Consider the following 72,089-nt stretch of genomic DNA (forward strand, 5'->3'; position numbering starts at 1 on the left):
TCCTAGAACTAGAGAGGATTATAAAACAGGAGGAGATAGCTCTCAGTCTCATTCTCATTCTGAAGTTCCTGGAGGCAGGATCACTATTTTCGAATTAAGGTTGAAGAGAGAGTCTGTGGTTGGCTGCTTTGCTTTTCTGGTCTTCAGGTTGAACCCCAATATCTGTCTCTGAGTTTTTATTAATTGTACTTCAGCCAAGTCTGTAGTATGTGTGTCATGCCAACTAACAGCAGGGAAGAAAGCAGACAAACACACATATGCTCATGTGTGCCCCAACATACTTCATTAGAAAGGGATTCATATCTGGAATATATTTTTAAAACTGCCCAAATTAAACTGTGAGACCCTCACTCCTATGCTCAAAGGGATGAGAATTTCCAGCAGAATGTTTTAAAATTAGAAACACAGACTAGCTTTACATCCCCACTTCCAGCTGAGAAATTTCAAAGCACAAGGACACTCAGACAGCCACCTGGTGATAAAGAAAAACAAGGAACAAGCTGAGATAGCAGGATGGGAAGGAGCAAAAGATCTTGCACCAGTGCCAAAGCGGCTCTGAAAGGCCTTCTTGTAGTATCGCCTTTTAAAACCTAACCCCGCAAAGGAACTTTTAAACTTCTCTCTCTGCCTTGCTGTTTCAGGAGTATTGGAGGAGAAGTTCCTGGTTAGCCTGCACCTGCAATAAAGGAGTTAACCTTGCATTTTGCAGTCTGGTCTGCTCAGGTTTTTGGTGGTCTTCCTCTGGGGTCGTGATCTAGGCACAACAATACATCATAAAATCAAATGACCTAATACATTTATAGACTCCTAGGTTGAGTGAACAGTCCCCAAAGGAGAAATACAGGTGCAATAGGCAGCAGTCCCAGGACAGGAAGATGGTCTCTCCTTGGCACTGTATCCTCACACAGCCCAGGCAGATAAAGCAACCATGAGGGAAATGTATTGAAGAGGGGAGGAAATAAAGGCTTCATTCACTTAATGTGGGATTTCTGTCTCTAAAATCATCAGGACATACAACCCTGATTCCGATTATATAAAAAAAAGGAATAATTCAAAGTTTTATTAGTTCTTCAACTCTTTTCCTGGCTAGATTTATAAAGAACAACTGTGAAATAACTCAATTTACATTAACTGAACATTATCTGAAATTCTCTGCGTTTGTTAAATATATTAGTGATAAGCTCAGAGTCACCAATTGTATCTTATTACACCAAGGAAATAACTAAAGACCTCCTTTTGGAGTCGTCTGACTAAGAGTGAGCTTGGATTTGGATTCTAAACTTCTTTCCTTGTGTCTTTTGTTGGAATGTAGATTATGGTTTCTGACCAGTCTGGAACCTGTCTGTTGTATATGCCTGAATCTGTGTTTGTATGAAAGTTGTTTCGTGAATCTGTCTGTCCCTTAACAAGGCCTTTGTACACTTTTCTATTATACAACACAGAAAACATCGCATGAGGAAGGAAGGAGAGACACTTTATAGAAAAGTTTCACAAGGGGTCAAGTTATTTACTCCAAATGACTCCAAAGCACTAGCAAAGTGATCATTCAGTTATCAAATAATATCTAAATGTTGCTTCCAGCATGTATGGTGGGTCTTCGTTATATAAGTTTGATTTCAGCCTGTTTGCTGTTTTCAGAAAATGATTTTCATAATGCACATACAAACAAATAAATATTATCCTCTGGGTTTAATTTAAGATTATTGCTATGCATTAGCTTATACTAAAATTTTTGACTATGTGGGAAATCCAAGGTAAATAAGGTTAGGTACATTGTTCTCTTAAAGGCAGGTTAAACAAACAAACTGAGCATACAGCAGGATAGCAGTCTTAAAATATGTTATTTGCTCCACTGTGAGATCCAGCGAAAGTTTTAGTCTCCTTGAACGCAAGAAATTTTTTTATAATAATGTATCACCACAGTGCCGGGTTAATGACACTTCTCAGGCGTGTTTGTCATAGGATACAGTTGTGCTAAAAACAGAAATATGTCTGAACAAAAAGATTTCATTGCACTGCCTCCCTGAATGCAAGAATTCCAGTGCACCCTGCAGGAGGCATGAGAATTGAAGGACTTGGAGCAGACTTCCAGCCTACAGCACAGAAGAGGAAACAGATTGTGCCAGAGATGCTCACACCCAAGTACCTATGCACCTCTGAGATGTCCTCAGAGTTGTGGAAGTGTGTGCTTCTGGGGCACAGAGTATGTGCCAGGTCTGACCCCTGCACAGATTGCTTCTTCAATTGCTTCTTCAGGTGGAAGGAGCTCTGGTCAAGAGTGAGAATAGGGAAGAAACCTCTGCTGGCTGACTCCACAACCAAGGAGTTCCTGTTGTCACTGCAGAAGTCAGAAAAGGAAAATAAGATGCTGCATTGGTACATGCAGTTCTGGTCCAGCGCTGCCCCACAGGGAGGGCAAGTGGACTTCTGTCTGGGCCACAGAGACTCTAGGGTTCCTCCTAGAAAAATTCACAGCTTTTTGCACTTGTAATCTAAGAGGGTATCCTCAAGCCTGAGGGACTGTCACAGTAAAAAAAAAAAAAAAAAAAAAAAAAGGAACAGAACATCTTGGACACTTTGATTCAACATTACTCTCTGAATTTCAATAGGCCACCTGCCCTGAGTAGGAGGTAGGGGGTGAGGTTTTGTGGGCTTTGCTTTCTTGTTCTTGTTTGCTTACACCGACACCAAGAGCACTTGATACTTTATGTGGTTTTCAAAAAGAAAATCTGGCTATTGTATTAAGCAAGACAAACACTTTTCAGGAAATTACCACTGGCTATTGGGGTTAGGGTGTGACTGGGGAGGGTATTTAGAAGCATGGAGTGAAGTTTTATTTATCAATAGCATAAAGGGTGCCTCTCTCTAGTGGTTCCTCTCTACTGCAGCATGCTAGTCTCCTGAATGTGCTAATCTACCCTGGATCTTAAGTTGTACACAACAGAGAAAGGAAACAGGTGTCGGTGATCTGAGGGGGGCACAGGAAGGATGCACCCAACAGTAGGCATTCCCCTTTGTCAGCTCTTTGAAGTGCAGGGAAATAGGGCTCCTTAAGTCTCGCAGTACCTGAATGTGATGTCTATCCTACCTCTATTTAAGATAATTTTATCAACTTTGTGATCTAAGAAAACGCTCAAATCTCTTTTCTAGAGACATGTCCCCTGGAACCAGAGACTATGTCCTGTGCTTTGATGCCACCTCATCGCTCCCATCTTGCCTTGGTTATTCTATTCATTCTTTAAGAACTAATGTTTTAACCGGAGAGATGGCTCAGAGGGTAGAGTGCCCGACGGCTCCGCCCGAGGACCCATGTTTGATTCCAGGCCCAGGGCAAGTAGTTCCGTTACCATCTGTCAGTGCCCCCCCACCCCCGGCCTGCAGAATGACACATAATCTTCCACTATCCAGTGTAGGTCCGCGTAGAGTAGTAGGCCAAAAAAAAGAAAAAAAAAAAAGAACTGATATTTTCCATTTCCTGACCTCCTGGAGAGAGTGACCAGTCATCATTGTATACACACCCATTCCTGTCCTTCAAACTCAGAACAGTGCTCTGTGCTTCCTGTTTCTCAGTCAGTACTTGGCACTCTTGATACCAGGAGCTTAATATTATTAAATGTCGCTAGTTTAATGTCCAAAATGTACAGGCCCTCATAAAGTTTACCAGAATACCTGAAAATGAGTAAATATATAGTTATCTATAAATATTAGTGGGTAAAACGGGCAGTCAAAACCATCGTTTGTGAGGTGGAGTTTGTGAGAATGTGACCAGTTTCTGCCATGAACATGAGAAACAGTTGCATCAGCACCTCTCAAAAACAAGAGAGGTAAAGATTCTCTTGTAAGAGACCACTGCTCTAGGTTCCTAAAAATACACAAAACAGGTAAAATTAGCTATAAAGTGTTAATGTCATATATTTTGTATACTTATCAAATCAAATAAAGACACAAAAACTCTATAAAATTCAATTTACAAGGTTATTGAAAAACGTGATGAAATTAAAGAGTCTGCACTGACAGCAAGAATTCTACAGACAGATAACTGCAATTGACTAAGCTATTTTTGATTTCTATTTTTTTGTGAATCATCTCTGGAAGGTATATACTGTGTGTTTATTGGTACTCATATCTATTTGATTGTATGCATTATATACAAGCCAGGGACATGGACACTAAATACCTTTCAACAGGAAGACAATGGTGACATTGTTATTGAAGATTTCTTAGCATTATCCCTTTTGTAGGCCATAACTTAGTCATATGCATACTGTTCTAAGAACTTTACCAAGAGAAACATCAACGATGCATAGATTTGTAGAATGTTATTATCTTACTTGTCCTTAGTTTGATGAAAAATATATAATAGGGGTCCTAAATCAAGGAGGATATTCTGTTATAAGTTAGTCATTCAGGAAATTGAAATACAATTTTATGCAAAAAATGAAAGATGAGTTATATCAGATTAAAAAGGTTGTGCATAGAAATAAAACAATCTGAGTGAAGAGACAATTGAAGAGTGGGAGAAATTAAATTCCAACTATTCATTTGTCTAGGGTTAATATTAATATAATAAAAAAAGAAGTTGATAATAGACTAAAGATCTGAACAGAACAGAGAAGAAACACAAATAGTCAAGAAGCAGATGAGGAATGGTCAATGTCATTAGCCATTGGTGGAATGTAAAACAAAACACAGATTAGATACCAGACCACTCACTATGTCAAAGAAGTAAGTGTTGATAAACATGTATGGTATAGGGACTCAGGAATGCTGATGGGCTGTAAATAAATAGAACCAGTACGGAGAGCATGTACATGCTTCAGAAAATCAAAGGCAGTACCACTGTGTGTCCTACTTCTGGACGTATACTTCAAGACGATGAAATTGGCATACCAAAGTGACACACACACCATGTTTATGGGGTAGCAAAACATATCCTGAATATCAGATGTTTGCATTATGATTGCTAATAGTAGCGAAATTTCAGTTATGAAGTATCAAAAAAAATAATTTTGTGGTTGGTGGTCACCACAACATAATGAATTATATTTAGGGGCCAAGGCATTAGGAATATTGAGAACCATTGAGGTCATAAAGGCTCAGAACTACCCCAGGACATACTTCACTAAATGTGCACCTAAAGTCATTTTCTTCTCACTACTAGATTATTCTGCAGTATTCCACAGAGACATGTGAATGCCAAGGGAAGAACTAACTAATCTCAGGTTAAGCTTTCCCTTAATGAAAGCATTCAAAGGCTGTTTCTGTAGCAATACAACAGAACTGACAGGAAGGGCTTTGTCTCACTGTAAGAGGGTTGTGCTCTGCCACCTGTGGAGGACCAGCTGCTGTGTCATTCAGAGCACAGTAGGTCAGGGCCAGGTCTTCCTCCCGAGCCAAGTGTTTCAACAGGTATAATGATACCCATTCCTGCTGAGGGCAGCTGTGAAACTAGGGCTGTCTCATGGGATGTGTTTCAAAAGGAAATGGAGGCAGTGTCTGCGTATTAGACATACCAGAGAAGCACAACACTCCCAGAACAAGAGAAGTTGCACTGCCCAACAGGGAAGTGCCTTAAAAGAATGAAATGTGACTCTTGGGTGAGACTCTGCCTGAGCTCTTGTTTCTCCTGAAAAACCAATTACAGACCATAAAAATCCTACAGATTAAGAGAACTTCATTAAACCTACCTGTCAAGCCCACAGAAACACAATGAAAATTGTCCTATGCACAGAATGTAAGGATGGCCAAGAGTATTACACTGCGTGACAATGGGAACATCATGTCCAGGGCAGAAACCCAGGAGACTGTTCTCTAGAGACATTCAGTTGATGAGCTCTGACAGTGCAGTGAGTATGATCAACACGTAGAGAAAAGGTGCTTTGAGGGCTGGCTGCTTCCTGACTTCCTGGCAGTTAAAGAGAAATCAACACCCCTAGTGTCCTAAATGATGCTGCAGAGCAATACAGGCTAAGAAAGCCTTCAGATTGTCCAGCAAAAAGGAGAGAGATGTCTCTCGGATGTAACTACTCTCTTCACAGTTTACAATAAGTGAAGAAAGTCCAAGCTGGGATCCTCCTTAAAGATAGATCCTGGGGACATTCCATTGCACCAGGTTTATCCCTGACCCCGAAATGCCCTCTCCCTGTTTCCAGTAATCTCTCTCTTTCTCTCTCTCTTTCTCTCTCTCTCTCTCTCTCTCTCTCTCTCTCTCTCTCTCTCTCTCTCTCTCATACAATAGATTGCAAATAGATTCTCCTCTCACACAACACATCCTGGCCACAGTTTCCCCTGCTCCCACTCCTCCCAGTTCTCCCCCACTTCCACCCCCTTCAGATTCACTCCCCTCCATTTCCCTTCAGAAAAGAGCAGTCCTCCAGAAGACGACAACCAAACACAACAAAACAAGAGAAAAGCCCTCACATTGAGGCCTCACAAGGCAACCCTATAGGAGGAAAAAGTTCCTAGATCAGGCACAATAGTCAGAGACATACCTGCTCCCACTGTTGGGGGTCAAAAACATCAAGCTGACAGTCATAACAAATATGCAGAGGATCTGGCACAGACCTTGCAGACCACAGGCTTCCTACTTCAGTCTCTGTGAGCCCACATCATCCCTGATTAGTTGATGCAGTCAGCTATAGTCTCCCTCCTGTCTGACTCCTACAGTCTTTCTTTCTGTCTTTTGTAAGGTTTTGACAGTTCTGAGATGAGGGACCAGATAGAGACCTCCAATATAGACTACACAGTGTTCTACTGAGGGTCTCTGAACCTGCTCTTATCTGCCACCAGTGGAAGCATCTTTGATGATGACTGGAAAATACACTGGTCTATGACTATAGCAGAATATCATTTGGAAACATTCCGTTGTTTTTTTTTTTTTTTGACCTATTGTGTTTGGTTCTACCATAGGTATCTGAGCTATCCAGTCTCTGGTTTCTGGACATCCAGGCAGTGTAGAGAATGAGCTCCATTTCCAGGCATGGGTCTCAAGTTAAATGCAATAAATAATTTTTTTGAATGTCTACCTCTTAAAAGATATTCCAAGCAAATGAATCTAAGATGCAAGACAGTGTAGATACTTCAATATCTGACAATATTCACTTCAAACCAAAGCTAATCAGAAGAGGTACAGAAGGACACTATATACTTATAAAAGGAAAAATCCACCAAGAGTATATTGTAATTCTGAACATTTATGCACAAAATACTAAGGCACCCAAGTTCATTAAAGAAACTCTACTGCAGTTAAAATCACATATCAACCATCACACAGTGATAGTGGGTGATTTTAATACCTCATTCTCAACAATAGACTGAATATTTAGACAAAAACTAGACATAGAAAAGCTGAACAACGTAAATCAAGTGGATTCACAGATATTTGCAGAGCATTTCACCCAAACATGAAAGAATATAACTTCTTCTCAGCATCTCATGGAATTGTCTCCAAAATTGACCATATACTTGGACACAAAGCAAGTCTCCACGAATATTAAAAAAAAATTGAAACAACACCCTGAATCCTCTCTGACCACTATGGATTAAAGTGGATATCAACAATAGAACATTAACAAATTCACAGAAGTGGGATCACTCACTACTGAACAAAAAGTGGGTCAAGACAGAAACTAAGTAGGAAATAAATGAATTTTAGAATTGAATGAAAATTAAAGCCCAACATACCCAAACATATGGGGCCCAATAAAGGTGATTCTAAGAGGTTATTTCCTACTATTAAGTGTCCTCATTAAAAACATAACAGAACAGACAAACAAACCAAAAATAATTGGAGAGATCTCATATTAACAACTTATTGGCACACCTGAAACCTGTAGGGCAAATAAGAGAAATAACACTCAAAAAGAGTAGATGTCAAGAAATAATAAAATTCAGGGCTGAAGTGAATAAAAGAGAAACAAACAAACAAGCAAAAATAATAAAAAGAGTGAGTAAAGAGTTAGTTCTTTGGGAAAATCAATATAATTGACAAACTCTTACCGAATTAACTAAAGACAGACAGAGAATATCCAAATTAATAGCATTTGAGACCAAAGACAACCATCATGACAGACACCAAGGACTCATAAGATCCAAAGAATCATAAGGAAATACTTTAAATATTATACTCCACCAAACTGGAAAGCCTAAATAAAAGAATAAATTTCTCGATTTAAGAGCTTAGTACAAAAGTTAAATCAAGATCAGATAAGTTATTTAAACAGACCCAATTCCCTAGTTAAATAGAAACAGTAATTTTCTATTACTAAAAAGTCTAAAAAGTCTCCCAACCAAAAAAAAAGATTAAGTCAGATGACTTCACCTCAGAATTTTACATCTGCCATTTTCCTGCAGTGGTGTCTCATTCACTTCTGCCGTGCATGGGAACTGACACAGAGAGCCACAGCTGCACAATGTACAGAGGGCAGATTTTGGAATGCTTAGTCATAAATGAGAAGTCTTCATCAAATCCCTCCCATCAGAGCACAGGGTACCCGGGAAAGGAGAGGTGGAAAGAGTGTAAAAGCCTTAAGTGGTGGGAGACAACAGAACTTGTTTATGTATGAACTCATGGAGACTATGGCAGCGTGTGCAGGTCTGCACAGGATCTAGCCAGATGTGCTTCCAGTGCTGAGAAGAGGATGTGAACAGAGGCTCCCATCCCTAACCAAGAAGGCATCTCCAATGGACATGTGCTTGCAAAGGAAAAGTTGGTTTTCTTCAATGGAGTCTCACTGGATACACAAACCACAGTCAAAGATATGTCCCATTCTCTGCAATAGATGGCCAACAAAAGTAACTCAATGATATTTTTGTAGAAATTTTGTCTCATATTGCTTTGTTTGTACCTTTTTTTACGTATTACTGGTCTTTTGATTGCATATTATAATTTGTTTTAATTTGTCCTGGAAAACCTGGCACTCCCCAAGCCCACCTTCAGTAACTGTGGTCACATAGTCACCCTATGCACATGCACTATACCCTTAAAAAGAGCCAAGACCTTCATAGCCTGCCCTCTTTTCCCTTCCACCCTTGGTCTGAGGCAGCCCCTGTTAACCCTCTCCCAGCCACAGTAAATCTCTCTTGTGTGAGACCTGTTGCATGGTGTGACTTTGTGGCATTCCCTGCCTCTAATATGTCAAGGTATTGTTCCTTTTTCTTCTGAACCCTAAAAATATGTCTCTGTATGTGTGCCTTTTATTTCTTTCGTTTAATTGTCTTTTGTTTGTTTTATTATTCCCATTTGTGTGCTAAAGAGAGAGATAAAAGAAAAAGTAGGTGAGGTCTTAGTTGTCTGAGGAGATGGGGAAAATCTGGAAGAAAATGGGGGGAGGGGACTGAAACCTTAATTAAAATATAGTGTATAACTTTTTTCATTTAAAATAAAGTGGAAAATATTTTAGCCACACCAATATGTGTTACATTCATTCTCAGAATAATGAAGTATTTTCCCTATAAATCATACTCTCCATCCTGTGGCTCTTAGTTCCCTTTGTGTATGGAATACAGGAGAACAATCATAATTTCTCCACCTTGTTCTCTGTACTCTAGCTCAGAATCTGCTGGGGCCCTGTAGGTTTGGGTGCAGGCTGCAGCTGCCTGGAGAGCACTGTGTGCTCACTGCACAGAGGTAGACAGCCGAGTCACTGGGTTGGGAGTCTCTGATGTGCAGGGAAACATGCAGGCTCTCTTGATTGAGGTTAGCTGTGAATCTGCCTTCTTTCTTTTCACCACTGGAGAATATGGACATCAGAAACATGGGGCCTTTCCCAGGATACTGTTTGTACCAGCAGAAGTAATTATAATTACGATCGGTGGAAGTGCAGTTGAGAGAGGCTGTGGCTCCCTCTGAGACACTGAAGGATTCTGGGGTTTGCTGTACCTTCTCCTGGCTATTCACCCCTGTGCAAAAAAACAAAGGTCAGACAAACAGGACTGGATGCTAACACCCCAGAGTACCTTTTCCATGGGCCTCCCACCTGTTTTTTTTTCCAGCATGAATACATTAGGATTTCTACCCTCCCATCTAAAATATATGAGGGCAATGCCCTCCCATATTGTATTTTTATGTTCCCATAGCAATGGTCAAACTCACCCCTCAGTTGGAGCCAGAGTACCATCAGTGAAACACTTAAGGGATGCATCATTATTTTCACTAAAGATTCACTCTTCAACCATAACAAAAGGACTGACACTTAGGGAGTTCAAATTCTTCTGCTGTAAGATGCATTAAAAAAAAGAAAAACCCCAAACTGTTCATCCAATTAGAGAGAAGGTTTTGGTTTGCACTGCTACCTCAGAAGCCCTCCTGCTCCCTCTAGCCACCCCCACAACACATAGACACAAAGGACCATGTGAGAAATTGCCTCCAGGTCTCTGAGAAGATGCTGCCCTCCTGTGGATTCACCTTAGTGTCAAAAAATATTTTAATTGCAGACTTTTCTTATGTGAATTATTTTTTTGGATTTCTATTTATTTATTAAAATTTCCACCTCCTCCCATCCTCCTATTTTCCTCCCCCTCCCCTTTCCCCTTCCCCCTCCCTCTCCAGTTCTAAGAGAAGTCAGGGTGCCCTGCCCTGTGGGAAGTCCAAGGTCCTCCCCCGCTCCATCCAGGTCTAGGAAGGAATGCATCCAAACAGACTAGGCTCCCAAAAAGCCAGTACATGCAGTAGAATCAAAACCCGGTGTCATTATCATTGGCTTCTCAGTCAGCCCTCATTGTCAACCACATTCAGAGAGTCTGGTTTGATCACATGCTCGGTCAGTCCCATTCCAGCTCTCCTTTGGTGAGCTCTCATTAGATCAGTCCCACCAGTCCAGTCCTGACTTCCTTGCTCATGTTCTTCCTTCTGCTCTTCATCTGGGCCTTGGGAGTTCTCCAATGTGGGTCTCTGTCTCTATCTTTACCCATTGCCAGATGAAGACTCTATGATAATATGCAAGATATTCAACAGTGTGTTTATGGGAGAAGGACAGTTTCAGGCACCCTTTCCTCTGCTGCCCAAGGAACAAGCTGGGGGAAAACCCCTTGGACACCTGGGAACCCATCTAGAGCCAAGTCTCATGCCAACCCTAAAATGGCTCTCTTAGTTAAGGTATCTTCTTCTCTGCTCCCATATCCACCTTTCCTCCATCTCAACCATCCCGTTCTCCCAAGCTCTCCTCAATCCTCTCCTTCTCTCTTATCTCTCCCCATCTTCCCTTCTCCCCAATCCACCCCCACTTCTCTGTTCCCAACTTTTGCCCGATGACCTTGTCAACTTCCAATATCCTGGAGGATAAATATAAATTTTTCTTTGGGTTAACCTTCTTATTTAACTTCTCTAGGATCACAAACTATAGGCTCAATGTCCTTTGTTTATGGCTAGAATCCACTTATGAGTGAGTACATACCATATTCCTCCTTTTGGGTCTGGGTTATCTCACTCAGTAAAGTGTTTTCTATTTCCATCGATTTGCATACAAAGTTCAAGATATCATTTTTTTTAACCACTGAGTAGAACTCTAAAGTATATATGTACCACACATTCTTTATCCACTCTTCTATTGAGGGGGACCTAGGTTGTTTCCAGGTTCTAGATATTACAAATAGTGCTGCTATGAACATAGTTGAACAAAATATTTTGTAGTATGATTGGGCATTTCTTGGTTATATTCCCAAGAGAGGAATTGTGGGGTCCTGAGGTAGGTTGACTCCCAGTTTCCTGAGAAACTGCCACACTGATTTCCAAAATGGTTGTACAAATTTGTATTCCCACCAGCAATGGATGAGTGTTTCCTTTACTCCACATCCTCTCCAGCATAGGCTATCATTGGTCTTTTTGATTTTAGCCATTCTGACAAGTGTAAGATGGTATCTCAAAGTTGTTTTGATTTGCATTTCCCTGACCACTAAGGAGGTTGAGAATGACCTTAAGTGTCTTTTGGCCATTTGAACTTCTTCTGTTGAGAATTTTCTGTTCAGTTCAGTACACCATTTTAAATTGGGTTAATTAGAGTTTTAATGTCTAGTTTCCTGAGTTCTTTATATATTTTGGAGATCAGACCTTTGTCTGTTGTGGGGTTGGTGAAGATCTTCTCCCATTGAACAGGATGCCTTTTTATCTTAATGGCAGTGTCCTTTGCTTTACAGAAGCTTCCCAGTTTCAGGAGGTCTCATGTATTCACTGTTGCTCTTCTTGTCTGTGCTACTGGAGTTCTACCTATGAAGTGGTCTCTTGTGCCCTTGTGTTGCAGACTACTTCTCACTTTCTCTTCTTTCAGGTTCAGTGTGGTCAGATTTATATTGAGGTCTTTAATCCATTTGGACTTCAGTTTTGTGCATGGTGATAAATGTCGATCTATTTTCATTGTTCTACAGGTTGACATCCAGTTATGCCAGCACCATTTGTTAAAGATGCTTTCTTTCTTCCATTCTATAATTTTAGCTCCTTTGTCGAAAATCAGGTGGTCATAGGTTTGTGGATTAATATCCAGGACTTCTATTTGATTCCGTTGGTCAATGTCTCTGGTTTTGTGCCAATACCAAGCTGTTTCAGTTATTGTAGCTCTGTAATAGAGTTTGAAGTAAGGAATGATAATTCCTCCAGAAGTACTTTTATTGTATAGAATTGTTTTTGCTATCTTGGATTTTTTCTTTTTCCATATAAAGTTGATTATTGTTCTCTCAAGGTCTGTGAAGAATTTTGTTGGGATTATGATGGAGATTACATTGAATCTATAGTTTGCTTTTGGTAGAATTTCCATTTTTACTATGTTGATCATACCCATCCAAGAGCATTGGAGATCTTTTCATTTTCTGGTATCCTCCTCAATTTCTTTTTTCAAAGACTTAAAGTTCTTGTCAAATAGATCTTTCACTTCCTTGATTAGAATTACCCCCAAGATATTTTATGCTATTTGTGGCTATCATGAAAGTGGGTGTTTCTCTAATTTCCCTCTCTACTTCTTTGTTCTTTGTGTAGAGGAGGGCAACTGATTTTTTGGAGTTGATTTTGTATTCTGCCACATTACTAAAGGTGTTTATCAGTTGTAGGAGTTCTTTGGCAGAGTTTTGAGGTCACTTATAATACTATCATATCATCTTTATAGATTGCTGCCCAACATAGTAACTAACTCCACAAAAATCTCAAAGAGTGCTTAAAAAGGAATTCTAGACACAAATGTAGATTTTAACACGGCTTTTTGTTGTTAGCTTGGGCATACTGTAGAAAGATTTCCTGATTCAGCAACAGTAGCAGAAAAAAAAAGCTGTGCCATTTTAAAACACAGCTTCCTGGACCCTGCCTCTGGTGCAGTCTCCGGCTATGGAGCATTTCTGGGCCCAGATGTTTGCATGCCTGCTCAGGATGGGGAAGAAAGTAACTGAGACCATGACCATGGCTCGGCTCTTCCTGACTGAGTAGGCAGCAGGATCATGTCTACTAGAAATTGCCTTTTTCATGGAAATGTCTGCTGGAGACTATGGGCCTGTAGGCTCATAATGAATGCCCCAATGGTACAAAAGAACTTTGGGTGACTGTACAGGCAGGGAGATGTCTCTGTCATTTCTAGAGTTTGGAAGTTGCTTATTTCTTGTTTGCTTAGGTAATATTATATCCTTCTGGAGTCTTTGATGGAGTTGAAGAATGGTTAGTTATAGTTATAGTTTTCCTTAGTTATGATAAAATTTAAAATAGATATAAATATTGTAACTGTAATTCTTGCTTTATAACTTTTTTTCTATATGTGATTTTACTATGTTAAAGTGAAAGCCTTTCTTTTTTGTTTAAACAGAAAAAGGGAAAATGGTGTAGGAGGGTCATCTGTCTATGTGTTACTTTCATTGGTTAATAAAGAGACTGCCTTGGCCTTTTAATAGGGCAGAAAATTAGGTGGGCGCAGTAGACAGAATAGAATGCTGGGAAGAAGGCATTGAGGCAAATGCCATGAGTTCCTTTCCTGATATGGATGCTGGCCAAGGTCATGCCAGTAAGCCACAACTTCGTGGTGGCATACAGATTATTAGATATGGGTTAGTCAAGATGAAAGAGTTAGTCAATAAGAGGCTAGAACTAATGGGCCAGGCAGTGTTTAAATGAATACAGTTTCTGTGTAATTATTTCGGGTGTAAACTCGCAAGGTAGCCGGGATCCGGCGGGTATAGCGCCCGCTGCTCCTTCATATTACAATCTGCAAATAACGAAAGCTTGACTTCTTCCTTTACAATTCGAATCCCCTTGATCTCCTTATGTTGTCTTATTGCTATTGCTAGAAATTCAAGCACTATATTGAAGAGGTATGGAGAGAGTGGACAGCCTTGTCTTGTTCCCGATTTTAGTGGAATGGCTTTGAGTTTCTCTCCATTTAACTTGATGTTAGCTGTCGGCTTGCTGTATATTGCTTTTATTGTATATAGGTATGAACCTTGTATCCCTAATCTCTCCATGACCTTTATCATAAATGGGTGTTGAATTTTGTCAAATGCTTTATCAGCATCTAATAAAATGTTCATATGGTTTTCTTCTTTCAATTTATTTATATGATGGATTGCATTGATAGATTTTCATATGTTGAACCAGCCCTGCATCTCTAAGATGAAACCTACTTGATCATAATGAATAATTTTTGGATGTGTTCTTGGATTTGGTTTGCCAGAATTTTATTGAGAATTTTTCCATCGATGTTCATGAGTGAGATTAATCTGTAATTCTCTTTCTTGGTTGAGTCTTTGTGTGGTTTTAGTATCAGGGTAACTGTAATTTAATAAAAGGAGTTTGGCAATGACTCTTTTGTTTCTATTTTGTGAAACACATTAAGGAGTATAGGTACTTGCTCTTCTTGGAAGTTCTGGTAGAATTCTGCATTGAAACCAACTGGTCCTGGGCTTTTTTGGGGAGGGAGGTTTTTGATTACAACTTCTAATTCTTCTCAACTGACAGAGTTACTTAAATTGTTCACCTGGTTTTGATTTAATATTGCTATATGGTACTTATCTAAAAAAAAGTCCATTTCTTTCACATTTTCCAATTCTGTGGCATACAGGCTTTTATAGTAATATCTGATAATTCTTCGAATTTCCTCTGTGTCTGTGATTATGTTCCCCTTTTCATTTTTGATCTTGTTAATTTGCATGTTCTCTCTCTGCCATTTGATTAGTTTGGATAGGGGTTTGTCAATCTTGTTGATTTTTTCCAAGAACCAGCTTTTTGTTTCATTGATTCTTCTAATTGTTTTCTGTGTTTCAATTTTGTTGATTTCAGCCCTCAGTTCAATTATTTCCAGTCTTCTACTCCTCCTGGGTGAGTCTGCTTCTTTTTTTTTCTAGAGCTTTCAGGTGTTCTGTTAAGTCTCTAATGTGTGCTTTCTCCATTTTCTTTATGTGAGCACTTAGTGCGATAAACTTTCCTCTTAGCACTGCTTTCATAGTGTCCCATAGTTTGGACATGTTGTGTCTTTATTTTCATTGTATTCAAGGAAGACTTTAATTTTTTTCTTTATTTTTTCCTTGACCCAGGGGTAGTTCGGTAGTTGACTGTTCAATTTCCATGAGTTTGTAGGCTTTCTAGGAGTAGAATTGTTGAATTCTAAATTTATTCTATGGTGATCTGATAGTACACAGGTGATTACTACAATTTCTTTGTATCTATGGATGCTTGCTTTGTTACCAATCATATGATCAATTTTTGAGAAGGTTCCATGAGATTCTGAGAAGAAGACATATTCATTTCTGTTTGAGAGGAGTGTTCTATAGATGTCTGTTAAGTCCATTTGGTTCATTACATCTGCTAGTTCTCTTATTTCTCTATTAAGTTTCTGTCTGTTTGACCTGCCCTTGGTGAGAGAGGAGTGTTGAAGTCTCCTACTATTAGAGTGTGGGGTTTGATGTATGCTTTGAGTTCTAGTAATGCTTCTTTTACATATGTAGGTGTTTTTATATTAGGGGCATAGATATTCAGGATTGAGACTTCCTCCTGATAAGTTTTTCCTGTTATGAATATAGAATGTCCTTCTCCATGTCTTCTGATTGATTTTAGTTTGAAATCAATTTTAGATATTAGTATAGCCACACCCACTTGTTTCTTTGGACCATTTGATTGGAAAACCTTTTCCCAACCCTTTCTTCTGAGGTAGTGTCTGTCTTTGAGTTTGAGGTATGTTTCTTGCAAACAGAAGAGTGTTGGATCCTATTTTCGTATCCATTCTCTTAACTTGTACCTTTTTATAGGTGAATTGAGTCCATTGATATTAAGTGATATTAATGACCAGTGGATGTTAACTCCAGTTATTTTTTCTGGTGGTAGTGTTTGTGTGTTTTCCTTCTTTGAGTTGTGCTGGTGGAGGGTTGTCAGATTCTTGTTTTATTATGGGTATTGTTGACTTTCTTGGCGTGTGGTTTTCCTTCTAATATTTTCTGTAAGACTGGGTTTGTAGCTATGTATTGTTTAAATTTGTTTTTGTCCTGGAATATCTTTTTTCTCCATCAGTGGTGAATGCAAGCTTTGCTGGGTATAGTACTATGGGCTTGCATCCATGGTCTCTTAGTGTCTACAACACATCTGTTCAAGACCTTCTGGTTTTCATGGTTTCTAGTGAGAAGTTAGGTGTAATTCTGATAGGTTTGCCTTTATATGTCACTTGACCATTTTTTCTTGTAGCTCTTAGTATTCATTCCTTATTCTGTGTGTTTTGTGTTTTGAATATTATATGGCGAGGGGATTGTTTTTTTTTCTATCCAATCTATTTGGTGTTCTGTATGCTTTCTATACCTTCATAGGAATATTTTTCTTTAGCTTGGGAAAGTTTTCTTCTATAATTTTGTTGAATATATTTTCTGGGCCTTTGAGCTGTAATTCTCCCTCCTCTACCCCTATTATTCTTAGGTTTGGTCTTTTCATGGTGTCCCAGATTTACTGGATGTTTTGTGTTAAGAATTTGTTGGATTTATTATTTTCCTTAATCAATGAATTTATTTCCTCTATGGTATATTCAGCATCTGAGATTCTTTCTTCTATCTCTTGTAATCTGTTGGTTATACTTGCCTCTGTAGTTTCTGTTCATTTACCCAGATTTTCCATATCCAGCCTTCCCTTGGATTGTGTTTTCTTCATTACCTCCACTTCATTTTTCAAGTCTTGAACTGTTTTCATTTCCTGTTTGATTGCTTTTTCTTGGTTTTCTTCGATATCTTTGAGAGATTTTTTTTCATTTCTTCTACCTTTTTGTTTGTCTTCTCAGTTTTTTAAAGCAGTTTTTCACATCCTGTTTAAGGTCCTGTATTATTTTCATAATGTTATGTTTAAAGTTGATTTCTTCTACTTCTTCTGGAATAGGGTATTCAAGTCTTCTTGTTGCATGATCCCTGGATTCTGGTGTTGTCTTGTTGCCCTTTAGGTTGTTGGAGGAATTCTTGCATTGGCACCTGCCCATCTCTTCCTTCAAATGCAGCCAGGAGAGTCTTGGCAACTTGGTCCAATCTATGCTGTGACTGACTCTCTGGATGGATCTCCTCAGTGCAGCAGCAGGAATTGTTCCTGGGCCCAGGACCTTTCAGACAATAGGGCAGGCTTGGGTGAGGCAGGGTCATGTGGAACAAAGAAGTCCCTGCAGCAGAAGCTGAGGAGGCACTGTGCTCCCTTCCTGGACCCTCCGCCCAAGGATGGTTCACACTCACCGGTCTGGATGGATCTCTTCATCACAGAAACAGGGACTCCTGGTAGTTCAAGGAACCTGCAGACGATATGGTGAACTTGGGGGGAAGGGCAGGGTCGTGTGGAACAAAGAAGCCCCTGCAGCAAGAGCAGGAGGTGCCCTGCACTCCCTTCTCGGGACCTCACCCCTCTGAGTGGGAAGCCTCAGTGCAAGAGCAGGAACTGTTTCTGGGCCAGTGACCTAGCAGATAATAGTGCAGGCTCGAGGGAGGCAGGGTCATGTGGAACAAAGAAGCCCCTGCAGCAGGAGCTGGAGGGTCCTGTGCTCCCATCCCAGACCGTTTTCCTGGGGATGGCACACACTCATCAGTCTGGATGGAACTCCTCAGCACAGGAACAGGGACTCCTGGAAATCAAAGGACCCCGCAGATAAAAGGGCCTCTTATGTGAACTATTAAAACAAGCAATAGTTTAGTAAAATGAGAAGTTTGAGACATTTGTCCAAGTTTATGTATGTGTGTGCTTATGTGAACATTTTCACCAAATGGTAACTTGTTTTCAGCAAATGAGAGTTATTTCACTAGTTACTTTCTTGTAACATTTCTGAAGAACCTCTCAACCAATAATAATTTATAATATTTTTCTCATCTCTGTGTCACCATTACACCCTTATATTGTTCCTTTATCATAAATTTTAAAGAAATTTTCTATAATTAAAAAGAACTCTTTAAAATAAAATAGTTTTAAATATGACTTTACATATATGGCTCCAGCTCACAATCAAACTATATTTTATTTAATTATTTGTCTATTTACTCATTCATTTATTTTTGTACATGTTATGTGTATTTGTGTGTGTGTGTGTGTGTGTGTGTGTGTGTATGTATGTATGTGAACACATCGGTGTGGGTGTGTGTACATCTTTACAGGTCAGAGATCAACATTAGTTGTTGTCTTTGATTACTTTTTATGTGTGTCTTATTACTTAAGATGAATTTTAAAACCTTGTTCAACCAATTAGAATAAATTGTCCTAGATTTCACTATCATGATATTATGATATGTTGATATGATATTTCATAAAGCCCTTCTTTTTTTTCCTGTCCACCCTTTCTCACACAGAGACACAAAGGCACACATGAGAAATTGCCTGTGAATTTCTCACTGAATGATGCTCATCATTCCAATCTGCTTTGTCAGTGAATTCTATAGACTGGATTGGCAATGTGCTAGGGCTGCAGATGTGGTTGCAATGCTGGATAATACATGTATTCTGGGGATCTGGACACAGTTCTCCATGCTGGTGAGATGGGCACTTCATGGATTGAGCCTTCTCTCCAGTTCCTATTTATTTTTATTAGTAGTACTAATTAAATAAAATATTGTTTATTATAACATATGAATAGACACATATCAGATATGTACTCATATTCACTCCCCATTTTTCTCTTTTGCACTCACTGATGGACAGTTGAGCTAATCGTATTATTTGGTTAAAGCGAATAGTACAAAAACAGCATGCTGTGCACATATCCTTATTGTATACTGAGTGTGATTCCTTCGGGAACATGGGGGTACTAAAGCTGGGTTATGTGTAATTTATATTTTGGTGGGATTTTTAGCAAGGAAATGCTACACTAAATTTCTTAATGGTTTCCATAATTTATATTAAATTTATTTTATTTATAAATTTATTATATTTATATAAATATAATTTATATTCTGATCAACTATATATAAGTGTTTATTTTGCATCCTGTCCCAACATCATTGCCTTTTGTTTTCTTGATGATAGCCATTATTTGGGGGGTAAGATGGAATCTTGGCATAGATTTTATTTTATATATTTTGTTAAAGAAAGGTCAGCTCTTTAGTAAGGTGGTACTAGAAGTGCTTGGAAGTGCAGTAACAAACATCCATAACAGGGATGCTGATCATCTAGGGCAGTACTGTGCTCCATCCTTGAGATAGACAAAGACTAGAACATCCTAGAAAGACAGACGATGGAGCTGTGGAGAAAGCAAAAGTATGACCTTTATCCACTGGAACAGGAGGGTCCTTAAAGTTAATCAGTTAATTGGACTTTGGCTAGGGGTTTTCTTGGACCTATGTGTCTTCTTCATTCCACTCTTTGCCTTGTTTAGTTACCTCACCCTATGACTTCCCACCAGTTCAACTCAAATTGTCTTCTGGGAACAAGAACTTGGCATCTCAAGGAGCTTACTTTGCTTTCCCATCTGTCTGGATTCCTCTAACTCTTTCTTGGCCCCACCCCTTCAGAGATCAACATTAACTGTTCTCAAGGATGGGCCATGATTGTTCTCTCTGCTTAATTAAGAAATGAGCTGAAGCTTAGGAAAAATCACCCTGAGATGTGCTCCTGGTGTTTGTTGAAGTGCCTATGGTCCCACATCTTGAAGAGCATCCAAAATTCTTTCACTGGATCTACTCAGAGCTCAGTCTGTACCTTTCTTCCCCAGGCATCATCTCCACTTTTGTGAACCAATATTGGCACAATTAGACCATTTTTCTAGAGACATTATGTCCCCCATTATTACATAGCTACATATAATAAACCACTCTATTGCTCCCAGAGCATGTGCTTAAATGTGCTTTCTTTTGACAACACTTGACAAACGTTTTGATTTACTTGGGAAACTGTAGTAGCTACTTAAGGTTTATCCATCAATAAACCAGCCCGTCTAACTCTTAATCCATGCCAGGACCTGCTCACAGCTGTGGAATCTTTCTACACTACACTCTTAATTTCTGTGACTGGGGCTATATTTTATCTTCTGCTTTTTATTAGGCAAAAACATATGTTTTTCTATACTTTTCAACTTAATGGAGTACCAGTTTTTAAAATATTTCCTAATAATATTCTGAATTTCTTTGGTATCTGTTGCATGTTTTTCTCTTCACTTTTGATGTTGATAAACTGGGTTACCTCTTTTTTTGTTGTTGTTTAACTGGACTAAAAGATCTGTCAATCTGTTAATCTTCTGAAAGAGCCAGCTTTTAAATTTATTGATTCTTTGTATTGTTTCCTTTGTTTCTATTTTGTTGATTTCTGCTCTGGTTTTTATTATTTCTTGCTGACAACTGATTCTGGATTTCACTTATTCTTTTTGAGTTGCATCGTTTAGCCATTTGTTTTGTTGTTTTTGAATTTTTAATATAGGTACTTAGAGCTGTAAATTTCTCTCACCAGGCTGTTTTCAGTGTGTCTCATTAAGTTTTGTAGTATTGTGTTTTCATTTTCATTTAGCTAAAGGAAATTTTTATTTGTTTCTTAATTTCTTATGTGATGTCTTCATCATTTAATAATTAATTGTTTAATATCCATGAGTTTGTGTGTTTACTTGAGGTTTTTATTTTGGTGGGGTTGGATTGGATTGAAACTGAGCAGTTAGATTGAAACTAACTAATAAACTTATTTAGTTGTTTATTTTCTATTTTTATTTAATTATATTTTACTCATATAAAAACGAAGGTTATAAAATACATGAATATATTTTTCTTTTCACATTGAATATATATATATATATATATCCTCAAATATTTATCATCACTTTATAGAAAATTTCCAAATGCATTCTTCTGTACTTTTGAAATTCATAGTCCATACCTGACATCTTTAGTCACCATACAGTACAGTGGCACATGAGAAATCCTTACTTTTAGTGTTCACATCTGTATATCCGTCTTCCTCATCTCCTCATCTATCTGCTCTCCAAGGACACTAGTAGCTGCCATTCTATTTTCAGCTTAAGTAAGAGCAACATTCTATTCTACAAATGAAACAGATCATGTAGTATTGTCTTTCTGTGATTGGCTTATTTCATTTAACATAATGACTGTGATCTGTGCTGCTCCTGGAAACAATGTGCAAGTCCACAATCTGTGCTCCTGCTGGTTGTTATGGGCAAGGAAGCTTCTTTTGCTGTGGTGGTGTCCATGGCTGCTGATTCATAACTGAGAATGAGAGACATTGAAGGCTTCTGTGACAACCTCTCCCTACCCTCTACCCCAAAAGAAAGACAGAGTCCAGACATGAAGCTTTTGAAGAGAATCCTTTAAAAAATGTAATAAAGATGCTGAAGTGTAACTCTTTACAGTTGATGGCTTCTGGAGGGGTGAGGCAGAACTCATTTACCTTTAAGGGGCTGGTCAGAGGGAGTTTGACCATGCTCCAATAAGTGTATGAGCAAGGCAAATTGAAATTGGTGTATTTTTTTTCTCTATGGGAGGAGGGTGCAAGGGTGGGAGGGTAGACTTCTAAGGACTGGGAATCAGGTATGATTGGGTGCATTGTATGGGGAAAAAAGGAAGTAAAAGAAGTATGCACAGTAGAACACCACTCGAGTATAGAAAAGAATGAAATGCTGTCATTTACTTGTGTGTGTGTGTGTGTGTGTGTGTGTGTGTGTTTGTGTGTGTGTGTGTGTGTGTGTTATTGCATTGTGGTCAGATAAACTACAAGGACTGTTTTTAAAATTTTTTGAACTTGTAGATTTATTTTATGTCCCAATATGTTTTTCATTCTAGAAAATGTCCCACATGCTGCTGAGTAGAATATGTATTCTTTGGCATTTGGATAGAGTATTTTCTAGTATCTGTTCAGTCTACTTGTTGTAGTATTTCAATTTATTCTGATAGTTTCTCTTTTAATATTTTTTCCAGGTGAACTGTTTACCTGAGAAATGGAATATTGAAATTTTTAACTATTAATAGATGATATTAATTTTTGTCTTTAAATGTGACCTATTTTTTTCTTGGTTAGTTTTCATTATATTTTCTTTTCTATATATACTTGGTATTTTAGCTATTATATGCTGTGTGACAATTCTTATTTGGTCTTGTCTATTTCATATACTGAGTGCTTCCATATGGACATAGGTGTTTTATTTCATATTTTTGTGAAGGATGTTGTGGAGTTTTGATTTGGAATGCACTGGACCTTTTTTTAAATTTTTTATTGATTTTTTTTTATGCTCTACATTTTTCTCTGCTGTCCTCCCCTTCCCCCTTCAACCCTCTCCCAAGGTCCCCAAGCTCCCAATTTACTCAGGAGATCTTGTCTTTTTGTACTACCCATATAGATTAGATTCAAGTATATCTCTCTTAGGGTCCTCAGTGTTGTCTGGGTTCTCTGGGATTGTGATTTGTGGGCTGGTTTTCTTTGTTTTATGTTTAAAAAACACTTATAAGTGAGAACATGTGATAACTGTTTTTCTGTGTCTTGGTTACCCCTCTCAAAATGATGTTTTCTAGCTCCATCCACTCTCCTGCAAAATTCAAGATGTCATTATTTTTTTCTGCTGTGTAGTACTCCATTGTGTAAATCTACCACATTTTTCTTATCCATTCTTTGGTCGAAGGACATTTAGGTTGTTTTCAGGCTATGACAAACAATGCTGCTATGAACATAGTTGAGCACATGTCCTTGTGGCACAAATGAGAATCATTTGGATATATACCCAAAAGTGGTATTACTGGGTCTTTAGGTAGGTTGTTTCCTCATTTTATGAGAAATCACCACACTGATATCCAAAGGGGCTGTACCAGCTTGCATTTCCACCAGCAGTGCAGGAGTGTTTCCTTTACCCCACAACCTCTCCAGCATAAATGCACTGAATTTTTAAATCACTTATAGTATCGTGGTCATTTTCACAACATTAATTCTACTAATTCATGAGCATGAGAAGACTTTACATTTTCTAGTGTCTTTCTCAACCTGTTTCTTCAGAGATTTAAAATATTTTCTTAAAGAAGTTTTTCATTTCCTTGGGTATGTCTATTCCTAGATATTTTAGTATTTGAAGCTGTACTAAATGAGTATGTGTGGAAGATCTCTTTTGCATCATGTTTGTTGGTAATGCATAGAAAGACTCTTGATGTTTTTAAGTGTCTTTGGTATTCTACTATGTAGCTGAAATCATTGATAATTTTAGGAAATTTCTGGTAGAGGTTTTGGAATCTCTTATATTAAATATCATATCACTTGGTAATAATTTGATTTATTTTTTCCTGTTTGTATCACTTTGATATCTATCTCCTAACTTGATGATGATCCATGCTCTAGACAATGAACTTCAGACAATTAAAGAATAGAGGAAGAAGTATTTATCCCTGAGGATAATATTGGATATCCAATACCAAGTGATCAGCCCTAAAATTATATACACACAAACAACAGTAATCAGACATAGTCAATTACATTATCCACATATGTAATAATAGTTTAAAAATTAGTTAATTTAAAAATAATAACTAAATAATAAAAGTTAGTAATATCTTAGCAAAGGACTGAATTTGAGAGGGAATAAGAAAAGGGATTTAGAAGGGGCTGGAGGGAAGAAAGGAAAATAATAAAATTGTATTTTAATTTTTAAATAAATTTTTTGAAAAGGAGAAAACCATTCTAAATTGTTTTGAGCGACTCGAAGCTAATTACTTATTTTGTGTTTTCAATGTCTGTACTATAGCTGTCATTTGCAAACTAACACCTGGCAAGTGCTGCACAAACAAGACACAGGATGTGGATGGGGCCCCAAGCCCTGTGGCAGGTTTTAGGACAGGTTGCAGGTGCCTGGGGAGCAGTGTGCACTTGCAGCACAGAAGTACATGGCAGAATCTCCAGGCTGGGTGTCTGTGATGTGCAGGGAGAGGTGTTTGATTTTCTTATCATGTGAAATGATCAGTCTTTGGTCCTGCTTTCTTTCCATATTTGATCGAATGTCAATAATGAGCTTAGGATGCTTTCCAGGTTCTTGCTTATACCAAGGGAAGTAGGGCGAGGCGCTGTCTTCATATGTGCAGTTAATGACAGCTCTGGCTCCCTCCTGGACTCTCAGGGTGGAAGGACGCTGATCCACCTGCTCACCTTGGCTCACCCCTATTTAGGAAAATGGAAAGAAAGAACGGTTGTGAATTATCTTTTTCTACAGTCAGTAGAGAAAAGTTGAATAAGATAAAGTTCTTCCTGGATGTTTCCAAAATGTCCACTGATAAACCAGCCTACCACCCACAATCCCAGAGAACCTAGACAACAAAGAGGACCCTAAAAGAAACGTAAATGGATATAAACAGGAAGGATCTGAAAAGACAAGATCTCCTGAGTAAATTGGGAGTGTAGTGGTCACAGGAGAAGTCGATGGGGAGAGGGGAGGAAGGAAGTGGAGCAGAGAAAAATGTATAGCACAGTAAAAACATTAAAAAGTAATTGATAAAAAAAGAACCATCAGAAAAAAAAGAAATGCCCACTGAGTATTCTGTGGTTTTAAAATCTTAACTCACCATTCAGCTGCAGCCACGAGAGCATGAATAAAGTAGGAACATATGTCTTCATTGTTCTTCCAATTAATTAAGGTTCAGTGTATAATTATGATGACTAGGAGGTCAGCTACAAATGTTGGGGTATTATTCTTTCTCAGGAACAATTCTACCTCTTCAACTATCCACCCAGGCACTGAGAAAAAGGCTGTGCTTCTGCCCTAAGCCTGCACAATATGTATACAAGGAAGTGAGTCCTCTGCCTGCCCCAGCAGCTGATATCTACTACCACCTTGTGGTTACACCCTTAACCAGAGAGGCTGCTCCTTACGGGTTCTCTGGCCTATGAGGAACTCAAACACGTAAAACAGCAATATGTCATAACAAGTGGATCTAGTGCTGAGAGAACAAGAATGGTATTTGTACACACTAGTGAGTCTGCTTCTTTATTTTAGTCTAGCATAGAATATGCATCATATTTTATATATAAATATATATTATGTTTTGTATGTAAATATATATGATGTGTTCATATGTGTTGTATATACATTTCTTTCTGTGTGAACTGTTTCCTAACCCACTGCCATATCTCAGAAATCTTGGATCACTCACCAAACAGCTCTTCCTTTTCTCAGATACAGAGATAGCATTTATCCTTGAACTTATGGCACTTGGGGAAATGATTTTTTGAGGTCTCTCATAAGCTTTGAGTTGCAAGAGAAAAATCTTTTTTTTTCTATTAGAGTGAGTTCTTTTTGAAAATACAGATATGATGATTTTATGTAAGTATCTGAATTTCCAGAGAAGTTAGCCTGGAATCAAAAATATGCAATGCTACTCTTAGAAAAGTTCTCAGGAGTCATTTGATCTTGAGGAGGGCATCATCCATTTCACTCATTCCCCAGCATCTAGACAGAATTACTGATAGAAGAGCAGTGGTGATTCCCTGGAGAATCTGCCAAACCTTGCAACAAACCCATCTTTCCTCCTTCCTGTGGACCCTCCCAGTACTCTCTGATTCTCATTTCTTTGTCTCAACTGTGAAGAGCTACAAACACTATCTATCTGGGAATGCAGTGTACACACAGGCTTGGGAAACAGCTAGACCATTTTCATTGTCATTCACCTCCTCATTTCTGTCTCCAGGGTACCATCCTTAGACCTGGAGAAGACCGCTAGTAGGTTCCTATTCTTCCTCTCTGCCTCCACCCCAGGGACTCCACTAAATCTTTCAGAGGACTCAGTTTCCCTCATGCCTATGGACCAGCTCAGCATCCACTCTAGTCCATCCCCTTCCCTTAGTCTTACCATGCACTACATAAAAACATTATCTACCCCAGTGACCACACTGGCAGGGACTCAAGTAGGTTATTCACACAGTCTTTTCTACTCTCCGTTACAATCTTTCCATTCTCACACGCAGCCTGGTAACAACCTGCTTAAGGTCCCATCCTCAACTTCAGTCACTGAAGGCTGTAACTTTTGGTTCAAACCCAGGGTCTTTAGCCCTCCCATCCCCATATAGCCACATAATTCTTTGCCTTAATATAACCTACTTCAGGATCCCCTCTTCCCACCACACCCAACTCCCTAGGTATCCCACCTGTAGGGATATATATAAATCATCTGTTAGGAGTTGGTTATAAGTTGTAATAGAGTTGGGAGGGGAACAACAGATCAACAGATTTTAGACTTAGGAAATTTTTTGGAAATACAGGGCTATAGGTATCTATTCCCTCATTTTCTCCCAAAAGATTTCCTAAGTCTAAAATCTGTTGTTCCCCTCCCAACCCTATTACAACTTATAACCAACTCCTAACAGATGATGATTATCCATAAAACTGACAGAACAAAATCTTTAGGACATCATTTTCTTAGAATTTCTTTCTGCTGCCTAGTGGATGTCTCCATAGGATTCTGTATAAAGTTAAAACAATAGTTGAGTCTCAAGAGGACTAATTTGTAGCCAGTCTCTGAGTAATGGATAAGGCCTATTGGTGTTGTCCTTAGGATCCAGGTAGAGTCCTAGTCCCATCCTCCTTCTGAAGACTTCAGAGATTTCTGTAAAGAAATATTTTGGTTCACTGTGGATAACTTAAACATTATTAAAATCAAAATTGAAAATTTAAATCTTAAGATAGCTATTTATGTAAAAAAAGAACCAAACAGTCAAAAATATGTATGAGGAGAAATTGAATTTGGGATAAAAAACGGAGTTTTGACAATAGTCCCTAGATGCCTGGAACCATCCCTGGTGGTGGAGAGCAGAGGATGTAAGAAGTTTTTGAGGAAGGGAGGGAAGCAGGACACGATGGTTAGAAGAATCTTGCAACTTGATTGACTGGAAGCCAGAGTCCTTCTTTATTTTTGCAGAATTTAGTATGATTTAGTATGAGGGATACATTCTTGTTGCTTTAAAACATAGATGATATCATTTTTGGCTTTGGACAAATGTTTAACTTTCTTTTGTTCGTCTTTTAGTCATAATTAATAAATTATGACAGAACAGAGTTATCATTTCCAATCATTGATAAGCAGTTATTTTTCATAACTATTTTTTTCAACAGCCCCATAACCCAATTTTTAAGAATCTAGAGGTATATGACAAGCTGTTCTCAGGCTTGTTGCTTTTGTGGTTACAAGGACATTAGACCCAAACAAACTTCAAGCACTCCTGGGCTTACTGTCATGTCCCAAGCAGTGTATTATTAACTCTCAATGGTTAGAGGGCCCAAGAAATATCCTCAGGTCAAAATTGCTGCAGTTATTTTTCAAATTCTGGCATAATACAATGTTTATTTTTTATATCATTATAGAATACTTTTATCATTTTTCTATATCATTCTTTGCCCATCAGTATAAGTCTCTTTGTAGGACAGTGGTAACTATAGCTAATCTATCTTTGTTGCTGTATATGACCCATAATTGCCTGAGTGTATAGTGGGAAGAGGCTTGTAATCTGAACTGTGGCCAACTCCTCCAGGCCAATGAATCTTGTTGACCTTTTAAAGCTTATTTTGTTTTGATTATCTTGTTCCTGAGTAAATGAAAGGACAGATATTTAAAAAATGTGCCATAGCCTCATAAAGAGACTTCTGGCTTTTTTATGTGTGCCACAACCTCCAAGGCATAAGGAAAACCTTCAAGTAGATTATTGTAGGGAGATATTTAGGGAGTATACCTCCCTAAAATAGGGGGAATAGTATGTTCAGGGTTGTCCTGAGGAAGCTTTGAAATAGAATTCCTGGAAGAAGGCATAAATTATTTATATAAAAATTTCCATCAATTCAATATCCCCAAATTATGCAAATATTAAAAGTCTCTCAAGTATGCAACAGGTGGAGATGAAAACCAAAGGTGACATGGTGACCATCATGTGGCTCAGCTTTGTTGGATCTTTGTCTAACAGTTGTGCTGGCTTTATGACTTCTGCCATTCCCATCAGATATGGCTGTGCCATCTCCCCCTTTTTTGTTTGTGAACTTAAGCTGTACTTAGACAAAAGAAGTGAGAGATTGTAAAAATTGTTTTGTAACCTTGGGAACAAAATTTAAATCGAACTGAATAATGACTGTAATTTGTTGATGGAAAGACTTTATGTTGGTAGCTAGCTTAGAATTGTTTCATAGCCATGGAGGTGGGGAAACAAGTTGTTGATTCATAGTATTAACCTGGGGTCCATTACCTGTGAGAGCTGAAATTAAGCCAATTCCCTGAAGTCTACAAAAACCCTTTTTAAGTTTATAAAAAGGAGGTAAAAGAACATCAAAATTCCTAAAACTGTTTACTTTGCCTTCAGGAGGGTACCAAAGCCTGCAATTAACTTTGTAATCAAGAATTCTTTTCTTGTTTATACTTGGTAATCAAGATTTTTTTCCCTTGCTAGTACTAGTTCCATGTTTCTGAGGCAAAACACAAAAAATGTAATGATTCAATTATAGCTTGTCAGCCTCTAAAGTTTTCCTAAGTTTTTCTGCTTAAATGATTTGTTTTAGATCCTATAGCTCACATTCTTTGGTATTACTTAATTAATAATTTCTATAGAAGACTCAATTTATGTACAGCTAACTCTTCCAGGGAATCACCATAAGTTTATTCTTAACATCAGCTTTTACAAGAATTGGTTCATTGTTCCAGTTCTAGTCTTCAGTGACGTGCCCTTAACAGCAAGGAGTTAATAAACATTGAAGATGTCAAAGACATACAAGAGTTGTACAGCAACTTCTAGCAAAGGCAGGGAACAGTCAGTCCAAGTCATCTGAGCACTGTGATCTTTGTCAAGCAGCAGCACTAGGATTCTTGGCATTGCCTTCTTGGTTGTCTTCTATCCCACACCAGGCAGCTCTTCTGATATGAGACAGAGACTCTTAATTTTTCTTTTAACAGTATGCTTGGAATTACAGAGTGAGAGAGCTATGTTCCAACTCCAATGCTAACACTGATGTTTAATTGAGTTGGGACTATAGCTTTTCTGAGAAATAAAGAGATATAGATGTTTAGGTAGTGATATTTTGTCCTGCTGAGAAAATTGGTACCATAGGTCAGATTTTTCTTTGCTTAATATTTTTTTCTAGATAGCTTTCCCTCCTTCTTTAGATGTCTAGATGTCCAAGGTCTTTTAATTTCTTGAAGGTGAATATCTCTATTTTCCTATAAAGACAAAAAAAAAGAAGCAGAACTCTGCCCCAAACATAATTTGTTGAGTTTTTCTTTAGATATGTCACATTAGTTACTGAAGCATTATTTCTCCTTATTAGGTCTCTATTGTTCAAATAGAATCTTTATTAATTTTGATGGTATTCATAACTCTTCATCTCCAGTAAGAAAAAACAAACCACTTCCCCTGTGTTATATATGGCTTGGTTTTCATTCTGATAACAACCCATCTTTGAAGTACTCAGGCTGATTTAACTCAGTAGTTTTTTTCTATTGTTTAATGCCTATCTGCAGCTATTATCCCTTTCTTATTCGCATTAAGAAAATTAAATGTTAATAAAGCATGATCTATCTCTGGGGGGGGTCTTAGTTCCCACTACCTGTTTATTAAGCATCTATTTTAAAGTGAAATTAGATCTTTCTACACCCGCTTGTCCTGTAGGATTCTTTGGCATACCAGTAATATGTTTTATATTATAAAATGCAAAAATGTTTCATTTTACTAGAGACATATTTTGAAGTATTGTCAATCCTATTTTGTGCAGGTCACAACAGTCATAACTTCTAATAGGTGTATAATTACAGAATCAGCCTATTCAGAACTCAAAGCAGTTGCTCATTGAAATCCTGAAAATGTATCTATTGTATGGTATACAAGTTTTAATTTACCAAATTCTGCAAAATAAAATAAAACCATTTGGCATATTTCATTTCTTTGCATACATTTAAAATTTCTTCCAGCAGGTAATGGAGTTTGGTTAAAGAAGGGATAAGTAGGACGTTTTAAAAATGATTTCCTTGACTTGTTGCCAAGTGATGGAAAAATTTTTTTAAACCTTTGCTATTAACATGGTTTTTTTTAAAAAAATGAACTTCTGAGGCCTCCAGCATACTTTTTTACTGATTAATTTCATTATTACCTTGTGCTAGAGGATCTGGCTGACCCTTATGGGATCTGATATATAATCATATATATTTATATATATGATTACTACTCCTGATTATTTCCTATAATTGTATAAATCGTTAAGTTAATTCTATTTTTATAAGAAATGAATTCAGTAGTTGCAATATGTTAAATAACTCTTTCTGCATGCTAAGAGTCAGTAACCATATTGAGAAGTTCTGTAAAATTCTTTAGTATCATAAAAATGGCATACACTTCTAGCTTTTGCACAAAATTATAAGGGCTTTGAACTATTTTGCTTAAGTTTCCTGATTTATACACTGCTTTTCCTGATTTATTTGCATCAGTATAGAATTTAGATTCTCCAGATATTGGTATTCTCTGTACAATGTGCAGAAGGACCCAACTGGTTCTTTTTATGAATTTAGTCCTCTCACTTTTGGAATAACTGTTGTTAATCTTTCCCTCTAAGATACTACAAGCCCTTTACCAATATTCATTATCTTTCCATAAAGAAGAGAATTCCTCAATAGGTAAAGGTTCAATAATCTCTGCTGGTTCATTCCTGTCAGTTAGTGAAGTCTTAATTTTCCATTTTAAAATCAAATCAGAAATCTTTTCCACATACATCTTTAATTTTTAACTCTGTTTATGTGGCAGGAATATTCATTCCAACATAATATCAAAATCCCTATAGAGGATTGTCTAGATGATAATACAACCAGAATCTAATTAAACTTTGGATTTACATGATCCACATGTGATTTCTATAAATTCGTTCCCACCAAAACCAATTCGCTTTCAGCTTCTTCTGTTAATTTCCTTGTACTATTTAAGTCTTTATCCCTCTCTAGGTTACTGAACAAATTACTCTCCTAGTAATCTTTGAAAGTCATTAAGGGTCTACAATTGAGCTCTTCTTATTTGTACCTTTTGGGGTCTAATTTTTTGTAGACCGACTGGATATTCTAAGTAATTAAAAGACTCTCCTCTCTGTATTTTTAAAGGAACAATTTGTAATCCCCAACAAGGCAAGATTTTTGTTATTTCTCAAAACTTTTTATCTAAAGTATCTGCCATTGAATCAGCTAATAATGTCATCTAAAGACATTCTTTACTTTTCTGAACATTTTTCCTAAACTATCTACCTTTGAATCAGTTAATAAGATAATGTCCATATAATGGTAAATTATAGATTGTAGAAACTGTCTATGAATTATTTCCAAGGATTTTTGCACAAAATATTGTCAAGGGTGGGACTATTTAACATTACTTGTGGGAGGTTCTTCTATTGATATCTCTTAACTGGCTGAGAGTTTTTATAAGTAGACATCATGAAGGCAAATTTTCCTTAATTTTTTCTTGTAAAGGCATAGTTAATAAGCAGTCTTTTAAGTCAATAACTAAAATAGGCCATTTCTTAGGATATAGAGAAGGCAAAGGCTTTCCATGTTGTAGAGAGCCCATCAGTTGAATTGTGTTATTTATTGTTCTCTGGTCTATCAGCATTCTCCATTTTCCAGACTTCCTTTTAATATAACAAATACAGGATAATTCTAAGGGATGGTAGATTCTTCAATATATTCAGCACTGTTTCTTGCCAGTGATACAGTCTTCACCACCAAAGCCAGAATGACCCTGTCCATCTTCCTTTTAAGAGATCATATCTGCAGGTAAGAAAACCAAGGTCATGTACAGACGAAACACCCACTTCACAGGGCTCAGGGAATTTTGTTGAAGAGGAAGCAGAAAGATTGTAAGTGTCAGGAGGTGGAAGACACTAAGGAAATGATGCCCTCTGGACACAATATCACATAGGAACTCTTGGAGAGGGTGGCAACATACACAGGGCTAAACAGTCTTATACAGATGGAGTCCCAGTGCTAAGAGGGTGAAGTAAACATCATGTCCCCTAACCAAGAAGCTATCTTCAATGAAACTGCCCACAAGGGAAAATTGAGGTTTCACCAATGCTACGGACCGGCTCAGGGGAGCCACTCAGACCATAAGGGAATCAGGGCGAAGGCACAGGAGAAATCAGGATACGGCGAGGAAAGTGACAAATAGACCACTCTCAATGTATTTGAGACATGCTGTTGTGTTTTTACTTACTTCAGTGTAGGATTATATATTTTTTTACAATCAAAGAACTTGGCAAAGGCATACATTATCAAATCATAAAACAGAAAAGAACAGCATAAAACAGTTTACAAAAAGAATCTTTGAAGATGCTTTGACTTGGGCACAAGGACTTCTGCTCTCTCACACTTTGCAAAACAAACTCTCTCCTCTTACCTTCATAGAGATCACTGTCCTTGAGCTAGACCATCTTTATCAGCTTGCAGGTGGCTGGTTGGTTTGAGCTAAGTGACCTTGTGTGCCTGGGTGAGAAAGAAAAAGGCTACTATCTCCCTGGGAAAGCTTTCTGCTAGGAAATTTCTAATACATAGTCTTGAATCTCTCTGAAGTTTACTTTATATCACTAACTTCAACTCTCCTCCCTTCTCAATTCTCAGGCTCAGATATTGTCAGCTTAGGTTAGGTCTTTTTCTTCCCATAAGAAAGGTTTCATAGGCCTTCTATTTACAACTGTACATATTTCTCAGGCAAATGCCTAAAGCTTCTAAGGTTTTTCCTAGTAAAATTAACTCCTTTTGTTCCACATCATCAAGGAATTGTCCTAATGATGATTCTGGCAATTTCCAGAACTGGCTACTTTTTTAAGGCTTTAATTAATAGTGAAGCAGAATTCAAAAATGTCCTCAGCAGTCTTGTTTGTATCCGTAACTGCCTGGAATAGTCTGATCTGTTAGCAATATGCAAGAATCACAAAGAACACACAGACAAGGGAAAAGACAGACTTATGGCTCCAAGGACAGGCAGGTCGAGTCAGTACAAATGGCGACTCAGGTGGCATTACACCACAACTGATTGCCAAGGGGCAGCCCAGGACTCATCTCTGTGGAGTGCGGATCCCAATCCTCTGGCAACACTTGCCTGCCTAGTCAGCATTTCTGCTATACTGGCGAGACAGCCGTGGATGTAGCACACCAACATTTTTCTGTATATACAACCACACTTAAAGGCAGGCCTCATGATCAGCTGTAAATGGCCAACTTAAATGAACTCAATTGTGTTTTTAGAGACTTTTTTCACAATGTTTTATCTGGGCATTATTTAACATATTCATTGCTTGTTTATACATTATGGATTTAAAATTTGTGTTTTTATGGATTTTATGTGTGCATGTATCTTTGCATATATGTTTATGTGCTTCTCATGCTTTTTGGTTTTTTTCTGTTTGTTCTATTCTGGTTTTCTTATTAACTTGCTTGTTGCCTTAAAATAAAAAGAAAGGTGTGTAATTATATGGCTGGGGAGGTAGAGAGAATTTGGAAGATGTAGGGCAGGAAACAGTGATTAGAATATATTATGTGAAATGAATCTATTTTTAAGAAAACAAACAACAACAGGACAAAAAATGGCAATGGATCAGACTGAGTCAAGTTAAATATATGAAAAGGTAAATTTAAATAATGACTAGAAGATTCAATGCCTTCAATATTCCCAATGCTCCCTTAAATTCAATAAACTGGCACTAAAACTCCAAGCATCATTTTTTAAGCTACTGAATTGAATGGAGACTAGGTCACTGTGGGCAGCACCGTTCCATGGGAAAAGTGGCCTGGATCATATTAGGAAGCTAGTTAAGCGTGAGCCTGTGACTGAACTAGTAACAGTCTCCTCAGGGTTCCTCTTTGAATCTTCTGGTTGAGTTCCTGTTTTGATTGCCACCAATGATGGACTATGACTATGAAGTGAAAGCTAAACAAAGTCTTCTACCTTCTAAGCTGCTTTTTCTCAGAGAGTTTTAGCACAGCAACCGAAAGGAAGCTAGAGCACCCAGCTCTCTGCACATTCTGTATCTCCCATGGCTTGATGCTCTTGCTGTTGCTGCAGATTGTTTTCTCTTCACTAACCCTGACCCTGTCCACAGCAGGGTTATCTGGAAGCCTGCCTTTGCCATTCTTTCCCTTTTCTCTTCATCCTTTGTGAGTTTTACACATTGCAGCTTAAATAATCACATTAATTATGTCCTCTCATCAGCTTCTATTTTATTTCTAAGATGAACATTTATGCTCTAGGAGGGAGTGATATTGAGAATTGGAGATTAACCAAATTCCTGAACCTTTGGGGCCAAAATTTACCTGAGGTTGAAACTCTACCAAAACAGGAAAGGGACATTAAAAGAGCAGGTCTGTTGCAACTTTCTGATGTCTTTCTAGTAGCTGAGTGGGCCACACCCAACCAGCCAGCCAGCTGAAGTTTTATGTGCTGGCTGCAGGTGTGTAGGGAGTACTGTGGATCCACGGCACAGAAATAAGTGCCTGAGTCCGTGGTCTGAGAGGAGGAAATGTACAAAGAGCTGCGGCGTTCTTGAGTGACTGTTGTGGACTTCAGTCTTCCATTCTGCTTTGTTCCAGAAGGATTGAAGAACAGGCTGATGAGGTGTCCCCCAGGACTTTGGTAAAACCACTGTATTTGCTTTGCACTGGTGGAAAAGTTGCACTGCAGCTCTGTGCTCTCTCCCTCCTGAAGCACCAAGGACACAGGACTCTGCTTCACTTGCTGACCTTTCACCCCTGATTAGAAACAGAAAAAAGACACAGATGGAGGTCACTGAACATCCACAGAATCCAATCCTGAACTCATCCCTTATCCTTTCAGAAGGTGAGAGCTCTGTAGGACCCCTGAACTGTTTCTAACCACTCCTTGTGCTGAGCAAAATCCTCTCTGTCCCCTGAATATGGACAGCCAGACTCACAGAAAACCTGGGTGCACAGCAGTCCAAGCAGGGAACAGAGCAGCCTCTTCATGGTGCTTATCAGGCAGCTGCAGACAGAAGTAAGTAAACAACCTCTGGGCTGTGGTGTCAGGTTGGTTGCTGGAGTGTCCTCCTCCTGCAACCAGTCAGCCCCACCCAGGAAGCCTGTCTGGCCAAACACTGCAGAGTTTTCTCACAGTCTTCTGAGCCTGAAGCTCCTCCCAAACCAGACCTGACTGAGTCTGGGTAGAGCACAACATGGGAGGCATTTTGAGATGACTGTTGTGTTATATGCAGTTAGGGATCCTGGAAGCAGGAGAGGACCAACCCCTCCCAATGAGAACAAACCTCAGTTGCACACAGAGCCTAGCACACTAGGTAAAGCAACAGTTAAAAGTTTTACTCAGGAAACAGATGCATGTTCTGGCTAAGGACCTGACAGATGGTTCAGCAGATATAAGTCCTTGTCCTTCAAGGAGGCCATAGTTTCCTCCCCAGCTCAAAGCTGCCTGTAACTCCAGCTCCAATGGACCTGAGGCTCTTTTGTTCTCTGCAGAAACTGTAGGCAAGTACCAGATATTTTCATGGACCAACTCGCATACACACTTTTAAAAGACAGTGAAAAAGAATCTTCACCTGTGAAATAATTGAAGTGAAATCTTCTCAGGAGAAGAAGAAACAGGAATATAATTGGTGTGGGACAATGGTCTGTATTCTGTCACTTATATTTTAACTAAACACTGATTGACCAGTAGCCAGGCAGGAAGTATAGGCAGGACAACTAGACAGGAAGTAGAGGTGGGTCAATGAAAACAGGAAAATTCTGGGAAGAGGAAAGCTTGGTCCACAGTCCTGACCAAGATGCAGAAGAAAAAAAGATATGGCTGCCTCACTGAATAAGGTACTGAGCCACATGACTAGCATAGACAAGAATAATGGGCTAATGTATGTTATAAGAGTTAATAAGAAGCCTGAGCTAATTGACCAATCAACTTATATCTAATATAGACCTCTGTGTGATTTCTATGGGGGGTTAACAACAGCAGGAACCAGGCAGGACAGAAAACCTCAGACAACAGAATGGTACCCATGTCGATAACTGCATCCACATAAGCCTGAGAGAGCTTGGGAAGTAACTCTATTCTTTTTATTTCTTTTTAGAATTAAGCACAGCTTATTGATAGCAGCATTTTCTCAGGTGGGCTCTGTTTGCTAGAGGCAAATGCATCTCATTTAAAGAGGCTTCCTGACTCAGCATTAACTTTGCAGCTCTTTTAAGAGATCCTGCCACAAAACACTTAAATAGTGTTGAAGAAGAAATGACTGCATACATTTTTATTTTCAGCCATACCAGGAAAAAAGCTGGATTGTTTTAAAATGCCAGCTTTCTGGGTAGTCCTGCCAGCACAAACTCTGACTCTTTCAGGCAGGAGGTCCAGCTACAGAGCATTTGAGTGTGGTTTGTGAGCAGACTGCTGTAGTTTGCTTGCTGGCAGGGACCTTGAAGTGCCATAGAGTTGTGTCAATAAACATGGCTATAGCTGGTACCTCGACCATGAGGCTGGAATCTCAGAAAGCTAAGAAATGGGCTAAATTCAGCTGCCAAAGCCATGACTTTAACCTAAGCCATATCACTTAGCAAACTAACTACTCATGTGGTCAGAAAAAGAGAGATATACAGTAAAGAGAGAGTCAAAGATGAAGAAAACATCTAGGTTTACAGTGTGTTAAATATAAATGCAGGCTAAAGGCTAAAGTACTTAAAATAAAAAAGAAAAAGAGTAGTTGTGTGTGGTAGTACACATCTTTAATCTTAACTCATGGAAGGCAGAGACAGACAGATCTCTGTGAATACGAGGCATAGTCAAACACACCTTTATCCCAGCACTTGGGAAGCAGAGGCAGGGAGATCTCTGTGGATTCAAGGACTCTGTGGGTCTGCAGAGTGAATTCCAGGATAGCCAAATATACACAGAGAAACCCTGTCTCAAAAAGCCAAAAAATAAAAATAAAACAAATAGAGGTTAAATAAAGCCATGTAAAGATGAAAATGCACAGAGAGTCTGGATCCTGTATGTTATTATGCTCTCTTTGAATTGTTTGAATGCTGAGGAAGGAGAAACAGCTGCTAAAATGGTGTAGGAGGTTTCTCTTTTTTTTCTCAAAGTTTATTAAAATACAAAAGTCTCCATTTCTGCCCCTCCTCCCAACAATCTCCCACTCCCTCTCCTCCCTCCCCTCCTCCCTCTCCATCACCAAGAGCAGTCAGGGTCTCCCGCCCTGTGGGTAGTTCAAGCTCCTCCCCCTCCCTTCAGGTCCAGGAAGGTGAGCATCCAAACAGACTGGATCCCAGAAATCCAGTATATGCAGAGGAAACAAGTCCCAGTGTCATTGTCAATGGCTTTTCAGAAAGACTCCGGGCCAGCCACATTCAGAGAATCCGGCCTCATTCAGAGAATCTGGTTGGATCACGTGCTCGCTCAGTCCCAGTCAACTGGCCTTGGTGAACTCTCATTAGATCAGTCCCCTTGTATCAGTGGGTGATCGCACCCCTCGTGGTCCTGATTTCCTTTTTCATGTTCTTCCTCCTTCTGCTCCTCATTTGGACCTTGGGGGACTCCGTCCAGTGCTCCAATGTGGGTCTCCGTCTGTATCACCATCCATCGTCGTATGAAGGTTCCCTCTGATCTTGCCTTCCTTGCTCACGTTCTCTTTCCTTCTCCTTCTGTAGGAGGTTTTTCTGTCTACGTGTTGCTTTCATTGGTTGAATAAAGAAACTACCTTGACCTTTTGATAGGGCAAAACTGAGGTAGGCTGGGTAGACAGAACTGAATGCTAGAAAGAAGGGCAGAGTGGCAGATGCCATGAAGCTCCTGCCTGAGACTGATGCTGGTTAGAATCTTTCCTAGAATGCCATGACCTCATGGTGCTACACAGATTATTAGAAATGGGTCGAATCAAGATGTGAGAGTTAGCCAATAAGAGGCTAGAACTAGGACCTTTTCCTCTTCTGCCACCAAGGTGCTTGGTTCTCCCAAGGAAGCTAAGGCCATGTTGGGGTGAGGCCCTTACTTCATCTGGAGACTAGCACCATGCTGGCAGCCCCCAACATGGACTCTCTCTGAGCTCACCTGCATCTACTTTGCCCTCATTCTCTATGATGACAAGTGACAGTCACAGAGGATAAGATCAATGCCCTCATTAAAGCTACTGGTGTCAATGTTGAACATTTTTGGCATGTCTTGTTTGTAAAGGCCCTGGCCAATGTCAACAGTGAGAGCCTCATCTGCAATGTAGGGGCTGGTGGACCTGCTCCAGCAGCCAGAGCTGCACCAGCAGGCAGTCCTACCCCCTCCACCACTGCTGCCCCACCTGAGGAGAAGAAAGTGGAAGCAAAGAAGAAAGAATTCGAGGAGTCTGATGATGACATGGGCCTTGGTCTTTTTGACTAGGTGTTTTGATGACATGTCTAATAAAAAGATGAACCTGTAAAAAAAAGAGGCTAGAACTATTGGGCAAGTCAGTGTTTAAATGAATACAGTTTCTGTGTGTTTATTTCTGGTGTAAGCTAGTTGGGTGGGATGAAAAGCAGGCAAGCTCCTCATATAACACTAAAAGATACTTGTTTATAAATGCTGCTGGATTAATCAAAGATAGGTATTTTGAAAATACCTTGACTTCAAAATTGAAGTCAAAAGATATGTTACTTTGGAGAAGAGGTTTTACTTTTGTTTCCACTGAAAATGAGAGGCTATGGATTTATTCTGAGTTAAGAAAAATCAGGTTTGATCAAGGAAGACCACCTAAGAAATCTCTGGTGGTAACAGATGGCCAGATGGCTGAGTTCTACATCTAGACAGATTCAAGACTGCTGCCTGAGATGATCAAGCTTCACAGGATACTCTAGTTAGGACTTGATCATAATTCTAAATCTTTAGGTCCCCATAAGATTATTAGTGCCCCCAACCAGCAAGAAGTAGCCTGGAAAACTATACCCACTTTCCCAAAAAATGGACTATGGATATTTTCCTTTGTTTAGAATGTTGGTGACAAGTTGTTTTGGCAAATGGTCAGTAGAAAAGCTAAACAAAGAATATTAGATTTAGTATTCTTGTTTTTTTTTGTTTTTTAGAAAAGAGGGGGAAATGGTGTGGGACAATGGTCTTTATTCTGTCAATTATATTTTAAATATACTTCCAGGCAGGAAGTACAGGTGGGACAACCAGACAGAAAGTAGAAGTGGGTCAATGAGAACAGGAGAATTCTGGGAAAAGGAAAGCTTGGTCATCAGTCCTGACCTAGCCACAGAAGAAGAAAAGTGTGATTGCCTTGTTGAATAAGTTACCAAGCCACATGGATAGCATAGACAAGAATAATGGGCTAATGCAAGTTATAAGAGTTAATAAGAAGCCTAAGCTAATGGAACAATCATTTTATTACTAATATAGACATCTGTGTAATTTCTTTGGGACTTAATGATTGCAGGAACTGGGCAGGACAGAAAACCTCAGACAACACATAATGATAAAGTATATGTGTGATGGATTCATAGTTTTGGAATGCATTTTAAAAATTGGAACACTCCTGCTCCAGTCGAGGTTTGTTCCAAATGTTTAAAATATGACCACATAAGAAGGAAGTGGATTGGGGGAAACCAATATAGTAGTGCTGCATTCCAGAGTGACAGGGCCAGCAGTGCTTGTGTGCTATTGCACATGGTGACTACTTGAGGCAATGCACTGTACATTCATAAGAGTAGAGGAATGCATTATAAAGTATTCAATATGAAGATGATTGCTTGAGAAATAAGACTAGAAATTAAAGGCTGACACACAACCTCCTAAAAATATCTTGCCACTAAGCTTAGACCATGTCAGCCCATAAAAGTCTCAAAAAATATTAGAACCACTGAAGTCCTCTAACCCTTAGGATAATTTAGGTGAAATATTGACTGAGGTTAAAAAAATGCTGCAGCTTGGAACCCTGCAACACAGCTTGCTCCAGTGCTAAGAGGACCAGAGATTCAGCAGGGAGTGTTCCTGCTGCTGGGCTTTCTTTCCCCCAACCCATCCTGCCCTGAAGCCCAATTTTTCCCCTATGAGGTCCTTGAAACCCTGCAACATAGCCTGCTCCAGTGCTGAGGGGACCTGAGAGGTGAGTCAGTGTCACAAGCCCTGACAACTGAATGTCATGTTCTCTGGGACCTTAGCAGTAGGGTAGAACCCAAGGTCTCATCCCTAACTCCCTGGCTTTTCTGGCCCTTTAGCGGGAGTGTTCCTGCTGCTGGGCTTTCTCCCAACCCACCCTGCCCTGAAACCCTCCTTTTTACCTGTGAAGTCCTTGGAACCCTGCAACACAGCCTGCTCCAGTGCTGAGGAGACCTGAGAGGTGAGTTAGTAGCCACAAGCCTGGGACAGCCAGATACCCACTCTCTGGGATGTTCCCACTGTGACAGAACCCAGGGGCCCCTCCCCAACTCCCTATGTTTTTGTGGTGAGCCAGTGGGAATGTTCCTGCTGCTGGGCTTTCCCCCAACCCACTCCACCAATCCTGCCTTTTCACCTGCCAGATCTTTGGAACCCTGCAACAGAGCTAGTTCCAATACTGAGGGGACCTAAGAGAGGGCAGACCAAGAAATATTCCCAAGTCCTCAGACAGCCACAACCAAGATCGGACAAAGATAACAAGACACTGTTGGCCTCAATTCAAGAGATAGAAGAACGAATTTCAGGCTCTGAAGATACTATAGAGGAAATAGACTCATTGGTCAAAGAAAACATTAAATCCAACAAATTCTTAACACAAAACATCCAGCAAATCTGGGACACCATGGAAAGACCAAACCTAAGAATAATAGGGATAGAAGAAGGAGAAGAATTCCAGCTCAAAGGCACATGAAATATATTCTACACATTTATAAAAGAAAACTTTCTCAACCTTAAGAAGGATATCCCCATGAAGGTACAAGAAGCTTACTGAACACCAAATAGACTGGATCAAAAAAAAATTCCCTTGCCATATAATAATCAAAACACAAAACATACAGAATAAAGAATATTAAGAGCTGCAAAGGAAAAAGGTCAACTAGCATATAAAGGTAAACCTTTCAGAATTATACCTGCCTTCTCAATGGAAACCATGAAAGCCAGAAGGTCTTTGATAGATGTGCTGCAGACACTCAGAGACCATGGATGCAAGCCCAGACTAATATACCCAGCAAAGTTTTCTTTCACTATTGATGGAGACAGCAAGATATTCCATGACAAAAACAGATTTCAACAATACGTATCCAAAAACCCAGGCTTACAGAAAGTACTGGAAGGAAAACCTCAACCCAAAGAAGCTAACAATACCTATAATAAAACAAACATCTGATAACCTTCTACCAACACAACCCAAAGAAAGGAAATACACAAACACTACCACCAAAAAATAACTCGAGTTAACAACCAACAGTCATTAATATCACTCAATATCAATAGACTCAATTCACCTTTAAAAAGATACAGGTTAAGAGAATGTCTATTAAAATAAGATTCAGCATTCTGCTGTTTACCAGAAACACACCTCAACTTCAAAGACAGACACTACCACAGAATAGTTGGGAAAAGGTTTTCAAATCAAATGGACCTAAGAAACAATGGGTGTGGCTATTTTAAGATTTTACAAAATTGATTTTAAACTCAAATGAATCAGAAGAGATGGAGAAGGACATTTTATATTCATAACAGGAACAATTCATCAAGATGAAGTCTCAACCCTGAATATCTGTGCCCCTAATATAAGAGCAGTAATATATGTAAAAGAAATATTACTAAAACTTAAATCACACATCAAACTCAACACACTAATAGTAGGAGATTTCAACACTCCTCTCTCACCAATGGACAGGTCAACCAGACAGAAACTTAACAGGGAAATAAGAGAATTAACAGATGTAATGAGTCAAATGGACATTGAGCCTATAGTTCATGATCCTAGAGAAGCCACATAATAAGGTAAACCCAAAGAAAAAACATATATAGATCCTCCTGGAAATTGAAAGCAGACAAGATTGCCAGGCAAAAGTTTGGAGCATAGGAGTGGGGGTAGAGTGTGGGGAAGGGGAGAGAGGGAGAGAAAAGAGAGAAGGGAAGGGTTGGAGCAAGCTTGGGGTAGTGGGATAGTTGAGATGGACGAAGGATGGATATGGGAGTAGGGAAGTAGATATCTTAATTAAGCGAGCCATTTTGTGCTTGACAATAGGCTTGGCTCTAGAGGGGTTCCCAGATGTCCACAGCCATGACCCCAGCTAGGACCTTGGGCAGTGGAGGAGAGGGTGCCTGAACTGGCCTTGTCCTGGAGTCAGACTGATAACTACCTTGAATATCACCATAGAACTTTCATCTGGCAACAGATGGAGATAGAGACAGAGACTCACATCCTAGCACTGGACTGAACTCCCAAGGTCCAGTTGAAGAGCAGAAGGAGGAAGAATATGACCAATGAAGTCAGAACCACCAGGTGCTGGTCCACCCACTGAGACAGTGTGCCTGAGCTAATGGGAGCTCACCAAATCCAGTTGGACTGGGATGGGATCAAACTGGACTCTCTGAATGTGGCTGACAATTGGGGCAGACTGAGAGACTGAGGAGCCAATGATTAAGGGCACTGGGATTTGTCTCTATAGCATGTACTAGGTTTTTGGGATCCTATGCTATTTGGATGCATACCTTTCTCAGCCTGAATGGAGGGGGTGGTGTTTGGTCTTCCCACAGGGCAGGGTACCCAGCTCTCTCTTAGGACTGGAGGGTTAAGAGGGGAGGGTAAGGGGGGAGTGGGAGGGTGGCGGGAGGAGGTAGGCAAGTGAAAATTTTGAATGGTATTTGTAACACCCGATTCTGCGTTACCCTCTCAGCACAGTTTGTGTGCCACTGTACCTTATGCGAGTTGGGCAAGGGCGTGGAGATTGAAAGGAACACACAAGAGACCTGGGTCATTTGAAAGGAGATCAGCCGAATGCCGCTTTATTCAGCTTTGTGCAAAACTAAATATACTTTGGCTTCTGCAAAAGGATTACCTCCCAGGCAGGGGGAAATCTGGCTGCTGTACAAGGATTTCCTCCCAGGAAGGTGGGAAATTACCATACCAAAGATGAAACAATGCCCTTCAGCTAATCACCAGGCTAGGGCAGAGGGAGCACAGAAGCAAACAGGATGCTTAGCTGGCGGGCCAGAAACCATCCTCAATATTCACCCGAAGGAGCAAGGGTAGACTGGGCCCTACAGGTATTATTTATAAAGTAATAAAAATAAAAAATAATATTTGTTTACTTGTTAATATTCAGTGTTCTGCCGGCATGTATGCTTGCAGGCCAGAAGAGGGCACCAGATCTCATTACAGATAGTTGTGAGCCAGCATGCAGTCTTTAGGAACTGAACTCAGGATCTCTGAAAAAGCAGTTAGTGCTCTTAACCCCTGAGCCATCTCTACAACCCTGTGAGAAGCCTTAACTCCTCTGAAGAGTGAATGGAAGCCTTAACTCCTCTGAAGAGTGAATGGGAGGTTGAGTGGGGGCGCAAAGAAGGAGGGTATAGGAGGAGGGGAGGGAGTAGGAACTGGGATTAGTATGTAAAATGAGAAAAGATAGTTCTTAAATTAAAATAGAATTAAAAGATTTGTTTGTTGTGCCTTTCTACCACTTTATTTATAAGATCTTCAAAATTAATTCTTTTATCAACTTCGTATTTGCTAGATTAGTGGAAACTGTTGTCCCACATTCTCTAAACACAGGATGAAAATAGTTGTTCTCAGTTTCCAGTTTTGAGAAATGACCAAAATGATTCTGGAGTGTGAAAGCAGGGTTGATATTTAATGACATTAGCACAAACTTTTGATAAAAGAGATTTTATTCATGTGGGCTGATGTTTCTGAGCTTTTATCCTTCTACAAGTCAGTGTCACATCTGTCTGAGTTTAAGTGTGAACTCCTGCAGTGGTAATTTTCTGTTTCCTCACTCCTTCTTTGTAGTTGGTGGAAATCTGATAAAGCCACAGCTGTGCAAATTCTCCTGCAGAGTCTGCCTTTGGCAGGACTGTAAGCTGCACACCCAGCCACAGTTTGGGGCCAGGCTGCAGGCTTGCTGGAAGCACTGTGCGTCTGCTGCACAGAAATAGGTGCCAGAGTCCTCCAGCTGGGCATCTCTGATGTGCAGGGTGCTCTTGAGCTCCTTAGAGTTGAAGGTTGAGTTTAACCTCCCATTCTGTTTTGTTCCTGGAGTCAGGTTGAAAAGATTGGTGAGGCTTCCACTGGAATTCTGCCGGAACCACTGCACATTTCTCATGGTTTTAGAAAAGTTGCATGTGAGAACAGAGCTGGTTCCCTCACGGAGACTCAGGGCTGAAGGACTCTGCTCCACCTCACCTCCTCTCACCCCTGCTTGGAAACAGAAAAGTAATTCAGAATTAATGAAGGGTTTTATCAAATATCCCAGAAGACACAAAGAGAATGACTGACTGCACAGGAGCTCTGTTTTGGGTCATTCCCCCTTCACCACTGACATCTTTGCAGAATCTCTAAAGCACCTTAGGTAAGCACAACTCACAGCAAATCCACACCCACAGAATCCCCAGCACAGCTCCCAGTTTCCTCTCCATGGCCCCTGTCCAATTGCTGAGGTGTCTTCTCTCCAGCTGTGATGGTATCAAGTCTTGTGCCCAGACACACTTGTGCTTACACACAAGAGTTCTCTCCTAATCACTGAGCTTCCTCTTTCATCTGAACAAGAAACTCCACCCACCTCCACTGCACGATTGTGGAGAACAATGATTAGAGCCCTGGACACTCTATTTCTAATATAACTCTTCTCATATGAGGAGCTTGGGGGAAAATGTGTGAGGAAGAGGAATTCATAAATGTAGAACACTGAGTGAGAACTAATAGCTCCAGTGGGTTAAGTAGAACCTTGTAGAATCCTAGCAAGATTTTTTGACTCTTTATTGAAAATTTTTCAACAGTATATTCTGATCATTTTCTCTTCTCCTACATCATTTTCAAGAGCTTCCAGACCTTCTCACTCACTCAACTCCATGCTCTTTCTTTTTGTCTCTTTTTAGAAATCAAAGAGGCAAAGAAAGAAAACCCAAACAGAACAGAATTAGAAAAAAAAAACAAAGAAGAAACTCACACACACCTGAAACAGCTTAAAAACACAAAATACATACAAACAGACAAAAGACCAGTGAAGAAGGAAATATGCTCACACTAAGCAATATCATGCAATAACGTCATTGGATTCATTCTATGTTGGCCATCTACTGCTGGGCATGGGCCCACCCTTCATTGTGATCAACATAGCCAACAAGGAAGTCCTGGCAGGACTCAAATTACACTGACACATCAGCAAGCAATGCACTGAACAGAATACAAGGAATTTCTTGCTATTAAGATCAACATGTACATAGAAAATGTTTCCAACAGAGTTTTGTTGGTTATGAGAAAAATAAGACATGTCCTGCCTGGTATCTACCTTGATTTATTTCCCGTCTCTTGGCTTCTGTCTAACTCTTCCACTGTGCTGTTCAGTAAAACACAGCTGATACAGATCAGACTATGAATGCCTGCCTGCTCCAGGTCATTAAGACTCCTCCTCTCTATTCTTTCATAACTTGTAAGTTTTTCTTCTCAAGTAGTTATTTCTCCTTTTTCTAGTTTAATATATATATATATATATCATACATGTGATAAGATGGTATTGGAATAATTTCTATTTCTTTGAATGTGAGAAATTATAAACATGAAACTCAAAAAAAGAGCAGTGGAGATGTTTTCTCTTGAGTGTCCATCCTCATAATGCCCAGAAAGACTTTATTTTGCTGATATTTGTTCAGAGAAATGTTTTTCAAATAGATAGATAGACACGATAGACACATGGGATCCACTGAACAGGCTCTAGATATCTGTGATTTTCTACAGAATGATTGAGAGCTAAGGTCCGGGTGATCTCTACACCATCACCTCTACTCTTTGCTTTGTGAGTGGATTGCCTTATTTCCTTATGTCTGTTCTCAGATCTTCAAATCTCTAGGCAATTTAAGAAAAGGTAATTTCTCAAAACTCTGCAGTGCCCCCTAGTGGATGGACATCACCAACAAACGCGACTTCAGGCCATCTCCACAAATCTCATTAGAACAGCTCTTTTTACCCTATAACTTCCTGGTGAAGGAAATGCAGATGGTCAGAAGACAAGACTGACTAGATGGAGTTCTATAAATAAATAAATAAATAAATAAATAAATAAATAAATAAGTAAAAATAAATAAGTAAATAAAATGACCAAGAAATATTTCAAAATTTCTCATCATTCTTAGTAAATAGAGAATTGCAAATTGAAACAACTTTGAGATTTCATCTCACACCAGTTAGAGTATCTAAAATCAATAAAGCAACTAACAACAAATGTTGGTGGGGGCTAGTGGGATGAAAGGAACCTTCACTCACTGTTGGGGGAATGACAATTGGCACAGTTACTCTGGAAATCAATATGGAGAGACATCAAAAGCCAAATCTACCACACAACCCAGTTATGTGACTTCTTGTTATATGCCAAAGAACTCTACATCCCACTCCACAGATAGTCACTTGCAGTGTTCATTGTTTCTCTATTCATAGTAACTAGGAAATGGAAACAATTTAAATGACCTCCAACTTTTGAATGGGTAATAAAATGTGGCACCTATACATTATTAATTATTCTTCTAAGTAAAGAAAAGTGGCATCATAAACTGCAGGTAGATGGATGGAACTAGAAAAGATTATTTAAAATAAGTGACAGAGACCCCAAAAGACAAATGCCACATACTCTGCTACTGTAGTATTCTGACGACAATGGAAATTGTAGAGGCTCCTATCCAAATCTTCAGATGGAAATATATAACTTGGATTAGCCACAGAAGCCAGAAATATCCAAAGGGAACATGCTGTAGGAGTACGTTCTGCTGCTTCAGCCAATAGCCCCTGAAATACCAGCCCACTGGAGCGTGGTATATTTCTCTTTAAAAAAGAGTGGCAAACGTTAGTTTGCTCTCTTGGTTCCAGCGATTGTTTCTGGCTCCTGCTCCAGCGACTAGGCTCCTTTCCTGATGCCTTGTGTTTTGTAAATACCCCTTTTAAACCTAACTGGTGTGGAATTGCTTCATGCATTATCTGGTACCCAGTGTTTGGTTTTAGAACCACCCCACACACACCCCCCATTCCTGGGCTTTGCTGCCTGCCTCTGGCACAGCTACCTTCTGCCAGCTCGGCTTGGCACGAGCGCTCCCTCAGCCATAACCTCCATGCCTCCCGGATACACAGGTTCAGACAGTCTCTGCCAGCCTAATTTGATCTGTTCTGGGTGGATTTTTAAATTTTCCTTTGCAACATGACTCACAGAGCTCGCAGTGCAAGCTCCCTTTGAAGTCCCACCAACATTGTTCGAAATTCCCGCCATCTGCCATAACTGATTGGGAGCGCTGCAAGCAGCTTGACCCTTAATCCCAGCAAAGAGACACGGGGCCCAAAGCACTAGGCCTCTTTAGCAACAGCGCAGTGACTTGTCACAACCCTCTGCATCGGGTTGAACAGAGTGGCAGGGCAGGAGAGCCTGGCCAGGGTAGGCCAGGCTGCCTTGTTTATTGGCCACTAGAAGCTCTCTGACTTTTTGTGTTCTGTGCCTGGCCTCTGGATTTTCTCTCTGTGTACATATGACCTCTCAATTGACTCATTTCCCCCAGTTTTTAAACAAATAACAGAGCAGATTTTAAAACAGGATTTGTTGTGACGCCTGCAGCTGTTCCAGTCGCGACTCAGAGATATCGCCATACCGTGACTGACAGGTAAAATAGCAGGTTTCTTTTCTAATGGGACTCTAGCCATGGTTTTTGCTGCCACTTTTGTTGAAATCACAAGTGGCCTATATGCCAATGGAAATGCCTCGATTTACTGGTTATTAGGTATTAATTTCTTTCTTAATGTTATATCATGGTGGAAATATGTGAGATTAATTTATAGAATTAATACCATGATAGGCAAACTTGACTCCTTATCTAAGGGTACTAGGAACTTACCTGAAAGGATACAAGCTGTTGAATTTGACTTTGAGAAGTTATCACAGAGTTTTGATAAGGTAACAGACAAAATATACCTCCAGGATGGCAACTTACATGATATCCAGGGGCAGTTCAAGGAGGAGATATTATCTTTAAAAGGAACCATTAAGAACTTGAAATCACAGGTGCAGAATGGGGACAAAAATTGAGACCTTAGTGAAATCACTAGAAACACATGCAGGTCAGGAGATTCAAGATTTAAGAGAGACAATGATACAAAGATTTGAGGTGATTGAAAAAAATTATTGGAACTGATGAACTGGGTGAGAAGATACAAGGGCAGGATACTATGCCACCACCACCTGTTATAACTGGCTTACCCAGGGTTTTAGTGACATACCCTGTAATTTATTCTGACAAAGCATCAACTTCTAAAGGCTTAAAGGGAGCCAAAGAAGCTAGATGGATGCCAGTAGGAATGAATGACCTAAAGGAAATTAAGCAAGCCATTGTTAATTATGGCTTGCACTCTACATTTGTTAAGGAAATGATAAGGACTTGGGATTCTAATGTCAGGGCTATCTCCCACGATTTCTCACAGTTAACTTCAGCGGTCCTCGAAGATGGACCTTCCTTGATGTTTGGAGTTTATTTCAGGAAAGAATCCAAGCATATGGAACAGCAAGGAAGAGCAACAGGTGTGGAGGTTTCACAGGATCAAATTCTTGGTGTAGGAGCTTACACTGATCCATAGGTCCATGCTCTTTATGATGATGAAGTACTATCTCTATGCCACAAGGCAGCTTAAAATGCCTGGTATAGATTACCAGAGACAGGAAGAAAGGTAGAGTCATAAACGAGGGTTAGGCAGGGACAGGGAGAACTCTATACTGACTTTTTGCAAAGATTAATTAAGGCTCTGAACACAGGAATAACAGACCCAGAAGCTAGACGACTAATTTTGAATTGCTGGCTTTTGAAAACGCAAACTTAGACTGCAAAAAGGTAATTGGGCCTTTAAGGTCTAGATCAGCACCTATGGATGAATGGATCCAGCATTCCATGAATTTTCAGACCTTTAATTACAATGATAAATCTTGGGTAGGAGAAGTGATTTCCAAAGCGATGAGGTGACATAAACCTGCCAAATGTTTTAATTGTGGTAAATTTGGACATCTAAAAAGGGATTGTAGGCAAGGTATTTCTAGGAATAACACTTCATCTGGGAATGGCAAGAATAGGAAACCTTGACCTTTAGGTGTATGTAAGAGGTGTGGTAAAGGACGACATTGGGCAAATGAATGATGATCAACGACAGACAGAAAAGGCAACCTGATACCATCAGGAAACTCCCTGAGGGGCCTCTCGCAGGTCCCCAAGCCAAAAGTGGCCCAGTCATTCCCAGTAACCATGGAGGACATGCCAAACCAGGAAAATTAAAATCTCTAGAAGCTTCTGTACAAGATCATAAGGTTCTAAATGATGCAAATTTGGAGGATAAGTCAGAAATTAGGACATAAGAAACGTATATTTTGGCAAACTTCTATAAATGATCAGAGATCAAAGCTGAGAGTACGTATAAATGGAATTGTGATTGTTGGCTTGATGGACACAGGAGCAGATATGAGTATTATTACTCCAGAATCTTGGCATCCAAATTGGCTTCTTCAAGAGGCAGATATTCAATTACTAGGAATTGGAACCAAATCTCGAGTTAAACAAAGCATGAGATGGGTTGGCTGTATTGGGCCAGAAGGTCAAAGAGGAAAGTTAATACCATATGTAGGTGATATTGCAATAAATTTTTGGGGCCGTGACCTGCTACAACAATGGAATATCCAGATTAACATTCCTGCAGTCTCAGAAACTCATAATTCTGGGAAGAATGCAATAAAGTACTGTGCACAAAGGTCACCAGCCTTTCAGACTGTACAAGAACATAAAACAACTAACAAACCTTTAGAGGTACCAACAGCCCTACCTTTAAAATGGCTAACTGAAAGGCCAATATGGGTTAAATAGTGGCCTTTAGCTGAAGATAAATTGTAGGCTTTAGAACAATTGGTACAGGAACAATTAGATGCTCGACATATTGAGAAGTCCACTAACCCTTGGAATTCTCCTATGTTTGTTGTAAAAAAGAAATCTGGCAAACAGAGAATGGTGACAGATCTAAGGGCTGCCAACAAGGTAATTCAACCTATGGACCCTCTACAAACTGGACTTCCTTGGCCTTCTCTGTTACCCAAAGGATTGCCTCTTATAGTTATTGACTTGAAGGATTGCTCCTTTACCATACTTTTACAAGAAAAGGATAGAGAAAAATTTGCCTTCACAGTGCCTACTTATAACAACTCCAGCCTACTAGGAGATACCAGTGGACTATCCTCCCACAGGGAATGTTCAGTAGCCCTACACTGTGCCAATACTTTGTAAGTCAACCATTGGAAATAATACGTAAGCAATTTCCTAAATCTATAATATACCATTACATGGATGACATTTTGCTATCCAATTCAAACATAATACTTAAGAAAGAATGTTTGAGGAAGTAAAGATAATTTTGCCTAAATGGGGATTACAAATTGCTCCTGAAAAGATTCAAAGAGGAGATTCTGTTAATCACCTAGGTTACAGAATAGGTTTAAAGAAAATTAGGACACAAAAGGCACAAATTAGGAGAGACCAGTTACGGACTCTTAATGATTTTTAGAAATTGTTAGGAGACATTTCCAGTCTATGACTGGCTGTTGGGATAACTCCTGATCTAATAATTCATTTAAGCAAAACCTTAGATGGTGACAAAGATTTGAATAGTCCCAGAGAATTAACAGCTGAAGCAAAAAAGGAACTGACAATGGTTGAGGAAAAATTACAGAAGGCACATGTAGATGGGGTAGATCCAAATCTTAGTTGAATTCTAGCCATATTGACTTCCAGAATTTCTCCTATGGGAATTTTAATGCAGACGGAAGATATTTTAGAATGGATCTTTTTACCACACAAACCAAGTAAAAAATTGAAAACTTATGTAGAAAAGGTCTCTGAATTAATGATGAAAGGTAAACTGAGACTTCATCAACTAGCAGGTATAGACCCAGCAGAAATTATAGTGCCTTTCACTACTGCTGAAATCAAAAAGTTTTGGGAAGACAATGAACCATGGTAAAGGGATTGTGCTAATTTTTTGGGAGAAATTAATAACAACTATTCAAAAAGTGGTAGACTTAACCTTATAAAGAGAACTTCTTTGTTTCTTCCTCAAATTGTACGTGATGCTCCAATAATTGGAGCCCATACATTTTATACTGATGCTAATAAATCAGGGAAGGCTGGTTACAAATCAGATGAATTGAGTAAAGTGGAACAAAGCCCTTATACTTCTGTCTAGAAGGCAGAATTATATGCCATTCTTGTGGTGCTAAGGGATTTTAAAGAACTTCTTAATATTGTTACAGATTCACAATATGCAGAGTTATCTTGCATATTGAAACCGATGAATTTGTACCAGATAATACAGAGTTGACTTCATTGTTTATCCAGGTACAAGACATAATCAGGAATAGGCTTTGTCCAATATACATAGCACACATCTGGTCCCATACAGGTCTGCCAGGTCCTTTAGCACAAGGTAATGTAGAAATTGATCAATTATTGATTGGAAGCGTGTTGCAGGCCTCAGAATTTCATAAAAAACATCACATCAATAGCAAAGGTTTAAAGAAAGAGTTTTCCATTACATGGCAACAAGCTAAGGAGATTGTAAAGAGATGCCTTACTTGCTCTTTATATAAGCAAATACCACTACCTGCAAGGACTAACCCAAAGGGTACTCAAAGGAATGAAATCTGACAGATGGATATGTTCTACTTTGCAAAATTTGGAAAATTAAAATATGTACATCACACCATTGACACTTATTCAGGCTTTCAGTGGGCAACTGCTTTATGCTCAGAAAAAGCTGACTCAGTAATCACACATTTATTAGAAGTTATGGCCATTATGGGTATACCTGCACAAATAAAAACAGGTAATGGTCCAGCTTATGTCTCTAGGAAAATGAAATGGTTTTTGCTTATTATAATATTAAGCATGTTACAGGTATACCATACAATCCTACAGGTCAAACGGTCATAGAAAGATCAAATCGAACTATAAAGGATATGTTAAGTAAACAGAAAGGGGTGGAAAATGCCCCCAGAAATAGATTACATAATGCCTTATTAACCTTGAATTTTCTTAACACTAATGAGAAAGGAACAACAGAGGCAGAAAGACATTGGATAATGGAAAAGTCTGCTGAACTAAATCAACCAGTTTATATCAAGGATGTGCTGACCTCTCAGTGGAAGCCAGGAGATGTGCTATGTTGGGGAAGGGGATTTCCTCTTGTTTCCACAGGACAAGAAAAATGTGGATGCCATCAAAATTAACAAAGGTTAGAGTTGAAGAGAAGAAACCTCTTGGAAAGGAGAAATGACAGCATCTACAATGATGATAACCATATAGGTGGTAAGAAAAACATAGAATAGGGGCAGGTTTCTGTTCTTATCTCCACAGGAAAACACTCATCTTTGAAAAATTCAAGGGACCCTGGATGTTTAAATACTGACAGATGGAAAAATAACTACCCAATAGGGACTATCAAGAAAACTGAATAGGTTCTGTGAGCATGAATCTCTGGAATATACTAAATCATATTTCTGAATTTATAGAGCTGGTTTTTGAGTTGAACACTTGGCTCTGTCCCTCTCTAATTCCAAACCTGTTGTTAAGAGGACAACCAAGAGTTTCTGGAGTTTCTGTCTTATGTCAAGAGCCATGATATGAGACAGAAAGAAATATAAGCTTAGAAAACATCTTTCCTTTTCTTCATATCTTTCATACTTTTCAGTGAATATGTCTATCATATCTTTCATTGAATATATGTTTGTCTGTATATGTCTATATAATTAACGTTTAAGTTTTTCATAATGAACAATGAGTTTTTCCTGCACTGACACTTGAAGTTTCCAGGAAGAAGATAGGACCCCCATAACAACAACTCCACTTGGCTGATATGACGTCATGATACCGATAGTGCTACTACAAGTCCTGTTTCGGGTATCAACTGCAGAGATGATTCCAAATTGGTTAGCTGAAATGGTGCACATCTTGTACAACATTATGGCCAGACCTCCACAAAAAATACTCAGAGGCTGTTTGCAATTTTAAAAGACATGATCTTAAAATTTAGCCATCATTTTATTTTCACAGGATCCTCCAGAAAGAACCTCACACCCATGACAGCTGGAAGTAATTCTAGAGGACTATGTCCACTCTCCCAGCAAAGTTTGTCCTTGGGTTTAGAGACAATATTTAGGGATTGATTATAATTAGTATATGGTTGAGGGTTGGGAAAGGAATTTTATAAGCTCAGGGATCTTTTTGAAAAAAAAGAGGGAAAATTGGATAGACAATAATGGTATTTGTGAGTTATTGTTTATAGATGAATTACATTGGCAAAAATTTTTGTATATGGATATAAAGTTAAGTTATATTGAATATTATATGTATGCATACTTCTACTTCTCTTTAAAACATTTTATGTATTGATATATATATACATATATAGTATTTATATATGTATACCATATTGCAGCGTGCATTTCTACCTCTGATTAAGATACTTATATATTGTTTCTGTATTGATATTCATTGTTTACATTTGGAGGTCATTTCCTCATTTTTTTGCACAGTAGTTTACTCTCTTAGTCTTTAAGTTAGATAGGTGTTAAGAATTGTAGATCAATAGTCATCTATGTCTGTCATATTTATGGTTAGACTAATCACGTTCTTTATATACATAGAGATTATATTCTGTATAAATAATCTTCAACCTCTTCGAAGAGCTGTAGAAAATGGCATTTAATTTAATCTTAGAGTTCTGTGGTAGTGAGACACAATCACTCCTGGCAACACCAACCTATTCCCAAGAGATTGTTGAGTACCAAAGATACTCCACTTGGAGCTTGTCTTCTTGACAAAACCAGCCTCTGGGCAAGGAACTGCCCATACCTCAACTACTGACAAAATACACAGTATCTGAAAATGGATAAACAGAACTGTCAAATCTTACCAAGACAGGGTAAGATGGCTTTTGAAAAATCTCTTGCCTCTTAAAATCAGGAAATGGATAAAATCCTGAAATGGATAAGCAGAACTGTCAAATCTTGCCAAGACAGGGGAAGATGGTTTTGAAAAATCTCTTGCCTGTTAAAAATAATCTGTCAGTTATTCTAGGCTTTAGTCAAACTTGGTTGCTTCAACACTGCAAATGTGACTTTGGTGATTGCCAAGCTAAGCCAGTTGTCTCTGTGATTTGTTGCACGTTTTGGAAGTTGTTTGATTGCACTTCCTAATTTTTCAGGTAACATTATTTCCCTTCTTGGATCTTCTATGGGGTTGAAGTCTAGATAAATGTAGCTACTTTCCTCTCATGTCTTGACCAAGTTATTTATTATGCGAGATTTAGGCTAGTTAGGATAAGATATTTATTCTTATTGTATATAATTTTGTAGTAGGCTTAGAACTCTCTTACTTAAACAAAAGGGGGAGGTGCTGCAGGAGTACCTTCCACTCCTTCAGCCAATAACTGCTGAAATACCAGCCCACTGGGGCATGGTATATTTCTCTTTAAAAGAGAGTGGCAAGCCTCGGCTCACTCTCTTTGTTCTAGTGCTTGGTTTTGGCTCCTGCTCCAGCGACTAGGTTCCTTTCCTGATTGTAGGGAGCCGCCAGAATGTCGCCTTGGCAAGATAGTCCTACAGCCTGGAGGTATACAAATCCTTTGATGTTGCTGCACAGGTCAGAGTGTGCTTGGAGCCTTGTTTTGCATTTCAGAGATGTGGTTTCCTGACCTGTCCTGTGGCCTTGAGCCCTAGCAGAATGGCATCAACCAATCAGCATTCGAGCCTTTCACCCTAGAAAAGCAGCTGCCTTTGGGCTCTACTTCCTCTCTGGCTAATCTTTCTCTTGTCCCTGCGCTCTCTCATCTTTCTCTCATCTTTCTCTCTCTAAGCTTTCTCTCGTCCCTCTCTCTTCCCTTCTCCCAATTTTCCTCAATTGAGTGCTCCGAATAAAGACGTGATAGGGAAGGAATTCTTGTTTTCGAGGCGTTCATTCCTGCTGGTCAGGAAGCACGCCGCACCTGATGGTTTGTGTTTTGTAAGTTTTACCCCCCAAAATAAATACCCCTTTAAAATCTAACTGATGTGGGATTGTTTTGCGCATTAGGAACACAAAGTTGACGAGAAGCACCAGAAATTGGAATAGCAAGGTAAACATAATTTGGAGCATAGAGGTTCAGAATTGAGATGTTATCTTGGTAGACTTTTCCTTTGATGAGTACAAAGTGTCCTTCCTTTCTCTTTTGATTAATTTTGGCTGGAAGTCTATTTTGTTAAATATTAAAATGTTTACACTATCTTGCTTCATGAGTCAATTTTCTTGGAAAATCTTTTTCAAATCCTTTAATATGAATTAATGTCTGTCTTTGATGTTGAGGTGTGTTTCTTGTATGCAGCAAAAGGGAGAATCTTGTTTTCACATCCATTCTGTTAGCCTGTGTCTTTTTATTAGGGAATGGAGTTCATTGACATTAAAAGATATTAATTACCAATGATTGTTAATTACTGATATTTTAGTGGTGGTGTTTTGTCTTTCACTGCCTAAGCTTGGCTGTCCTGAAACTATAGCTGTGGACCATGCTGGCCTCAACCTCAGAGATCTGTCAGCCTCTGTCATCCCAGTACTGGGATTAATGGCACGCAACACCATACCCTGCTCTAAGCTTTTCTTTAATTCCTTTGTACAAGTTGGAAATTTAGCTGAATGCAGTCTTGTTCTGAAGTTACCACTCCCTTTATTATATTTTTAAATCTGTTTATCTCTTTGAACACAGGACTTAGCTTGATTTCACTTTATGATACATTATTTTCTCAAATATTTTTCTTCCTAAACTTGTTCCTTTTCATTGTAAATCTTCATTTGTGTATCACTAAGAATCACTCAACTAGGCTATTTTGATATTTCCTCTGCTAATGAAGTAATGCAAAAATTTCACTTTAACCTCAGGCAGACCCTTTGGACAAGGGAAAAATGCTGCCACATTCTTCATCAAAATATCTCAATCACAATCTCTAGGCAACATACTAAAATTCTTCTTTGAAACCTCTTGATCCAGCCTTAGGCAGTTCAAATAACTCAGGGACACAGTATCCCATGCTCCTACTAACTATATGTGGCCTATTCAGCATTGCTTAAAGCATTCCACTGCTTTTCTAATCTATAGTCCATGGTCCATATTTCTTCAAACAAGGGCATGGTCAGGCCTATCAGAGTAATACCCCAGTCTCTGGTACCAATTTCTGTCTTAGTTACAGTTTCTGCTGCTGTGAAGAGACACCGTGACCACAGCAACTCTTATAAAGAAGAAAACATCTCATTGAGGTGGTTTGCTTACAGTTTCAGAAGTTCAGTCCGTTATCATCATGGTGGGAATGTGATGTTGTGAAATCAGGCATAGTGCTGGCTACATCTTGATCAGAAAGCAACATCTAGTAGACTCCCTTCATCACTGTGGCTTTATTTTGAACCCCCAATACCCACCTCCATATTGACACCCTTTGTCCAGCAAGAACGTATTTACAAATATCACAGACCAACATAGCCACACCTCCTAATAGTGCCACTCCCTTTGTGGGCCATTTTCTTTCAATCTATCACACCTAGATTTTCCATTTCCAGGATTCCCTTGACTTGTGCCTTCTTTATTGCTTCTTATTTCATTTTCAGGTCTTGAACATTTTTATTCATTGCCTTCACCTGTTGTTTGTAGTTTCCTGGATTTCTTTAAGGGACTTATTAATTTCATTTTTTAAGAGCTTCTATTGTCTTCATGAGATTGCATTTAAGGCTATTTTCTTATGTTTCAGCTTGTTTGGATTATCCAGGACTTACATAGTAAGACAGATGCACTCTGATGATTCCATATAGTCATCTGTCTTTGAGGTTATTATGTGTTTGCCTGTCAATTTCTAAGTTTATCTTAGTTAGATGAATGCTTTTTAATGTTTTGCATCCTGGTTTCTGTTTTCTCTCTGGTGTTGTGGCATGAGTAGCCTATGGTCATGATGACCAGTGAGTCTTCCGCTTTAATAGGTGTTTCTTTGGGAGGATTTGGTGGCTTATATGGCCTCTGGAGTTCTGGGTACTAGCTTGGTCTCCAGTAGAGCAAGAATCTTCTGCTGGAATTGTTGGCCTAGATATGGACTCCAGGAGAGGGATGATGTCGAGGATGCTGAGCAGTTTTCAAAGATGTTAGGGGGCTGTGGGTGGTGTTTTACCTGGGGTTCCTAATATTGATGTTACCTCCAGAGTAGCAGGGATATTCTGCTGAATTGGGAGTGGCTTTGTGTAAGAAGTTGAAGTAAGAAAAAAAGGTGAGGAGAAATTAAGTAATTATATTTTAACTTAAAAATAATTTAAAAAAATAAGCAAAAGGTGGTACAAGATATCCAATGAGAGTAAATGAGTGAACTTATCCTGTAGTTTCCCAGCAAGGCTTTAGATATTTTCAGATTTTATGCTTGTAACCACGTGCCATTAAATCTTAAATTTGCTTTGAATACCTACAAATAAGGGGAAGTACTATAACATGGACCTTCAGAGGTTGTAGGGAAAATTTCTAAGATGTTTTTGTGCATATGTACATCTAAGCCACACACACACAATAGTGAACAGGTGCAATTATCTACATGTATAGTTAACGTTAAATCACTGCAGCTCAGATGTGAGATAATGCATGTGCGCTATTGAAGTCATTCTCAAGTGAAAGAGGCAGTTAAGCCTACAAGAATGGAGTCCTCTAAGTTTGCTAGCTTCAACTTAAGATGAAGACCATTTCTGAAGGCCCTGAAATTCCATTGACAACAACATGATCAATATGTAAAGTCCCACTATGTTTCACGTATAATATCACACAGCAGGCTTTGTTAGCAAGAGCCCAAGAACAGTGACATATTACATAGAAGAACCAAACAGAAAAAAGACCTTTTAATGAAGGGACTTAGTTAGGTTTGTGATTCAATTAAACATTTTAGATACATACTTTTCCCTAAACGAACATAATATTAAAATCTAAATTAGCCTGTACCTTGACCCATTAACAACCAAATATTTAATCCCTAAAAATTCCTTGTCTAGCCAGTGAGGAACATGGAGGAACAGAGTGTGCTATATTTGTGGGTTAGATAGTGTTTAGTAATGACAGTGGATGACGATGATGCCCATAAGAGCATGGATAAATCTATCTGAATCTTATGCAACATTTAGTGATGATAGTGGTGGGTGATGATGCCAATAAGAACATGAATAAATCTCAGTGACATGTGATATGAACACAGAAACAGAAGAAGGCCTGCCATATAATCTCACAGACTTGAAGTTTCAACCAGGCTAATTGTTCAATGAAAAAAAATGGTAAAACCTATTGTCTGCAGAAGGTGAGTTTATTTGAAAGGTATACATAAAAATTCCTGGGGTGACATTGGTTTTGTGTCTTTAGATGGTTTACAAACAACACTGCCTTTTCATTTCTTTATAAATAAAAACAAAAGTAAGAAATTAATAGAGTAATATGTAAGATAAATCACTTGGTATTTGAATCTTCAGATAAAATTTGTTTGTGTTCTACATTAACATATTCATATGTGGATGAGTATGTGAATGTGCTCATGTCTGTATGGGTATAAGTGTGTGGGAGCATGGATAAGCACATGTGTATGGGCATGTGCATGTAGAGACCAGAGGAAAGCCTTGTATGTTGTTCCTCAGGTTATGACCAACTTGCTTGGATATATATTTATACACATGTGTATTTGAGTACACATGTGTTCACATGAGTGTGGAGGATAGAAGTCACCCTTGGATGACATTTTTAGGGAGCTGTCCACTTCTTTTATAGGACACAAGCTCTCTCTGATCCCTGGAACTCATAGTTAGGCTCTGATTGAGAGTAGTGGGCTCTAGAGACCCGTCTGTCCTCACCAACCCAGGATTTTATGTGTGTGCTGGAAATCACAATGTTCATGGTTCCATGGCACCTACCCATTTCCTTTGCTTACTCAAGCATCAGCTAGAACATTCTCTTCCTTTCCTTTTCTCCTGAGTATCGTCATCCTCCTAGGCTGTAAGCACAGAAGCATAAAATCACTTTTGCAATTCTCCCAAATAGAGGGAGAAGGAACTAAAATTTCATATTGGAGCCAGTGAGCCCTAACGTCCACTAAGGCTCTCAGCTGTGTTTTCATCAGAGCACTGCTATGTTAGGATAAAAGAATTTATCTTTGATGTTCCAGTAGTAAAGTCATATTAACCAGGGTGAAAGTAATGTGTAGTAATAAAAGATGCATAAGGGATCATAATACAAATTCTTAGGCAGATTTGAAAAATGTGAGTTGTCAAAAATAAGACAGTACATTTATAACTGTGACAAATTCTTTGGAAAAATGCCTAATTTTCTCTAGTTCCTTCTTCTCCTGTTTTATTTTTAGTGGTTGCTAGCTGACATAATTATTTCATATTTCTAAGCTTCCATGGTTATGGTGAATTCCTATATTGACTAACAATGCATCCAATTTTTCTCTGAATAGAAATACTTAAAAAATAAATATTATGACCAACTCTGATTAGTACATTTAGTACCAAAAGAAGAAGTTATAGGGAGATCAGTATGAAGGACTCAGTAGTGAAGGCAAACCTCAGGCCAAAGCTGGAAGAGTAAACCTCTACATTCTGTGTAGACAACATTCAAAATGACAAATGGAAGTCCAGCTCCTGCTGTTTTCCTATAGATACAATAAACCACACAGTGTAGTTGTGAATTAAGCAATGTCCGCTCAGAAATGATTCTCACAGATAACACCTCTCCTCAATTCTACAGAACCATGACTGAGCACTGATAATTTTGAAAATGAGCAAAGCCAGACAGTGGATGTTGTAGCTGGAACTGAGTTGTGCAAAAGCAACTGAAAGAGATCCATCAAGGACTCGAGGAGAGACCTTGAGTCTGAGCACTGCACAGTCATGGGTGTTTATGTTCAGCTCCCCCTACAGCCTCAGACACAGCACAGAAGTACACAGCTGAGTCGCTCAGGTGCACAGAGGCTTTCTTCAGGTGGAAGGAAGAGTTGCACTTGCTAAACTCAGCCTCAAAGCCGCTCAAGTCATGAACCACGGTGTCTCTGGAATAATACCCGAGGGGCAGCTGCAGCCCCTGCCCTGGGTACTGGATATACCAGAGCAGGGAAGTTGCCATACTGGAGGAATAGTTGCATCTCAGCTGCAGGGAGGATTCTTGAGAGACAGTGATACTAGTGTCAGGCTGAGTCACTGAGTGTGCCCTGGAGTATCCTAGAATGGAGTCTTAGGTCAGTAACTGCAGTGCGGATTTCACTGAGGACAGTCAGAATCCCAGGATATGGAGAGCATGAGGAAGCTATATTCACTCAGAAGAAAGTGTACCCCCAACACTGGGAGGAGCGCCAGGAGGATGGCTGAACACTGGGAAGTCTGCAGCTCTGTGATGGGATAAGTCTCTTGAACAGGACAGGCAGGAAGTGGCTGAAGAAAGCAAGATTTGAAAATAGGTGTGAGGAAGGGTCTGCTGGAGAAGTGTCCTACCCAGCTAAAATCAGTGACGCTGCTGACACGAGGCTGGAAGAATCTGATCCTTGTCACACACCTTTGCTAAAAAAACAACCAGCTGCAAGAAGGGTGAGCTGTGAGCAAGTGAGGAAGGTCTCAACGGAAGTAAGAACGCTGGTGAGTGCAGCAGCGCCCTCTAGAGGCCAAAAAGAAATAACCTGTTCCGAGGATCCACAACTAGTCACCATCTCTGTCCCATTTTCATAAAGTACGTTGCTTCTTTTCCTAATTTGTGATGGCGTATTATATTAGTTCTGGCATCCACTGTACGTGGAATGGATTGTTAATATTCATAATGAAAGCAGTTTATGAAATACACCTCAGAATTCAGACGCAATAGTTTCAGGCTGAGTTTGAATGGCCTACAGCTATGCAGTGATGTGTGATGGTAGAGAACTCACCCTTGGTAGATGCTCTGCAGCACAAAGACAACAGGAAAACCCATGAAGAAAGAGTGCTTCTGTTTCCATGACAAGTTGTGACTCTAGATGGGAATGCTTTACTACTAGAGTCAAAGGAGCTACAACCCTGAGACCTCCCTCTTTGATGAAATTACAGTCCTCCAGGAAAGAACTTCAGATGAAAAACTTACAGCTTTTTCTGAGTCAATGGACTGCATTGACTAAGTCATAACATGTGTTTTCTTTGATTCCAGGAACAAGAAGGAAGCTCTTCCATTTGTATTCTCTCACCTACTCATTTCTATAGGGATGGTCTTTCTTGGAGATAGATAGTTCACCTATGCCTTTAATATGTGAACATTAAGTCTACCAAGGAGCCTGTGGAGTATGTGTCTGTGTGAACACACATGTGTTCATGCTCTTGTTTCTTTAAAATTTCCCCATAACTTAGAAACCAACAGTATAAATAATAGACCCAAATCCACAAGGGCTAGAAGAATAAAGATCACTAAGAAGTGTCAGATTTACAAGTATTTCTGGAAGATGGAAGGAGTTAGGGTCATATTGAGGTTGGGTCTGAAGGAAGCACATAGAAAACAAGACAGGCAATTCCTGCTGCCTTCAGTTTACTCTGCTGATTTGCAGAGCCAAGCATGTGTGAAATCCAAGGGCACCACATTGTTTGGAGCAGTGCAGCTTTCTCGTCACTGATGGGATACACCAGCATTGTCCATTTCGCTATGTTGAGAGAATCCAATTCTCTTAGTTGAAGAGTATCAGAAACACACATGAATTACAAATACCATATTCTTAGTAAAGAATATTGATAAATCATCTAGAAGATGTCCCAGTGTTTAAATTCCCTTGGCACACACAGGAAGTCCTGAGTTCAGATTTCCAGAGCTCATGTAAGGATTGACATGACATTGCATGTTCATAATCCTAGAGATGCCATTCTTATGCTATTGGTTGTGACTCCTTTGGGGTTCAAATGACCCTTTCACAGAGGTCTCCTAAGACTATCAGAAATATCAAATATTTATATTACAAATCATAAAAGTAGAAAAAAATGCAGTTATGAAGTAGCAATAAAACCATCTTGTGTTTGGGGTGTTATCACAACACAGAAACTGTATTAAAGTGTCACAGCATTAGAAAGGCTGAGTGTATAATTTCAGCCACATAAGGCTCATACTTCTGGGTTCTAGGGGTCATGCAGGTGCAGAAGTACCTAATGGTCCCCAGGGATGTTAAAGGGCCCCTCATGACTCACATATGACTCAGCTAAGCCCTTGCAGACACGCATGGTTGCATCATCCACATATGACTCAGCTAAGCCCTTGCACACATATGTGAGCCCTGTCATCTATGTATGACGTAGCTATGTCAATCCCCTGACAAATGAACCACATGACTATACACATACTTATATATATATATATGATATATATACCATATATATATGACATACTGCACACAAACACACATCAAACACACACACAAACACACACACCACACCACACTTCACCACACCAAAACATTCATACAGATCACAGGAAATATAAATTTTATAGGAACCCACAATTGAAAGACTGAACATTTAAAGGGACATTGGATATTTTAAATAAACTTTGAACTTTTGAAGTTATACTGTGTTTTATATTGTAGTATTAGTATTACATCTTGGGGACAAACAAAAAAGGCTAAGGTTTAAGTAGTGATGGTTTGTGTGTCAAGAGGAAAAGGCATCAATTTGTGCTATTGTTTGTCTATTTTAAACAAACAAGAGTCATCTGGAAAGACAGAGCCTTATCTGAAAAACATGAAGATAACGTTGACATGTAGGCAAATCTGTGGAGAATTTTCTGGGTTAATGATCAATGTGAGAACACAAAACCCACTGTGTGCAGTGGGACTCACAGTCTAGTTCTGTGTTCATAAAAGCATCAAACTGAGTGAGACATGAGAATGAAGTCATAAGCATCATTTTTTTATGGCTCTATTTCATTCAGTTCCTAGCTCCAGTCTTGAGTTCCTGCGCTGGCTTCCCTTGATGATGGACTGTAACCTGCAAACCTTACTTTTCATGTTGTTTAGATTAGATTTTATTATAGCAATAGAAAGAAAACTAGGATGGCACATAGAAAACTCCTGTCTAAAATCAGTTTTCCAGGAAGGACAGAAGCTGGGGTCTAGTGAACAGGCTGTGAAAGCTCCAGAGAAGAGACATTGGGGGTTGCAACTGAGATGAAAAACACAAAATGGCCAGTCCTTTTTTTTTTAAAATTTATTTATTTATTAAAAATTTCCACCTCTTCCCCGCCTCCCTTTTCTCTCCCTCTCTCACCTCCTCCTCCCCACCTTACCCTCCCCACCTCCCCCCCCTCTCTAGTCTTAAGAGCAGTCAGGGTTCCCTGCCCCGTGGGAAGTCCAAGGTCCTCCCCCATTCATACAGGTCTTTAAACAAACCAGGCTCCCACAAAGTCAGACCATGCAGTAGAATTAAATCTCAATGCCATTGCCCATGGCTTCTCAGTCAGCCTACATGCCAGCCAGGTTCAGAGTGTTCATTTTGATCACATGCTCCATCGCTCCCAGTCCAGCTGGCCTTGGTGAGCTCCCATTAGATCAGTCCCACCGTCTCAGTGGGTGGAAGCACCCCTTGTGATCCTGACTTCCTTGCTCACGTTCTCCCTCCTTCTGCTCCTCATTTGGACCTAAGGAGCTAAGTCCAGTGCTCCAATATGGGACTCTGTCTCTATCTCCATCCATCGCCAGATGAAGGTTCTATGGTGATATGCAAAATATTCATCACTATGTTTATGGGACAAGGGCAGTTCATGTACCCTCTTCTCTGCTGCTCAGGGAACAATCTGGGGATCTCTTCTTGTACCAGGGACCCTCTCTAGAATCAAGTCTCTTACAAACCCTAAAATGGCTCCCTTAGTTGAGATATTTACTTCCCTGCTCCCATATCCATCCTTCTTCCATCCCACCCATCCCATTCCCCCAAACTATCCCGAATCCTCCCCTTCTCCCTTCTCTCTATCCATCTCCCTTTACATCCACTCCCAACCCTCCACCCCCCCACTCCCCCTGCCTCCAAGTTTGCCTGGCAATCTTGTCTACTTCCAGTATCCAGGAGGATAACTATATGATTTTCTTCAGGTTCACTTTCTTATTTAGCTTCTCAAGGATCACGAATTATAGGCTCAAAGACCTTTAATTATGGCTAGAATCCACTTATGAGTGAGTACATACCATATTCCTCTTTTTGGGACTGGCTTCCCTCACTCAGTAAAGCGTTTTCTATTTCCATCCATTTGCATGGAAAATTCAAGATGTCATTGTTTTTTACCGCTGAGTAAAACTCTAATGTATATTTGTTCCACATCTTCCTTAACCATTCTTCTATTAAGGGGCACCTAGGTTGTTTCCAGGTTCTGACTATTACGAATAGTGCTGCTATAAACATAGTTGAACAAATGCTTTTGAAGTATGATAGGGCATCTCTTGGGAATATTCCCAAGAGTGAAATTGCTGGGTCCTGAGGGAGGTTGACTCCCAGTTTCCTGAGAAACCGCCACACTGATTTCCACAGTGGCTGCATAAGTTTGCATTCCCACCAACAATGAATGAGTGTTCCCCTCACTCCACATCCTCTCCAGCATAGGCTATCATTGGTGCTTTTGATTTTAGCTATTCTGACAGGTGTAATATGGTATCTCAGAGTTGTTTTGATTTGCATTTCACTAATGGCTGAGGATGTTGAGCAGTTCCTTAAGTGTCTTTTGGCCATTCGAAATTCTTCTGTTGAGAATTCTCTGTTCAGATCAGTACCCCATTTTTTAATTGGGTAAATTAGAGCTTTAATTTCTAGTTTCTTGAGTTCTGTGTACATTTTGGAGATCAGACCTTTGTCTGATGAGGGGTTGGTGAAGATCTTCTCCCAGTCAGAAGGTAGCCTTTTTGTCTTAGTGAGAGTGTACTTTGTTTTACAGAAGCTTCTCAGTTTTAGGAGGTCCCATTTATTCATTGTTTCTCTTATTGTCTGTGCTACTGGGGTTCTACCTAGGAAGTGGTCTCCTGTGCCTATGTCATGTAGACTACATCCCACTTTCTCTTCTATCAGGTTCAAAGTGGTCAGATTAATATTGAGGTCTTTAATCCATTTGAACTTGAGTTTTGTGCATGGTGATAGATATGGATCTACTTTCATTCTTCTACAGGTTGACATTCAGTTATACCAGCACCATTTGTTAAAGATGCTTTCCCTCTTCCATTGTATATGTTTAGATCCCTTGTCGAAAATCGGGTGTTCATAGGTTTGTGGGTTAATATCCGGGTTTTCTATTCTATTGCATAGGTCGACTTCTCTGGTCTTATGCCAATACCAAGCTGTTTTCAATACTGTCGCTCTGTAATAGAGTTTGAAGTCAAGGATGGTAATGCCTCCAGAAGTTTCTTTATTGTACAAGATTGTTTTAGCTATCCTGGGTTTTTTGTTTTGCCATATAAACTTGATTACCGTTCTCTCAAGGTCTGTGAAGAATTTTGGTGGGCTTTTGATGGGGATTACATTGAATCTATAGATTGCTTTTGGTAGAATTGTCATTTTAACTATGTTGATCCTTTCAATCCAAGAACAAGGGAGGTCTTTCCATTTTCTGGTATCCTCCTCAATTTCTTTCTTCAAAGACTTGTCAAATAGGTCTTTCACTTCCTTGGTTAGAGTTACCCCAAGATATTTTATGCTATTTTTGGCTATTGTGAAAGGTGATTTTTCTCTGATTTCCCTCTCTGCTTCTTTATCCTTTGTGTATAGGAGGGTTTATTTTTTATGTTATTGATTATCTATGTTGAACAATAAAGAACATTTTATCTAAAGTTACTCTTCCCTTTCTAGTATAACATTTAAGCCTGATTATCCCAATCCATTTCAAAAGGATCTGCAGTCCCATATTTTATTCACAAGTTTTATAGCTTAATTTTTACCTTCCTAATCTAGGATCACTTTAGATTTAGTTTTTTTCTGTTGTATTAAAAAGATATTGTCATACTTTTCCATGTGACATCAAAATCTGTCCCTGTTTTTCGTCTCATGCAAAGGCTTGTGAAATACCAATAGCCGGCATTACTTACTCAGAAGTTACACTTTCAGTCTCATGCTCCTGAAACAGATCCTCTCATGCGTGGATGTAGCCAGGAACAGTTCTGTGTAGAAACTGCCCATACTTAAATGGGGCTTTTGACACGGTCATATATATTCAGATTGTGAGCCTGGGTAATTTCCTTTTTAACAAAAATATCAATGTGTAAAAGGGATAATAAATCTGCACTGACTGCCTTTGAAGTGAACATTCATTGTGCTTGCAATGTTGCTGCTCAGCTGGTGAGAAGCTTTAACCATGCTCCAGTATGAGGAGATCCCCTTCTTTCTCCTGGCCTCATCATTTTCCTGGATTTTTATCTTACCTTAGTTTTGTCCTGTGTAAATCCTTTTGGTATATTATCTGTCTATCTGTCTGTCTGTCTGTCTATCTGTCTGTCTGTCTGTCTGTCTGTCTATCTTTCTATCTATTTATTTTTCTAATATGATACTAACTGTTTTTTGGTATAAAATAATTATATAGAAAAGATAAACTATTTTTAAAATAGTAATAAGTAATTATTTTAGTTTAATCTTGTATATAATGTGAAGCAATTGTAAATTGGGTTCACAGGTATTTTAAACAACTGGAAATTAAAAGTGGGCAAATTTTAATACTCATTGGAATTCCCTCCCGATACTCTTCTATGTTTCTGTGTTATAAGGAGGCCATTTGTTTCCTGGCTGCCCAGACTCCTGAAATAACCACACAAAAACTGTATTAATTAAATTATTGCTTGGCCAATTACTTAAGCATATTGTTAGCTAGCTCTTACACCTAGATTTAATCCATCTCTATTATTTTATATTTTACTATGAGGCTCATGGCCTACCATCAAGGTTTCAGCATGTCTGTCTCTGGAGGTGGCTCCATGGCTTCTCTTTGACTTTGCCTCCTTTTTTCCCAGCATCCAGCTTAGTTTTCCCTGCCTACCTCTATTCTGCTCTGGGCAAGCCCAAGATAGTTTCTTTATTAACCAACGGTATTCACAGAATAGAGAGGAGAATTCCACATCACCTCCCTTTTCTGTTTAAATAAAAGAGGAAGGTTTTAACTTTAACACAGTAAAATTAAATATTATAACAGGGGTATCAAACAAGAGTTATAGTTACAATATTTATATCTATTTTATCTTTTTTCATAACTAAGGAAAACTATAACTATCAATTCTTCAACTCCATCAAAGACTACAAAAGGATATAATATTACATAAGTAACCAGGAAGTAAATTGTAAGCAACTTCCAAAACTCTAGACTTGACAGAGACTTCTTGTTGCCTGGAGAGTCACCCAAAGTCCTTCTGTACTGATGGGGCATCCATCTTCAACCTACAGGCCCATAGCATTCAGCAGACTTTTCCATGAGGCAACTTCAAAAACTCTAGAATTGACAAAAACATCTCACTGCCTGGACAGGCACCCAAAGTGGGAGTGAGGAGTTTCTGAGGTTCAGGACCACTGACTGGCTGACATTTGTCTAGGGATGTCCTGGTGAGTGAGTGCTGGCAGGTGGTTCTATCTACAGCAGTTAGAATATTAAGCATTTCCTTTGGATGGTCTGTTTTTGGGTGGTGCTCAGGTAATCTCAGCTTGTGGTTCTTCCTGCAACCAGGTATTGCTTCAGGGTAAATTACTGAGACTCAGGCCTCTATTAAAGTTGTCAATGGCTGAGTTCTACTCTGGCAGGTGATAATGGTTGGAAGTAAAGAACTTCCTTTGGGTGATCTGCTTGTATTTAGCTTATCATGCCTGGCTCCTACAACATGACACTTCAAGTGCTGTCTTTCAGCTCAGAGGAAAGGTGATTACCACAGGAATAAGAGAATGCTATGTAAAACACATCATAAAATTGAAAGAAATCTGTTTTGATTGCCAATTCTGAAATGGAAGTCCAAACTGATCCGCATAGCGCTAATTTTAGTAACACTTTTCCCCCAACCTTATATTTCTATTGATTATTTTGGAATTTCACATTATGCACCCCAATCCGACTCAGGTCTATATGATTTCACTCACCTTCTAGGTCCAATCTGTGCCACATGCAGGTCTGTCGGCCAAGGATAAACCTTATTCAGAAATGGTCTTTATCTGCTGTGACCACAGTCTGCCATAACCTTCACCACCATATTTCTTGTTTTGCCATCTTCTGTCACATTTGTGGCGATCCTCTGCCATCTTTCCTTCAGAATTCATGAGTCCACTTTTTAACACTGTCTTCCCATGAGACCTAACTTTTTGTCAATTGTTGCCAAAGACTCTGCAGACTTCTCCTATGACATGTTTCCCCTCCCAGCCTCCATGTGTCTCTCAGGCCCTTTGGAACATTTCTGTATTAAAGTAGATACTGGGAGCTGCTACAATCTTTGATATATCTGGTATTTATAATTCTTTTTTCAAAAGAGTTTATTTTAGGAGCTAAAGGGGGCCTGCACAGCAGGGACTCCTTCCCAGATCCCAGATTAGGCATAATTTACACCCAAACACCTGCCTTCACAGAAATCCTTTATTAAACAGGGAAGAAAAGCTAAAATGGAAACTTTCTGACTCAGGCAGAAAATACAGCAAATGACCTTCCAGGTGTATTTTTTTCATTTGTGTGTGAATTTTAATATAAATGCAAGGTATAAAACATTAATGTGAGCAAAATATTTCAATGAATACATCTCAACAGTTTAACTTTATAACAATTATAAATAAACCTGTTAAAATTTGTCAGCATTTGGAATTTAAAAGAATAAGTACATTTCTTATTAATGACAGTTACTGATATTTGTAACATTTTTTTGCTATGCAATAGATTCCATTTGTTCCCTATTCTTTTCTGAGTTGTCCTAATGCAAGTACATCCTTTTTAAATTGATTTTTATTGAGCTCTACATTCTTCTCTGCTTCTCTCACTGCCTGGCTCTTGCCCTGCAACCTTCTCCCAAGGTCCCTATGCTCTCAATTTACTCAGGAAATCTTGTCTTTTTCTACTTCCCTTGTAGATTAGATCCATGTATGTCTCTCTTAGGGTCCTCATTGCTGTCTAGGTTCTCTGGGATTGTGATTTGTGGGCTGGTTTTCTTTGCTTTATGTTTAAAAACCACTTATGAGTAAGTACATGTAATAACTGTCTTTCTGTACCTGGGTTACCTCACTCAAAATGATGTTTTATAGCTCCATCCATTTGCCTGCCAAATTCAAGAGGTCGTTATGTTTTTCTGCTGTGTAGTACTCCATTGTGTAAATATACTGCATTTTCTTATTCATTCTTCAGTCAAAGGGCATTTATGTTGTTTCCAGTTTCTGACTATGACAAACAATGCTATTATAAACATAGTTGAACAAATGTCTTTGTGGCACGATTGAGCATCCTTTGAATATATACCCAAAAGTGATGTTACTGGGTCTTGAGGAAGGTTGTTTCCTAATTTTCTGAGAAATCACCACACTGATATACAAAGGAGCTGTACCAGCTTGCATTCGCACCAGCAATGCAGAAGTGTTCCTTTTTTTCCATAACCTCTCCAGCAAAAGTTGTCATCAATGTTTTTTATCTTGGCCATTCTTACAGTTGTAAGATGGAATCTCAGAGTTGTTTTGATTTGCATTTCTCTGATGACTAAAGATATTGGACATTTCCTTAAATGTCTTTCAGCCATTTTAGATTCTGTTTAGGTCTGTACTCCATTTTTTTATTGACTTATTTGTTCTTTTGATGACCAGTTTCTTGAGTTCCTTTCATATTTTGAAGATCAGACCTCTGTTTGATGTGGGTTTAGTGAAGATCTTTTCCCATTCTGTAGGCTGTTGTTTTGTCTTGTTGACCATGTCCTTTGCTTTATAGAAGTTTTTCAATTTTAGGAGGTCCCATTTATTAATTGTTTCTCTCAGTGTCTGTGTTTCTAGGGTTATATTTAGGAAGTGATCTCCGATGCCAATGCATTCAAGTGTATTTACCACTTTCTCTTCTATAAGGTTCAGTGTGGCTGGCTTTACGTTGAGGTCTTTGATACATTTAGACTTGAGTTTTGTGCATGGTGATAGTTATATATGGGTCTATTTTCATTCTTCTACATGTTGATACCCAATCATGTGAGCTCCATTTGTCAAATATGCTTTCTTTTTTCCATTTGATATTTTTTGCTTCTTTGTCAAAAATCAGGTAGGTGTTTGATGGTGTGTGGATTAATGTCCAGGTCCTTGATTTGGTTTCGTTTGTCCTCCTGTCTGTTTATATGCCAATTCATGTGTAATTTTTAAGAAGAGGAAGATTGGGCATCTTTGTTAGAAGGGGCTAGGAGTGATAAAGAAGAGAGGGGATGAGGGAGAAGGGAAACAGGTGTTTGTCCCAGAGAGACAATGGACTACCTTTGAAAAGAGAGGAGACAGATGTGGCACATTGGCAAATGGTGGTTGATAAAGGTAAAGGGGAGAACCCTGTGCTAGGAAACGGTATTTAATTTTAATCGACATGTCATTTAGGTGAGCCAGAGAGTGTTTTTCATTGCTGGACTTTGGTAGTCAACCTCAGGAGGAGGAAGTGGCCAAATAAGGGAATAGACCTTGGTAGCTGGCTTTAGGAAAGTAATCTAAAGGCTTTTAGCAAGGCAAAGGGAGTGCAGGAGAAAGACAAGGCTTGCCAGAGCCATGTGCTTGAGTGGACTAGTGTCCCTTCAGAGCTTGGAGAGATAGCTTAGAAGTCAAGAACAGGTACTTGCATGAGACATGATGGTACTTGCCTTTGATCTCATTACTTTGGAGCCAGAGGCAGGAGGACCCAGATGCCTCCTGGAGAGGATGCAGGAGCACTTGTCTTCCCTTTGCTATGCAAATGACCCTGTACCACTCCACAGACCTGGTCCACAGCAGGACATCACAGATACATAGATCTTACATGCTTCGCTCAATACTCCATAGAGAGCTGCCAGGGTACAGGACTCTGTCACTCTCTGATTTTAGTAATACATTAAGGGAAAATTTTGCTGTGTATTATAAAGGTTTTCATGTCCTATCCCATAATAGCCTTCTAATAAATACATCAAGTACTTTTATTAAAAGGTAACAGCCTTTCCATCATGAGTATTCTTTACCAATGACACAGAGATGTCTTTGGAGTAGGGGCAATATAAATGGCATCTGACAGTCAACTAAGTCTTGACATATAATTAGTTATTCTCATTATGAGATCACTCAAGATTTTCTAGCATTTGTTATAATTTTTAGAAACAGAACTTTAAAATGTTTTAGACTATTCATCTATGAAACATAAAATACAGAAAATTCATGGTATCAACAATGGAAAATATACTTGTCTCCAGCCATGGTCACAGGTTCACAGGTTTGTGTGCAGGCAGCAGGTGCCTGCGAAGCACTGTGCACTTGTTGCACAGAAGTATGTGGCTGAGTCCTTAACATGAGCAGCTGTGATGTTCAGGGAGAAATGTTTTTT

At 39.2% G+C, this 72,089-nt stretch overlaps 1 long non-coding RNA gene, 2 pseudogenes and 2 gene segments (V, D, J or C); 1 reads left to right on the forward strand and 4 right to left on the reverse strand.

The window, feature by feature from the left end:
- Positions 1-9,550: 9,550 nt before the first annotated feature.
- On the reverse strand, positions 9,551-10,246 carry LOC148120177 (T-cell receptor alpha chain V region 2B4 pseudogene; annotated as a pseudogene). The gene is made up of 2 exons (XR_015734629.1): positions 10,094-10,246; positions 9,551-9,900 (listed from the first exon to the last, which is right to left on the reverse strand). The product of XR_015734629.1 is annotated as a T-cell receptor alpha chain V region 2B4 pseudogene (transcript).
- Positions 10,247-23,954: 13,708 nt separating this feature from the next.
- Positions 23,955-25,160, reverse strand: LOC125415314 (T cell receptor alpha variable 13-1-like). The segment is given in 2 exon segments: positions 23,955-24,526; positions 24,928-25,160. Coding segments are annotated over 2 exon segments (378 nt in total).
- Positions 25,161-34,563: 9,403 nt separating this feature from the next.
- On the reverse strand, positions 34,564-35,423 carry LOC125415223 (uncharacterized). The gene is made up of 2 exons (XR_015734633.1): positions 35,292-35,423; positions 34,564-35,109 (listed from the first exon to the last, which is right to left on the reverse strand). It is a non-coding gene; the product is annotated as an uncharacterized LOC125415223 (long non-coding RNA).
- A 2,960-nt stretch (positions 35,424-38,383) lies between these two features.
- Positions 38,384-38,743, forward strand: LOC125415370 (large ribosomal subunit protein P1 pseudogene; annotated as a pseudogene).
- A 33,229-nt stretch (positions 38,744-71,972) lies between these two features.
- The window catches only part of LOC146892237 (T cell receptor alpha variable 5-like), a 659-nt gene continuing 542 nt past the window's right edge, over positions 71,973-72,089 (reverse strand). The window contains 1 exon segment of the V gene segment in view: positions 71,973-72,089. This exon segment is cut by the window's right edge and continues 215 nt beyond it. Coding sequence covers positions 71,973-72,089 — 117 coding nt within the window.

Source organism: Myodes glareolus, chromosome 12 (genome assembly GCF_982192425.1).
Source record: "Myodes glareolus chromosome 12, mMyoGla1.1, whole genome shotgun sequence".
NCBI lineage: Eukaryota > Metazoa > Chordata > Mammalia > Rodentia > Cricetidae > Myodes > Myodes glareolus.